At 36.5% G+C, this 60,948-nt stretch overlaps 1 protein-coding gene and 1 long non-coding RNA gene across 2 annotated transcripts; one reads left to right on the top strand and one right to left on the bottom strand.

The window, feature by feature from the left end:
• Window positions 1-1,408: 1,408 nt before the first annotated feature.
• Window positions 1,409-8,552, top strand: LOC112031462 (exocyst complex component EXO70A1). Its single transcript, XM_024064156.2, has 11 exons — window positions 1,409-1,818; window positions 2,135-2,230; window positions 3,007-3,212; window positions 4,100-4,345; window positions 5,019-5,157; window positions 5,233-5,445; window positions 5,806-6,011; window positions 6,982-7,179; window positions 7,267-7,366; window positions 7,779-8,032; window positions 8,124-8,552. Exons 1-11 carry the CDS (start codon window positions 1,660-1,662, stop codon window positions 8,239-8,241), a joined length of 1,935 nt encoding a protein of 644 aa, XP_023919924.2. The 5' UTR covers window positions 1,409-1,659; the 3' UTR covers window positions 8,242-8,552.
• A 21,702-nt stretch (window positions 8,553-30,254) lies between these two features.
• LOC136061758 (uncharacterized) lies at window positions 30,255-33,333 on the bottom strand. Its single transcript, XR_010623605.1, has 3 exons — window positions 33,182-33,333; window positions 32,320-32,459; window positions 30,255-30,566 (listed from the first exon to the last, which is right to left on the bottom strand). It is a non-coding gene; the product is annotated as an uncharacterized LOC136061758 (long non-coding RNA).
• Window positions 33,334-60,948: the final 27,615 nt, after the last annotated feature.

Here is a 60,948-nt window from a genome sequence, read left to right as displayed (position 1 = left end):
GTTTCATGACTGTCCCATCTTTTATTTATTTATTTCATCTCTACTTTATTAATGTTAAAACCAACTCATTAGAGATGACAAAATACCTCAAAACCTACCATGAAGGACAAAGTTTCTCTTTAACCCTTCAAAATGGTGACGCATCCTTTCAACTTGACTCAAGTAAACTCAGCACCATGAAACAAACCTAGCTATACACAAAATAATAGTGGACATCTTTTAACATGGAGCAGCTATATCTAGATGGATGAACCAAGGCAGCAATAAATACCCCAAGCTTCAAGCAGAAGGAACACAAAAAAGATAGAACCATACTTTTCATGCTCAGATGCCAAGTCAATTCTCCATTCCACTTTCTCTTTAGACCTCTCACCATCTTTTGAATCTTTTGCATCACAGCTTCTCCTAGACTCCTAGTACGCACTACTACTTTCCCTGCTTCTGCATAATACACTTGAACAACGGCTACGTATAGTATGGGTATAGCCAAGCTTTTTAGAGTCTTAGACAGCCAATTCATAACAACAAAAACTAAATTTTTTTTTTCTTAAACCTTTTATTAAAGCAATAATTGTCGCCCCAGTGGAGTATTTTGTAAGGTCTATTTTTTGACTTTATTCGGATGCTGTTGCTAAAATAAGTGAGAGGAAAGAAAAAGTAACTAAATGCATCCAAATATTTGAAGACCATAAATAATGCTCAATTGTTCATTTGAAGCTTTTTGGTTTTTCATTTCTTACATATAATGATTTCATATAACTTTGGAGGTCAGTAAAAAAGAAAAAGAAAATAATGGACACATTTTCCTTTAAACTAATTTGTAAAAAATATCTTCTTCCATTTTATTATGTGACAATAAAAAAAAAAAGACCTTTTACATTCATGTAACTAATTTAAACATTAATTAGTGAATTAGAAGAATTTTCTTCCAAACCAATTTGGAAGTAATATTAAAGAAGAAAAAGAAAAAAACAAATTAAAAATTCAAAAAGCCAGAGAAAAAAATTGATGTAAATTCTAATTAGTTTAATTAGTAAAGTTTTTTATTGTTGGGATTTGATTTTTGTTTACACTTTTAATAATAAAGAGCAAAAATTAGAATATAATGCTATACATTGAAACACTCTTAAAATTTTTTTTTAAAAAAAAAGTGAAAGAAAAAATTGACAATATACTTTAAAAAAAAACCCATAATATATTTATTTATTTATTTATTCTCACTTTTTGGAAAGTATTTTGCTTCCAACGACGTGGCTTAAAGTAATGCTATGTCTATTTAATAACAAATTAAAAAAAAAAAAAGAAAAAGAAAAGGAGTGATTGAAAGTAAAAGACTAACTAGACTCGGTCCCACATGTGGTGGAGGGTCCATATAAATAACAACATGACTCGCCGACTCAGTAATTAAAGAACCTGAGAGAAATCCTAACCTTTATAACGACTTTCGCGCTTTCGACACCTAAAAGCAACCGAAACTAAAGAAAAAGAAAAAATCTGGAACCCAAAAATACGCACATTTCAATTTTCAATCTTAACAAATTTTCGTCTTTGTTTCTTTTCATATTTTCTCGATGACCAAACAGAGAGGAAAGAAAGTGACGGAAAATTGAGAAAGCGAGAAAGAAGAAGAAGAAGAAGGAAAAAAAAAAAAAAAAAAAAATGGGGATTCCACAAGCAATAGAGGCTCTGAGCGAGAGAGCTGCGACCATAAGAGAGTCGTTGCAGAAAAGCCAAACCAGCACCGAAAACATGGTCGCCATTCTCGGCTCCTTCGATCACCGCCTCTCTGCTCTCGAAACCGCCATGCGTCCCACTCAGGTAAATTACCATTTCTTATATTCCTCACTGTTCGATTCCCGAGAAAGTAAAATGAAAAAACTTACATTGCTAAAACGAAAGGAATGTGAAAGAGAAAAGCGTGGATTTTCATGGTTTGTGATGGCTTTGTTTGTAAATACTTGAAAGCGATGAAGAAAATGGTTTTTATTTATTTATTTATTTTAGGTTTGCTCTGTTTATCAATGCTTTTACATAATGAGATCTATGTGATTGTACTTTAATTGAATCAGGATAAGCTAGGGTTTTAATTTTTAATTTAATTTAATTCAATTATTATTATTTTTGGTTATGGTAGATACGAACGCATTCGATTCGAAGAGCACATGAGAATATTGATAAGACATTGAAGGCTGCAGAGGTTATATTGGCGAAATTCGACCTCACGCGCAAGGTTGATCACTCACTCTTTTTTTTTTTGAGAGGAAAATTTATGATCTTTTTAGCTATTTTACTTAATGTGGACATGTTTGATTGTGATTAAAAGCTTAGTTTAGTAGTTGACAATAGCAACTGTCTTTTTCCTTTGTGATTATTTAATTTGTTGATGAATTTATTATGATTTTGGAATGTGAGCTTTTGGATATTTATGTGACAATGAAGTATAATTTAATGGCGGGAAAGCAAAGAGAAATACAAATGAATTCCACTAAAAGACAGAAGTTTAAGTTGCAATTTTGAGCCATTTTATTAGAAGAAGGAAACCCATTTAGATAAAGCTGAGAATTTAAAAAAAAAAGGGATCATTGTTTAGTGTATTTAGTCAATAGAGGCTTACTCTGCTACACCTCCGTCTTTTTTGTTGTCTTGCTTAGAAAATCAAACTTTTTAAGGGAATATCAAAGTAAAGGACAAGTTCGGAAAGTTAGTAGTATTGTGTTTATTGAAATTTTGAAAGACAATATTTTAGGACATCTTAAAATGGAGTAGAGGACCTTTTTGTTGTTGTCGTTGTTGCATCGCGTGGGAACTTGTAAATGAAGCTTCAGCTAGCTTGTCTACTCAAATTATGAAATCTAAGGGTAATCCTCTTTTTACTTCACATCAATCTGTTCCAACAAATGTTAATGTACTGTAGACTATTAAACTAATGTTTCATTCAATTCAATTTTGAGTGGTAATTTCTTGTATGAAAGATTTTCTGACTTTCAATTCAATATAAATTTGTAGGCAGAGGCCAAAATTCTAAGAGGGCCTCATGAGGACCTTGAAAGCTACTTAGAAGCAATCGATCAGCTAAGAAGCATTGTTAGTTTTTTCAACAGCAACAAAAGTTTTAAGAGTAGTGGTGGCATCCTTAACCACACCAATAATTTGCTTGCAAAAGCTATCTCAAAACTCGAAGATGAGTTCAGGCAGCTTTTAACAAATTACAGGTTCATTTTCTTTAGATATCCATGCTGCATTACTTTGTATCATGGGCAGATAATTTATTGCTGCTTCATATTTTTGGGTAACTAGCTTTTCTTAGAACTTCCTTATGTTTTGATTACCAGCTAATGCTTTTCTGATTGGATTAGAACCTCCACTAGTTGTGGAATTTTTCTCTCCTTTCCTTTTTTTTTTTTTTGGGGTGTGGGGGGGGGGGTGGTGGGCGGGGAGAAGTAACCTGAAATATCCTGAAATTTGTGGAATACATTCTATATGCCTTGGGGTTAATGAAAGTTGCTCTAGATTTTAACTTTTAATTAACTTCATAGTTTGGTTTTTACCAAGTAGAACAGAGAGAACAATACATTTTAAAAATTGAAATCTTTAGTCATTTGATAGGTTTATGAAGAACTATGATAATTTAGGATCCTTGTTGCATGATAATTTAGGATCCTTGTTGCCGTACTTTGCTTATGAAATATCTAAAGAGAGTTGAAAATCAACTCACTGTTTACTCTTTTATGTGCTCAAATGTTATAATTTCTCTGCACTCCATTTCTAATGTTACAACTTTGGTTATTTATAGATGGTTATTTTACCCACAGAATAGGGTAGAATTGCTTTAGTACACTTGAAATAAAATCTCATTGTCATTTCTTAATACTATAGAATGTCTTGCAATGATTATTGAGACTAAATAATAAACAATGAACAACATATAGCATACAACTAGTATTTTTTTTTATGCTGACTGGTTGCCTTTTAGTCTCTAAAGAAAAGAAGAGTATAACTGGTTTCCCCCCTTTTTTTCCTGCACCGGGTGCACCTTTAAGATCCTGATTTTTAAGGTATATTAACCTTTTAAGTAAATCACATCTATTCTTGATTTCAGCAAGCCTGTGGAACCTGATCGTCTTTTTGATTGTCTTCCCAACTCTCTACGGCCATCATCAGCAGCATCTAGCCAGCAAAGCGATGTTAGTAGCAAGGGTCATTCTGAGCACCAAAACAAAAGCTTGGAAAATGCTGTTTATACGCTTCCAACTCTCATACCTCCCAGGGTTTTGCCACTGCTGCATGATTTAGCCCAGCAAATGGTTCAAGCTGGCCATCAACAACAGCTATTTAGAATTTACAGGTTCATTTATATAGTTTCTTCTGAATCAAATGCTGTGCCATTGCTCAACACTTTCTTTTCAATGTGAATGTTTTTTTTTTTTTTTTGGAAAATCTTCACTCAGTAGAATTTTCATTTCATAAATGTACTTCCTTTGATAGAATCGGATAAATTTTCCATTATATTTTTTTTCTTTTATTTTATAGAGAGCAAGGAAAATTAAAATCTGACTAAACAGGAATGACCTTTATTTGATCAAAACACCATATTGGAACTAAATTTTGTGGCTGGCAGAGGATAAAGTAATTATTCTAGAAATTCTGCATAGCTTGGAGGTATAATTTTGATAATCTTCACTAGTGGTTGGTGGAGCCATCAGATTTAAGTTGGGATGGATCTTACATGTTCAAGACTTGTGCCTGATTAGCTAGAAGTAGTTTGATGCAGATCTTGGTGACACAAGTTAATGATCTACTCTTAGATATATGATATGTATATTGTCTTTTGAATTCCAAATTAAAAAGAAATAGAGGCAGATGTTGTTTTTATTAAAGGAATTATTACATGTTCTGTTATCATAGGGATTGATTTATTCATGATTTTTTCTTCAACTTACATCCTTTTTTTTAATTGTAGATACATTACTAATCTGGGTTAGTTGATAACAGTTTTATACTGTTTCTAAATTTATTAGGGATACTCGTGCGTCAGTTTTGGAACAGTCTCTCAGAAAACTAGGTGTGGAAAGACTTACAAAAGATGATGTACAGAAAATGCAGTGGGAGGTTTTGGAGGCTAAGATTGGGAATTGGATACATTACATGCGTATTGCTGTAAGGAATTACTTGAAATTCTGTTGAATTGGTAGTGGTTTTGTATCTTCAACTATTTAATAACTCGTGAAACAGGTCAAGCTGCTCTTTGCTGGGGAAAAGAATGTTTGTGATCAAATATTTGATGGTGTTGATTCTCTCAGGGATCAGTGTTTTGCTGATGTCACTTCAAACAGTGTGTCTGTGTTGCTCAGTTTTGGAGAGGCTATTGCTAAAAGCAAGAGATCCCCAGAAAAATTATTTGTTCTCTTAGACATGTATGAGATAATGAGAGAACTTCAGTCAGAGGTATGATAAATTTACTATGCCAGACCAAGATTACTGAATCAAGCGGCGGTATTGATTTATTTATCTTAAATGTTTTATAGTTACTTATGGTATATGTAGGATATGATTTATTAGGAAAACTGACAGATACTTCAATCCTGTTGGACTTTAGCATATGAAAATAAATCAGTTCAGTTTTTGACAGGAAGACAACATAAGAAGTTTTTGTCATAACTTAGGATTATATAAAAAGGCTCTAATTGCTGCCTTGCTTCACAGCTCTTTCTTTGCTGGTTAAGCATTATCCATAATCTTAGATCTTTAAGCGGAATATTTTAGTTTAGTTTCTGTTGAGTAATAGAGCTTGATCAAATATTGCAGATGGAAACACTTTTTGGAAGTAAGTATTGCAATGAAATGCGGGAATCTTCAGTGAGTTTGACAAAGCGGTTAGCTCAGACAGCCCAGGAGACCTTTGGTGATTTTGAAGAAGCAGTTGAAAAAGATGCTACAAAAACTTCTGTTTTTGATGGAACTGTCCACCCTTTGACTAGCTATGTGATAAATTACGTAAAGTTTCTTTTTGAGTAAGTTATTTCTGTGCTTCTACTTCCTGCTGCTGGTTTCTTTTTCTGAGAGGTTCCACTCTATTTTCCTTCCAACCCCCTTCCCCCAAATGAATGTTCTCTGAGTAAGTTATGGAAGTTTCTGGATTGGTAGCCCTTATTGTGTTTTTGGTTGGGGTGATTTTTGGGGAATGGAAAATAGAGAGGGAAAAATAGGAGGGATTTAGGGTGAGGGGAAAAGAGGAGGGAAAGTGGTGGCCCCCGAGTGTTTTCCTCTTAGGCCCACGTGTCTCCTCGAATTGGGGAGAAAATGGAGGGAGAGGGGTCTAGATGGGAAATTACCCATCTGCCCCTCTCCACCCTTAACGTTAGTTTTTATTTTTTAAATGTAACAGGGGCATGAAAGTAAATTTATATAAACTACATTTTCTATCCTCTCATTTTTCTTCTCAATTAAATAAAAGAGTTTTCCATCCTTCCGCTTTTCCACTCACCAACCAAACACCCATGAGGGAAAACTCAATCTTTTCTATCTTCCCACTTTTCTACCATCCCCCACTTTTCCACCTGTCCCAACCAATCAAAGCCTTATTATATTCTTCTATCTTAGTTAATTGTTTGGTTTGAGTAATATATGAGTTATTTGTCTCTCTGATTCTTGACTTTACAGTTTTAACTGCCTCTGAGACACGTTGTCCTGCCTGCTTGTTCTTAGCGTGTATTGTTGCTATTCACTTCCAATTCAATTCTGGTTCAAGTTCAGTAGTTTCTTTCTTATTCTATACGAGTCAGTTTTTTGCTCCCTGCTCCCCCCCTGCACGTGCTCACTTTGAAAAAAGAAAAACCTCACATGGGCACACGCACATACATACTCACCTCTCTTCCATCCAGTTTTCAGATTTTGGTTCTGTTGCAATTTTCTCTGGCATATTCTGACAGTAACTGTGGGAAAACAATAGCAATATGACTGTTGAGAATTTCATGTGTGCAGCTACCAATCAACGTTGAAGCAACTTTTTCAGGAGTTCGACAGTCGTAATCCTGAAGCCCAGTTAGCATCTGTAACTACGAGGATTATGCAGGCTCTCCAGAATAATCTGGATGGGAAATCCAAGCAGTATAAAGATTCTGCATTGACACAATTGTTTCTTATGAACAACATTCACTATATTGTGAGATCGGTTCGGAGGTTTGTTCTATGTTCAACTTGTTCTATTAATGGTAATGATCCTCTCTTCCTGCTAGTATGCTCAATTTTCAAAATATATATTTACAGGTCAGAGGCAAAGGATTTGTTGGGGGATGACTGGGTGCAGATACACCGAAGGATTGTTCAGCAGCATGCAAATCAGTATAAGAGGGTTTCTTGGGCAAAGGTTCTGTTTCTTTAGTCAAAGTCATCTCTTTGCTTTTTTCCTGACAATTGTTGAAGCTATTTCTGGAAACATGAATTTTATGCCAGATATTGAGCACACGTGGTCTTTCTCTTTACATTTTTTTCCAATCCTCAAGTTAACAGAATATTCTGACTGTTTGAGCATTATATATTCCCATAGCATTATATGGATTTGAGTATGCCAAAATCCTGTCTATTGAAACTCCTGCAAATTGAAGTTCTGTTTTTTTTTTTTTCTTTAACTTTTGACTTTTTAAGAGTTAGGACTGTAACTGTACTTTGCCATTGATAGGTGCTAATAATGAGGATCCAAGATTGTACTTGATATCTCATAATTTGTACTAGGGAAGTCCAAAGATCTCACTAAGCTGCTCATGTTTTTTTATTTACAGATTCTTCAGTGTCTCACTGTTCAGGCCTCTAATTCATCTGGTGGTGGTGGTTCAATTGGAGGCGATGGTAGTGGAAGTCAACTTTCTAGAGCAGGAGTGAAAGATAGGTTCAAGACCTTCAATGCCCAATTTGAAGAAATTCATCAAAGGCAATCTCAGTGGACAGTTCCTGACAGTGAATTGCGTGAGTCTCTGAGGCTGGCTGTTGCTGAAGTCCTCTTGCCAGCTTACAGATCTTTCCTTAGACGTCATGGGTATGTTTCCTCTATTCTTTTTACCTCCTCTCTTTTAGAAGGTTTGCCTTTTTTCATTTTTCATTTATACAAATGTGTTTTTGTGTTACAGGCCTCAGATTGAGTCTGGGAAGAACCCTCAGAAGTACATCAGATACACTCCTGAAGATCTTGAACACATGCTGGGTGAATTTTTTGAGGGCAAGACCTGGAATGAACAAAAGCGATAAATAATCAATAGGACATATTTTCTTATCGATTTAGTAGAATTTAGATAGAATAGCTAGCGGTATTCTTTTTATGAGATTAAATAATATGCTAAATTCATGTCCCTCTTAAGGCTTTTTTTTTTGTTGGTTCTGCTCCTTCTAGAGTTCTGCCATTGGTTCCCCAATTTGTTACATTGAAGGGGAGCGTGCATGTGTTTGTTATAGTGTATGCCCATGAATGAATTACTAGAGCTGTAGAGCACAATTGTAGTACTACTTACAGTATGGATTTGCCCATCCAAATTTCACCTTCCTGAGAGATTTTGTTTGAATGTGCTTTCTTTTCATCTTACTGGTCACTGATCATCCCCCACACGCTCCCAATGTGGTAGAGAATTAAAAATCTCAATTTAACATACCAAAACAAGGATACTGATTGGAAACTTTGCAAGATCAATGCAACAAAAGCTTAGGCCAATAAACATAGATCGGATGAGTGACTAGTCTCCATATATGCTGTTGCATAAGAAACTCAATCTTGAAACAAAAACTATGTGCACATTGCCTCTGCTTTTCCATTTTGGCCTCATTTCGTGTACACCAAGCATCCATGCAAATGTATAAAGATTTCCAATTTCAGGGTCTGGTAGGTGGTTTAGCAAGTTGACTACTATGTCTAGAAACATCATTGTGGACCAATCCTCCAAGCAGCTAGCTTGCCAAACTTTATTATGTTGTCCCCTAGCGATTTGGAGAGATTTATTCTAAATTGGTTTATATCTAAACTTAATCCGTTCTCATAAATGAGTTTCTCAAGTGTTTTCATGACGCTGTTTTGTCTACAGTGCAGATATTATAGCTGTTAGAGTTGGTTTAGTTTCTGTTATTATATCTGCTGTAGTTGGTTATTTAGAGAAGGATAGACTTGATCCTGTATATAAATATCATTCTAATTGTAATTGCGTAATGTTAGAGACACAACAAAATGTCACAACAATTAATTTCCTAAATTAGTATCATTCTAATTGGTATTCTATATTTGGGAATGTTGTGGAATTGCTAATTTGATTTATAGCTCTCTCTCTCTCTCTCTCTCTCTCTCTCTCTGTTCTTTGTGTTTCAGTGTCAATCTCTAAAACTTTACAAACCCTTTACGTGCCATTAATTATATTCCATTAACCACGACCTCCAAATACTGTGTCACGGCCTTCCTGGTTAAATAAGTTAATTGTGACACTATAATATTCTTTGTAAGTACGCTTATATGGGGCAGGGCACATTTACCCCCCGCTGCTGTCATCCTTCGCTATCTCTCGGTATCCAAATTTCAAACATCGGATTCACGTTTGGTTGTTGAATGGGTAGCCAAGATCGCAATTTTCAAGCCTATAGCTTCCTCGATCAAAGGCGCATACCCAATTATGACGAGAGTTAAACACTTCAACGTATTGAAACTTTTATTACGTACAAAGAACACGTTCTCGCCGTGAACTCTAACTCGTATAGAGCCAGAGTTGGATCTGCCTGGTGTATCGACTGTCATAGTCAAATTTTCCACGAGGGATTTCGAAGGGGATAAAATGGAGGTGAAGGATTGGGTGTTGGATGAGATTAAGAAAGATAGAAACAGTGGGGCAGTGATTTTTGGCATGGAGATGGTCGTATGGATTGAACAATATAAGACTTTTTGGGCTCGGTGTCCTAATTTGAAAGTTGATTTTAATCAGGCATAGTGGGTGGTTACTTCGAACAAAATGTGCTATGTTTCTAATTGGTTCCGTCCTTTATTTTCACTCTATAGAATGTAGATAGGTAGTGCCATAGTGGGGAGGAAAAGTGGAGTTTGAACCAAATGTCCAAAGCACTGCACATGATATCTTTATTATTGAGATATCGCTTGAAATCCCATGTTTTATTAAGTTTAATACTACTTGCAAAAGATCATATACGTGCATTTTTTTTGGGTGAATATTTGTATTTTGATTAATACAATGATGTGTTTGATGGTGCTATCTTTCCGTTAGAACAGGAGGCTGGGGTTGGGGTTATTATTCGTGATGATTAGGGGTTGGTTATAGCTACTCTTAACAAAAAGATTAAGCAACCTCTAGGACCATTAGTGATTGAAGCTAAAGCTTTTGAGGAAGGAATCCTTTTAGCTGGGGATATTGGAATCCAAGAGTTTGAGCTTGAAGAGGATTCTCTTGTGGTTGTTAATGCTCTTGGAGGAAGTTCCTATTCTCCATTATTGATAGCTGCTGTTATCTATGGAATTACTTCTCTATCGCATGAGTTTTAGGGGTTTGAGGTCTCTCATACTCGTAGGAATGATAATGAACTAGCCCATTTTTTTTAGCAAGATATGTTTTAGGTGATAGGCATTAAGCATTATGTTACTTGGATTGAGGAGAATCTTTATTTCTTAAAACACTCTCTCTCAAATGATGTAATTTCGTTTCATCATGTTAAAAGAAATTCTAGTCTTTATCACAAAAAAAAAAAAAAAAAAAAAGAAGTAAAACTCGCATCACAGCAATAAGAAATTCTAGTCTTTATCACAAAAAAAAAAAAAAAAAAAAAGAAGTAAAACTCGCATCACAGCAAGGATTTTGGTTAACAGGGTTGGCTTTGGGTATATTGGCACTTGGATTTTTTTTCTTGCTTTAAGTGATTTTTTTTGGACCTTTTTTTTTTTTTAATTTTTTTTATAGATTTTGAAAAAGAAAAGTGTATTATTCTTGAAAAAATTGTAGTCCATTTGTGTTTGAATTTCCTATACACATATACGGGTGTTCACGGTGCAGTGGGGGGCAGTTTTGGGCCATTTTTAGCACCGTACTCTGCAATGCGGTTTAGCTAAAATCATAACTGCACCACATCTTATTTTTGCGATTAATTGTGCGGTGCGGTGCAGTTTAAAATTTAGCCAAAATCATAACCGCACCGCACCTCATTTTTGAGGTTACATATATGGTGCGGTGTACAAGATGCGGTTTGAATGATTTGAAGTTGATATATTTTTCAAATTTTAGACTTTTTCTACTTAGCCCAAAACTAATTTTTCCCTTTGTTTTGGTTCAAGTTTTAAATTATTAGGCTAGTTTTTCTTTATTTTGGATTGACTTTCCTAATCAACACTTACTAGGATTATCAAACTATTATTATTATTATTATTATTATTTTTAACTAGGGTTATTAAACTATTAATAATATATTTAATATTAAAAATAATTAAATATATTAATATATAGAGAGGGTGCGGTGCGGTGCAGTTTATGCGGTTTTCTTATTATAAAATTGCAAACCGCACTGCATCAAGCGGTGTGGTGCACTAGTACTTGCGGTGCGGTGTGATTATGTCATTTTGTAGGCGGTTTTGGTGCTGTTTATGCGGTTTGATGAACACCCCAGTGACACACACATATATATGGGGAAACTTGAGTCTCTACTAAGGGCATGTTTGGTAGACTGTAATAGATACTGTAATATAATAGATATTCCTATGTCATAATTATTCAGTTGTTTGATTATGTTTTTATTACAATGATGAATAGCTATTCTTCAAAATGAGGAATAATTATTCCTTATCAAAAGTACTGAATATCTATTCCTTTATCTTATGTAATAACTTTTTAATTTTTTTTTCTAAAAAGCCATTAGTTGCCACATCTTCAAAAGGAAAGAAAATAAATTTTCATTATTGTTAATTATTAACTCTATTTTAAACACCCTAAAATAAGTGTATTTTAGGAAATTTGACTTAAAATTGATTTAATTACACATTCTTTTTATACTTTACTAAATTGTTGATGCATATTCAGAATTCTATTCCTAAATGACCACCAAACTAATGAATAGTAATACTTATTACATTCCAACTTAATGTATTCCTTGTAATACTTATTCTTATTCCCATGTAATAATAATTACAGTGTACCAAACGTACCCTAAGTGTCACATTCTTCATTTAGGCTTCTACTTCAACAAATATTAAATTTATATCAAAATATTATTTCATTGAATGTGCCCATGGATTAAATGTGCATATTAATTATTTATAGGTGTGCACTAATTAAGCAATTATATATGTGTAGACAAAATTTAGGTGCAGTTCTTAGGTGTTGTTCAAATTTATATCAAAATATTATTTCATTGAATGTGCCCATGGATTAAATGTGCATATTAATTATTTATAAGTGTGCACTAATTAAGCAATTATATATATATGTGTGTGTGTGTGTGTGTGTGGACAAAATTTAGGTGCAGTTCTTAGATGTTGTTTCTTAGGTTCTCCTCTTAAAAGTTAATCATGTGGCTTTTTTCTTGGGAGATGGAACTACATTTTTAGTTAAGTACTGTCATATGATTGAATTTTAAGAGAAGAATCTAATAAATAACACTTAAGCACTGTACTTAAATTTTGCTCTAATATATATAGTTTATTTGTCATTTTTAAAAAAAATTATGTAGAAAAGCAAAAATCTCATGTGGGAAATCATGAAACTCTGCTCTATAGTAGTTTGGTAGAGTAATTTGTTATTTAGCCTTCCACCTCTTCCCCTCCCCACAAAAAAAGAGAGGTTAAGGTCACGTGTGATTTAAATTAGCTTTGGTGAAAGATTGTCCCTCATAAAGTCCAAGCACATTAAACTTTAAAAATAAATTGATTTTTTTATGGACACACCAGTCTGAAGCACACAATATAACACATAGAGGAAACAAGCTGACTTTGAAATATGCATATACATGACATCAACATACTTCAAAATACGATCCAAGTTAAGAACTAAATTATTTTTTCAATAAGAATATTTTAATATTTCAAAATATCGTGAATAATAAAATATGCATATGTCATGACAAAATACATAAATATCATATTAAAATTCTGTTAGAAGGATATTTTTATGACAATTATGTTATAGTCTAAATTCTTTATCCCTTGAGATTATAAAAAAAAAAAAAAAAAAAAATTCTATACCCCTTAAGTTTGTATTACTTTAATTCAACAAAAATCAATAAATTGTTTTTTTATTTTTTTTTATTTTTTATAACAACAAAAACCTATTAATTGTTATTGCATTATTACTTTAATATATTTTGAACATTTTATATAATCTTTTCACATAATAGTTTAAAGCATTATTTACGCATCGTGAAAGTTTTTTTTTTATTATTAGTTATGAGAAATGTCGTGTAACTACTCCCTAAATCTATTGGTTTTGTAAACTTTTTCTGTTTGTTTTTGTTTATTTATTTATTTATTTTTGGGTCATAAAATTAAAAAAGAAAAAGAAAAAAGGGTCAACTTTCAAATCCCAAAGCATCAAAAATTAACTGCTTCAGCCTCCAACCGCTGCCTTTTCCTCATATATATATTCTCCTTACTAAAACGTCCGCGCTTTCCTCGTATCTGTTGCTGTTTACTCTCATTTCTCTGTGTTCCAGCCTTCCTGTTACTTTTCTCTCTCCCTGTTCTTCGTGTTTCAGGGTCAAACTCTAAAACTTTACAAAACCAATTAGTTACGTGGCCATGACCTCCAAAACCTCTGCGTCATGTGAGTTTACTGTGATATTCTCTGTTATAATAGGCCTTGCAAGTTTGCTTATTTGGGCCATGGTTTACATTGATTAAGATCCAGCCCCTCAAGTCACCCTTCTCAATCTCTCTGCACCAAATTTCCAAATATCAAATTCAGGTTTGGTTGCAGAATGGGAAGCCAAGATCTCAATTTTCAAATACATAACTCCGAATCCCTGGCCTTATAGCCTCCTGCGCGCACCCATAACGGGCTTAAAGGGCTAGCTCACTCTTGGGCTCACAATATATTTGTAATGTGAGCTTAGGATTTCTTACTTTGGGTGATTCTGGCCTAAAGACCCAACAATACCTCTCAAACCTTTGTGTTGTTTCCCTCTCCTTTGATGACTCTATTACTCTCAGCTCTCAACTTTCCTTAGAGCCCTTTTTTAACTAACCCCTTTCCTCTCTTTCGTTCCTCATATTTATAGCTCAAAATTAGTGGAGGGATTTTGATTGCCTTCAAGGTTAGTGCAATAGGAGGTCCAATATCGTTAATCGTAAGTGGGTGTTTAGGTGGAAGTGGGGCGTTGTGCGAATGACATTGAAACTGGTTCCCCACTTCAGGAGAGATGTTCGGCAATGTATCGCCGAATAACCAGAGTGCAACTCCTCCGAGCAATCATGTTTCCGCCTGAGGTGTACTTTGCCGGGCAATTCCTAGACGATGAGCGGTGACGTATATGTATTGTAATGACTAGCTTGACAGGTTTTGGGTTGGGCATAATGTCATGAGGTTGGTTTTAGATGAGTAAGTTGGGCCCATGGGCCAAGTTGTAAAGCTGAAATTCAAGGTGCAAGGCCCAAACGGGCTTGGGGGAGCCTTGTGCCGTACACCTCCCATATACGTGGAAATATCCAGTATACGATAGTGTTGAGGCTTTTATCAAGTACAAAGAGCATGTACTTGCCGTGAATTCGACTTGGTTAAAGCCAACGTTTGGAGTGTAAGGATTTTGTTTTCGATGAGATCAAGAAAGATAGAGACGCTGGGGCAGTGACTTTTGGCATGGAGATATTGTTAAAAGTAATGCTAAATCAAGTGCATGTCTTCAACAGCAACAAGTATGCAAGCATGAAACTAGCACTAAATGTCAGGGGGAGTTGCAGGGCAGTGTGCATCAGGGGGCAGCTCAGCATGCATCATAGGAGTAGGGAAGCCTGCAATTGAATGCAATACATTGTGCATCTCAGTATCAGAAGCAAAACAGAGATGCAAGCCTAAGTGATGAAGACTTAGATGATTTGTTGGAGTCCATTCCTTATCATGATCAGATCATACACTCTATACAAGGAATGATGCCGAGTGGATGTACACGTGTCATAGAGAGGTAATGCTTAGCTATAGTGCTTAGCTGTAATGTTTAGCTGTAACAATTTTTTCCATAAAATCCAGAGAGGTGGTTATTCTTTTTTGTACATAACTATGTATATAAGGATAGGAAGAGTAATTTTGTAATTGATTTTCATTTGTATTCATTTTTCAATCAATGAGAAGATAGTTTCTATTTAGAGAGAGTCTTTTTTACATGGTATCAGAGCCCAAATATTCTCTCTAGAATCTTCTTTCTCTTTCAATTCCTTCTCTCAGCTTCGAGGTCCTTCAATGGCGTCCTCAGAAACTGATGTTCCCTCAAATTCACACAACACACAATCCACGCATGCAAATGCAAATTCCAATGGGAATTCTAATGCTCCTAATCCGTATTTTCTCAGTTCCAATGAAAATCCAGGAAACATACTTGTCACTCAGCCACTGCTTGGAATGCGCAATTATCAGTCTTGGTCCAGAGCAATGGTTCTTGCTCTCACTGCCAAGAAGAAAATTGGCTTTATCAATGGAAAGATTCAGAAGCCAGAGGTTGATTCACCTCTGTATGAGGATTGGGAAAGTTGCAATACCATGGTTCTTTCATGGTTGATCAATTCTATGCACGTTGATGTCTCTAGCAACATCATGTATTGCGAAACAGCAAGAGAGATGTGGCTTGAGTTGCAGCATGGTTTTCACAAGGTAATGGTCCTAAGGTGTATGATTTACAGAGGGAAATTTCTCATATGTCTCAGAATCACATGTCAGTCACTGAGTATTACACAAAGTTCAAACGATTGTGGGATCAATTGTTGAATTTTGAGCCTCTTCCTGAATGTTCTTTTGGAGCAATGAAGATCTTGAATGCTTCGCATGACAAGGCCTATGTCATGAGGTTCTTGATGGGCTTGAATGAGAATTATAAGACTCTAAGAAGTCAAATTCTTATGTTAGAGCCATTCCCTTCAATGAGCAGAGTTTACTCCTTGGTGCTTCAAGAAGAATCTCACAAGCATATTGGTCATGGAGCTGCTGGATCCTCTCAGTCAGATACTATGGCTATGTACACCAATTTCAAAGGAAACTCCAATTCTAATTGGAACAAAGGAAATGGTAAGAAGGAGAGGCCTTTTTGCACACATTGTAATATGCAAGGGCATACCATTGATAAATGCTATAAATTGCATGGGTACCCTCTTGGTTACAAGCCTAAAGGGAAGTCTAGTGCAAATCAAGCGTCATGTAATTCTGTCAATGGTGTAGACAAAGCCATGGTTGTTACAAATCAATGCCCTATTTCCAAGACACAATGTGAGCAACTTCTAGCCTTTCTCAACTCTGGAAGCACTAATTCAGGAGCTGGTTTTGGGGATGCTTCTCATGCTGCAAGTGTAAGTTCTTGCATGTATACTGGTGTGGAAGGGCTGACTGGTATGGCATCTGATGTGGTGGGTACTTCTGCTTCACCCAATCTTAATACCAATGCTGCTTTCATGTCAGGTATAAACTTTAATATACCTTTTCTTCCTAGTCTACAACATTCAGTTTTCTCAGCCAATATTGTAAATAGGAATGCCTTTAACAGTTCAGATTGGGTGATTGACATAGGAGCAACAGACCATATGGTGCATTCTTTATCATGTTTTACTACTGTTATAGCTACTGTAAACACCTTTGTTAATTTGCCTAATGGTGAAACAACCTTAGTCACACATGTGGAAACTGTTAGAATTTCAGAAAACCTCATTCTTACCAATGTATTGTGTGTTCCATCGTTCAGTTTTAATCTTCTTTCTGTTAGTCAATTGTCTAAAACTACTCTTTGTTGTCTAATTTTCTTTGGCAACATGTGTTTCATCCAGGACCTTGCTCATTGGAGCACAATTGGTTTGGGTAGGGAGGTAAAAGGCCTTTATCTACTGCAAGCAAGTGTATCAACCTCATCAACTTGTTTTTCTTCAGCTGGTTTTGTTAATTCTGTTGTTCAGCCAGATATTTGGCATTCTAGATTAGGGCATTTGTCAAATGCCAAGTTGGCTTTGATAAGGAACACTAATGTACATATTGACAATGCTAATAAAGTGTTCAATTGTGACATTTGTCCATTGGCCAAGCAGAAAAGGCTGCCCTTTACTACAAGTACTCATGTTTCAAATGAATGTTTTGATTTGATTCATTGTGATTTGTGGGGTCCCTTTTCTGTTCCTACTGTTGCTGGCTGCAAGTTTTTTTTAACCATTGTGGATGATTGCTCAAGGTGTACTTAGGTTTATTTGCTCAAGCATAAGTCTCAAACACAATCCACTTTAGAACAATTTTGCACTATGGTTGAAACACAGTTTTCTAAAAGGATTAAAACCATTAGAACAGATAATGGTACTGAATTCATCACGTCTGATTTTTTTGCTAAAAAAGGCATACTACATCAACTTAGTTGTGTTCAAACCCCTCAACAAAATGCCATTGTTGAAAGAAAACACCAGCATATTTTGAATGTAGCAATGGCTCTCAAATTTCAGTCTAATATTCCTTTGAAATTTTGGGGGCATTGCATCTTGACTGCTGTTTACTTGATAAACAGAACTCCTTCTTCAGTTTTGTCAAATAAAACTCCTTTTGAGGTGCTTTTTGGTTTTAAGCCAACTTATGATCATTTGAGAGTCTTTGGGTGTCTTTGTTATGCCTCCACTCTTTCAAATCATAGGTCTAAGTTTGCTCCTAGAGCTAGGAAATGTATTTTTTTAGGATATCCCTTTGGTGTAAAAGGTTACAATGTTTTGGATTTGACTACTAATACTGTTTTCACTTCTAGAGATGTGATTTTCCATGAAAATATTTTTCCTTTTTCTGCTTCAGCTTCTGATTTCACCGATCCTTTTATTCTTGGGGTTGATACTACTACTGAAGGTGATTTGGGTACTTTTGTCACACCTGTTAGCATACCTGATGTACCACTTGATTCCTCAAAGTCTTTTCCCATCTCTACTCATCCTTGTGTCACTGAACCTATTTCAGACTCTTCTCCTTATGATGTTTTGTCTAATGATTCCATTTCCTTGTCAGAATCTGTTCCTATTGTTGTTACTAACCCCCTTGCAGATCCACCACTAATCAGAAAGTCTACTAGAGTTCATAAAACTCCAGTGTATTTGCAAGATTATGCTTGTACTGCAGCACTTGCAACACCAAGCACAGCTACCACTTCTCATCCATCGGGCTCACCTTATGACATTTCAGCTTGCTTGACATATTCCCATTTGGTTCCTGCATACAAGTCCTACTTAATGAATGTTAATGGGGGTCCTTCAACTCCTCAATATTTCTCTCAGGCTGTTCTTGATCCTTTGTGGAGAGAGGCTATGGACAAAGAGATTCAAGCATTAGAAGCCACTAAGACTTGGGTTTTAACTCCCTTACCTCTTGGTAAGAAACCCCTTGGATGCAAATGGGTGTATAGGATCAAATTGCATGCTGATGGCAGTGTGGACAGATATAAGGCTAGGTTAGTTGCTAAAGGTTATACACAAAGAGAGGGTCTTGATTTCTTAGAGACTTTTTCTCCTGTTGCCAAAACAGTTTCTGTGAGGGTTCTTATTGCCTTAGCTTCAGCCAAAGGATGGCCATTATGTCAACTTGACATCAATAATGCCTTTCTCCATGGTGATCTTGATGAAGAAGTTTATATGGCCTTGCCACTTGGTTATCACAGTAAGGGGGAGTCCAGTTCTGATTCCATTTCTGTTACAACGAGTCCTATGGTGTGCAAGCTTGTTAAGTCTCTTTATGGTCTCAAGCAAGCTTCTTGGCAATGGAATGCCAAGCTTTCTGCCACAATCTTAGCTCTTGGTTTTGTCCAATCACAGGCAGATCACTCCTTATTTGTTCACTCTAATGGCTTTCAATTCACTGCATTGCTAATCTATGTGGATGACATGGTCATTACAGGCAATGATTCGGCTTGTGTTGACAGGTTGAAGAAGGTGCTAGATCAGAAGTTTGGAATCAAGGACCTTGGTTCACTCAAATATTTTCTAGGACTTGAAATTGCTAGAAGCCCCAAAGGAATTAGTATTAATCAAAGAAAGTATGCTCTTGATATTCTTAAGGAAGCTGGTATGATTGGTTGCAAACCAGCAAGAACACCAATGGAGCAGCAACTAAAGCTGTCCAAAGGTGATGGAGAGTTGCTTAAAGATGCTGGGCAGTTTAGAAGATTAATTGGGAACTTAATGTACTTAACTTTGAGCAGACCAGATATAACCTATTCAGTACATAGGCTTAGCCAATTCTTGGCACAACCAAGGGTTCCACATATGAGAGCAGCCACCAGGATCCTTCAATACCTCAAAGGCACACCTGGTCAAGGAGTATTTTTCCCTATAAAGTCAGATTTGCAGCTAAAAACCTTCTGTGATGCAGATTGGGCAGGCTGCCCTGACACCAGGAAGTCCCTAACTGGTTATTGTGTCTTTTTAGGTGATGCTCTAATCTCTTGGAGATCAAAAAAACAAGATGTGGTTTCAAGATCCTCTGCTGAAGCAGAGTATAGGTCTATGGCCACAACCACTTGTGAAATCACCTGGTTATTGTATTTGTTGAGGGATTTACACATACCACATGATAAACCAGCCTTGATGTACTGTGACAACCAGGCTGCATTACATATCTCAGCAAATCCAGTTTTTCATGAAAGGTCAAAGCACATTGAAGCTGACTGCCATATAGTGAGGAATAAGATCTTGGATGGCACACTTAAAACCTACTATGTATCCACACAAAATCAGTTAGCTGATATATTTACAAAGGCACTTGGAGTTGAAAGTTTTATAAGGTTATTGTCAAAACTGGGAGTGATTGATATTTTTAGTCATAAGATTCAGTTTCCAGAATATACCAAGGATAATGGAGAAGCAAGAGCTTTACTCTTGATGGGGAGTGTTAAAAGTAATGCTAAATCAAGTGCATGTCTTCAACAGCAACAAGTATGCAAGCATGAAACTAGCACTAAATGTCAGGGGGAGTTGCAGGGCAGTGTGCATCAGGGGGCAGCTCAGCATGCATCACAGGAGCAGGGAAGCCTGCAATTGAATGCAATACATTGTGCATCTCAGTATTAGAAGCAAAACAGAGATGCAAGCCTAAGTGATGAAGACTTAGACGATTTGTTGGAGTCCATTCCTTATCATGATCAGATCATACACTCTATACAAGGAATGATGCCGAGTGGATGTACACGTGTCATAGAGAGGTAATGCTTAGCTATAGTGCTTAGCTGTAATGTTTAGCTGTAACAATTTTTTCCATAAAATCCGGAGAGGTGGTTATTCTTTTTTGTACATAACTGTGTATATAAGGATAGGAAGAGTAATTTTGTAATTGATTTTCATTTTGTATTCATTTTTCAATCAATGAGAAGATAGTTTCTATTTAGAGAGAGTCTTTTTTACAGATATTCTTATGGAATGATCAACGATGCAATAAGCCTTTGTGGGCTCAGTGTACTAATTTGAGAGTGGATTTTAATCAGGCGAAGTGGGTGGTTTCTTCAGCCGAAAGATGCAACTAAATGTATGTGGCAGTAGCACTACAGATGATATTTATTGTCATTGGGATTTCGCTTGGATGTTTGCAAAAGATAATATTATATGTACTTTTTTTTTTTTTATAGTGATTATTTGTACTTTAATTGATAGGACGATGTGTTTGTAATTTAATTAGGGAATATAATGTACTTATCTAATAATATATATCTACTAGACTCGTGTTTGTATTTAATTAGTAAGCTTGCATCACAACGAGGATTTTGGTTTAGATGAGGGGCTTGGGTCTTTATGGATCTATGACCCTACATGGCACACGATAGTGGTTGGATGGTTTTATTAGAGGGGGTGACAAAGGTAGTGTTTGGATCTTTATGATGTTGCCTTTGGGTATATTGGTTTTTTATTTTTATTTTTATTTTTATTTTTTAATTATTTTTAAAATTTTTTTTAATGCTTGGTTTGGGAGATATTTTCGACCTCTTTTTTATAGTATATTCTTTTCATTCATTATATTTTCCCACATTTTACGAGCAACTAAATAGTGTGGCTTTGTGTGCAAAATTGTGAAAAATATATGATATGTGGAGTTGTGAGGAGTTGCATCTAAAAAATGTGGATTATTTTATGGGTTTAAATTTTCTTTCCTCTGGTAAGCATTTTGTTACATACTAAATTTTCGTTTGTTAAGGATAACAATGAAGCCCATGCAGTTTATTAAATGATTAAAGATTATAATGAAATAAAAAATTTTACGATGACTAAAACGAAACAAATTCCAAAAGTTGAGGACTAAAAATATATCCCAAAATTGAGCACTTTTCTCAATTTTACGCATCCTCTCTTCCCACCATTACAGATTTCCAAACTTCTAAAATTCAAGAAATATCATATTCAATCTTCTTATATAAAATTATAAATCGCTAAAACGACCCTACCAAGGTGTGGTTGTGATCCCTTGTAGAATTCGTTGTGTTTTATTATTTTTTGTACTTAAATTGTAGCTATCTTGGTTATTGTCTTTGCTTTTTCATTTTGGCCTCATTCCGTGTACATCAAGGAATCAATGCAATTATATAAAGAATTTCAATTTCAGGTTCTGGTAGGTGGTTTAGCAATACATCTTATTAAGGGGCAATTCTTACATAGTTTGGAGTAGTGCTCCGAGTTCTCACATAGGGGATAGGCCCCATGGTGGGTCCCATGTATAGGGCCCACCTCTTATGTGAGAACATTGAGAGATCCCTTATTACGTTGGCCATGTGCATCTCACATAACTAAGACATATAACTTTATTATGTTGTCACCTAGCTGTTTAGAAGGATTTTTTCATAACTGAGTTATATCTTTGTCTACAGTGCAGAGATTATAGCCGTTGCTTTGCTAGCCGTTAGAGTTTGTTTAGTTTCTGTTAACTATATTTGTTGTAGTTAATTATTTAAGCAAGCTAACATACTTCTGTTAGAGAAGGTTAGGCTTGATCTTGTATATAAATATCATTTTAATTGTAATTCTAATTAGAGTAATATAACAAAATAGGGTCTTATGGGTCTAAATCCTCCAACTCCAAATGCTATTAATTCCTTTTAAGGTTTAACTATGACCTCCTCCTACTCCAAATCCTCTCTGCCAAGGTCTTATGGGTCCAAAACCACATGTAAGGTCCCTCAAAAAGACCCTTCCTCGTTATGTATCTTATTTGTGCCTATCCCTATAATATTCTTACTAAGCATATTCACATTGGTCATATTTTCAATGGATGATCCACCCCCTGAAGTATTCCTTCACTATCTCTCTGTTTCAAAATTTGATACTTTAGATTCACAATTAGTTGCTGAATGGGTAGCCAAATTCACCATTGTCGAATACGTGCCTCCCCCGCCCAATTCTGTAACCCCACTTTACTCAAAAGAATCATTCTTCGAACGTATTGAAGCTTTTGTCTCTTTTAAAGATCATGTCCTCGCTGTTAACTCAACGAATGTAGTACCAGTGTGGGAAGTTCTTGGTCAGACAACCATGAGTGTCAAATTTTCCACAACAGGTTTGGAAGGGGAGGATCAAATGGATGTGAAGGATTGGCTTTTGGAGGATATCAGGAAAGATAGAGACAATGGGGCTGTGATTTTTGGCATGGAGATAGTCGTATGGACTGAAGGATACGCTCAGTCTTATTGGGCTCGGTGTTCTAATTTGAGAATTGATTTTAACAAGCCGAAGTGGGTGGCGACTTGGCCCAAAGATTGCTATGTTTCTAATTGGTACCATCCTTTAAATTCACTGTATAGATAGATAGTGGATATTGCTTGAATCCTATATTTGTATTTAAATTTAATATTACTTGTAAAGGATAATATTAAATGTAATTTTTTTAATAGTGATTATTTGTACTTTGATTGATCAATGTAAAGAAGTGTTTGTAATTTAATTAGGGAATACATTGTACTTTTATCTAAGAATATGTATCTACTAAACTCATGCTTGTATTTAATTAGTAAACTCGCATTGCAATGAGGATTTTAGTTTCCACGCTTGGGTCTTGAATCTCTTGATGGGTCTATTAGAGGGGTGACTAAGGTAGTGTTTGGATCTTTATGGTGTTGGCTTTGGGTATATTTGTACTTGGTTTGGGTGATTTTTTTAAACCTTTTCTGTTGTTTTGGATTTTTTTTTAATTAAAAAAAGTGTATATTCTTGAAACTTTTGCAGCTCATTTGTTTGGGTATTCCATATTTTGGATTATATATATATATATATATATTTGAAGGTGTGAGGAATTGCATCTAAATGTGGATTATTTTGTGGGTGTAAATTTTCTTTCCTCCTGTAAGCATTTTGTTTGACATATCTAAATTTCCTTTTGTTGAGGATAACAATGAAACAAACTTTATTAAAAGAAAAAGATTAAAGATTATAATGAAAAAAAAAAAAAAATTAAGATGACTAAAATGAAATCAATTCCAAAAGTTGGGGACTAAAAACATATATAAATCAATTTTTTACCTTGGAATTGAGTGTGCTAGAAATTTTCTCTTGGACAACTACATGCTCGTGCTCTCCAAATTACAAATCTATTTTATCAACAATTTTATTGGTGGTAACTTTTTCCACAATTTTTTGCAGTTTATCCTTAAAAAAATAAAAATAAAAATAAATTTCCACAACTTTCTAAAGTGGCCAATTGTGAGTGATGATCAATCATTTTCACATAAATTCACCGTTAACATTACTTTTATTTTCCAACACTTAGAGAATTTGCATTAGCTTGTGCAAAAATTCATGTTTATTTTAGTATAAGAACCTTTATTTATTTATTTATTTTTTCTATTTTACACACTCACTTTTTGTTGTGGGCCTTTTTTACAATATTGGGTTGGGCTGCCTTCTGTGGTATTGGGCCCTAAGTATTTTGAGTAAGGGAGTTGAGACTGATCCAACTGCAACTCAATTTGGTTCAGCTTGTGTGCAAACTATACATCATTTGCCAAGAGCATGCTTACGACAGACAGAACTACTTTAGATGAGTTGTGGCAAACAGACATGATAATGATAACAAAAGAAAGTACTTTGGCTTTTTAATCAAAATGAATAAATAATCCCCAATTAAAAAAGATAATCACAATAATAACAAGCACTTTTGTAAAGAAAGTAGGGGGAATAAGTGGGCGAGACACAACTTAACAAAAGAAAGAAATTAGATCAATTTGATATGCCAAGCTATGCCACAAGACCAAGACCAGAGAGGAAAGAATGTTTTTCCTCAATGCGAATAATCTCTCGTGGAAATCCTGTCGTGGAAATTGATCACTTTAAGGGAAACGGACCTGAATGGTTGGTTTTCAAAAGAATCCTTTGCTTTTTGGTAGAGAGCAGGACTTTGAGAGGGAGAGAGGGAATTAACCTATTGGTGCATGCCTGCCGTTCTAACTTTCTGTTTTTCTTTCCTTCTTTTCTAATTTCCCCTTTTATCTTTATTTTTCCTCTTTTTTTCTCAGTACTCATTTTCTATTCTATGGTTTTTCTTAGAGGTTCCTCTTATTGTGATTGTGATCCCCCTTGTGCACGGCAAGGGCCCCTTTTTATAGTGCCTACCGTGATCGGGTTTTACTATTTTAGCCTTTAACCACCTTTGTCTAATCTGGGTGTACTTGCCGACCACCATTAGTTCGTCTGTGTTGGCTGTGCCACTCCCCATCACTAGACAAAGAAGACTGTTTTTTTTTTTTTTTTGGTCGTGACACCTTTACTTGCTCAGGTGTGCGTGCTCACTCTTTCTTTATCCCTCATGGCAGGCACCTAGTGGTTCCAACTCATCCTTACTTCTTTTGGGTGGTACGTCATCCCAGCAGGATATTTCCCTCAAAAGAGCTTGAGCAGGAACCTCATAATAAGTTTTTCCCTCTCCCCATCGCCAGACCATGCCCTTTTACCTTTGACCCATGACCTCACCGTGTCCTGTATTGGCTGGGTACAGGCTGGTGATGTCTGGGCGTTGCGCGTGCCTCTCTTCTATGTATGTCCAAAATCTGCATGCTGCTTATGCGTTCGTTGTGGTCTGGAGGCTTGCCTGCACAATCTGTCGTCTGTCCTTGACTTCTTATGTGAGCTGTTTTCTAATTTCTCTTTCTTTTATGGCTTGCTTCCTTTAAGGGTTAGGTTTTATTTGATGGTGGGCTTTGCCTTCTTTCAGCCTACTCTTTTACTACTATCATTTCCTGCCATACCACTTTGTCATTCCTATTGCGATGTTATTTGACCCAATCCTGTTAGGCCTCTTTGAGCCCGCCGTTTATTCTTCTCTCAATGGCTCAGTATGACCATTGGTTCTTTTATTACAATACTTGCGGGTTCCTGTGTCCAATTTGTTTACTCTTTGGCATCCTTGACTCATTTGCTTTCCTTAGGCTTCCTTGGTCCTTTTCCTAACTCTGCATTCTCATGGGCTTTTACTAACTTCTTTGGGCTTCCCTGGCCCAATTACCTTATCCCTTATCCCTTATCCTTGGGGCTCATGAGCTTGCCATCAACCTCTTACTTTCTTTGCTTGCATTACTTTGGGCCTGCTGTGGCCCATTCTTACTTTTCTACATTATATATTGCCCATGGGTTTGCTATTTCTCTCTTTTCGGGTTCCTTTAAGCTTGTTTACTTTCTCAAAACCCATTTATTTATTTCATGGACTTGTGATCCATTATTCCTGCCGCTTGGGCTTAGTGGTTTTTCTATCCATTTACCAACTCTTTTTTGTCTGTGTTGCTGGGCTTCTTCTTTCTATTTGGATTCCCAAAATGCTCATCAACATTTTTCAAAACACCCCACATTAGATTGTATCTTGTAAGCATTTTGTTATATTTCTAAATATTTGTTTTTTAAGGATAACAATGAAACGCATGCAATTTTTCATTTTTCATTTTTATTTTTTATTTTATGGAAACAAACAGAAGCACTTTATTAAAATATTAAGGTTAAATTGAAAACTACACTCCTAAAGTTTGGGAGGGGTGTTTGGATTTTACACCTTGATATTTCAAATTTTGAATTTTACTCCTGAAAGTTCTACTATCTTTGCATCAGCAGCTGCTTATTCATATTTTCTGTTAAGTGCCACATAAGTTTGTTATATGTGTTTAATTCATCTAATAAAATAATATCATGTCATTTTTAATTATTTATTAATTTTAGATTATAAAAATGATATGACATTATTATATTGGACAAAATGAAACCAATCCAAAAAGTTTTTTTTTTTTTTTGGAGAAAAATCCCCTATAGGGTAGAGATCATATTATTGCATCCTTAATAGATCATGCTAGTACAGATCGAGAATGTTTGCTGGAACAAACTCCATCCAAATAAGAAAAGGGTACCTGGCAACCCTTCTAGCAAGCTTATGGGCAACACAGCTCCCTTCTCTATTAATATGCTTAATTGAAATATAGGAAAAACTAGAAAACAAACATTTGATGTCTTGCAGTACATGACCCAAAGAAGAGTAGTCCATGTGACCTCCATTAATAGAGGTAATAGTATTTTCAGAATCTCCTTCCATAATCACCTTGTCAAACTTTTTTTTTTTTTTTTTTGGTCGTGACACCTTTACTTGCTACGGTGTGCGTGCTCACTCTTTCTCTATCCCTCATGACATGCACCTAGTGGTTCCAACTCATCCTTACTTCTTTTGGGTGGTACGTCATCCCAGCAGGATATTTCCCTCAAAAGAGCTTGAGCAGGAACCTCATAATAAGTTTTTCCCTCTCCCCATCGCCAGACCATGCCCTTTTACCTTTGACCCATGACCTCACCGTGTCCTGTATTGGCTGGGTACAGGTTGGTGATGTCTGGGCGTTGCGCGTGCCTCTCTTCTATGTATGTCCAAAATCTGCATGCTGCTTATGCGTTCGTTGTGGTCTGGAGGCTTGCCTGCACAATCTGTCGTCCGTCCTTGACTTCTTATGTGAGCTGTTTTCTGATTTCTCTTTCTTTTATGGCTTGCTCCCTTTAAGGGTTGGGTTTTATTTGATGGTGGGCTTTGCCTTCTTTCAGCCTACTCTTTTACTACTATCATTTCCTGTCATACCACTTTGTCATTCCTATTGCGATGTTATTTGACCCAATCCTGTTGGGCCTCTTTGAGCCCGCCGTTTATTCTTCTCTCAATGGCTCAGTATGACCATTGGTTCTTTTGTTACAATACTTGTGGGTTCCTGTGTCCCATTTGTTTACTCTTTGGCATCCTTGACTCATTTGCTTTCCTTGGACTTCCTTGGTCCTTTTCCTAACTCTGCATTCTCATGGGCTTTTACTAACTTCTTTGGGCTTCCCCGGCCCAATTACCTTATCTCTTATCCTTGGGGCTCATGAGCTTGCCATCAACCTCTTACTTTCTTTGCTTGCATTATTTTGGGCCTACTGTGGCCCATTCTTACTTTTCTACATTATATACTGCCCATGGGTTTGCTATTTCTCTCTTTCCGGGTTCCTTTAAGCTTGTTTACTTTCTCAAAACCCATTTATTTATTTCATGGACTTGTGATCCATTATTCCTGCCGCTTGGGCTTAGTGGTTTTTCTATCCATTTACCAACTCTTTTTTGTCTGTGTTGCTGGGCTTCTTCTTTCTATTTGGATTCCCAAAATGCTTATCAACATTTTTCAAAACACCCCACATTAGATTGTATCTTGTAAGAATTTTGTTATATTTCTAAATATTTGTTTTTTAAGGATAACAATGAAACGCATGCAATTTTTCATTTTTTATTTTTATTTTTTATTTTATGGAAACAAATAGAAGCACTTTATTAAAATATTAAGGCTAAATTGAAAACTACACTCCTAAAGTTTGGGAGGGGTGTTTGGATTTTACACCTTGATATTTCAAATTTTGAATTTTACTCCTGAAAGTTCTACTATCTTTGCATCAGCAGCTGCCTATTCATATTTTCTGTTAAGTGCCACATAAGTTTGTTATATGTGTTTAATTCATCCAATAAAATAATGTCATGTCATTTTTAATTATTTATTTATTTTAGATTATAAAAATGATATGACATTATTATATTGGACAAAATGAAACCAATCCCCAAAAGTTTTTTTTTTTTTTTTTTTGGAAAAATCCCCTATAGGGTAGAGATCATATTATTGCATCCTAATAGATCATGCTAGTACAGATCGAGAATGTTTGCTGGAACAAACTCCATCCAAATAAGAAAAGGGTACCTGGCAACCCTTCTAGCAAGCTTATGGGCAACACAGCTCCCTTCTCTATTAATATGCTTAATTGAAATATAGGAAAAACTAGAAAACAAACATTTGATGTCTTGCAGTACATGACCCAAAGAAGAGTAGTCCATGTGACCTCCATTAATAGAGGTAATAGTATTTTCAGAATCTCCTTCCATAATCACCTTGTCAAACTCGAGTTCCTTAGGAAAAACCAAAGCCCGACGAGCTACTAACACTTCCACCATCTCCACCGAAGTAGGTAGTGGAATTTGTTGTGAGAGAGCAGCCATAACTAATCTTTGATCATTCTGGATTATAATGTTGATGCTAGCTAGTCGATCTTGTGAGAAAATCGCACTGTCGAAGTTCCCCTTTACATAGGTTGAAAGGGGTGGCCTCCAATGCACTGCACGAGCTGTCCTTGGATTGTTGCGTGATTAGGCGCAGCTGATTGAACTCTTGAAGAGCACCAAAAGCCAAGGAAGGGATTTGCCTAAGTGGCAATGTAGATTTGCCCAGTAGAACCTTATTTATTTACAGCCAAATTGCAGAGACCATCATAGCGAAAAGATCAAAGGAGGATTTGTCAAGCGAAGCACACTCAAGAACCTCGAAGAAGTTAGAGCTGTTACCTGTATCTGTCATCAATTTGGCTTGGGATTGATTGCATTATAAATTTTTCTTGGACAAGTCACAAGTACATGCTCATGCTCTCCAAAGTTCAAATGATTTTATCAGCTACTTTATTATGGGCATAATTCTTTCCATAACTTACTGAAATCACTTTCATATTGATTCATAGTTGATATTACTTTTACTTTTCAACACTGACAAAATATTTTAACAAATTAAAAAAAAAGTTGTGTCACTCGATTGATATTACTTTTACCTTTCAACACTCACAAAATTTTTAACAAATAAAAAAAAAAAAAAGTTGTGTCACTAGATCTTTAGGTTTAGTAAATTTTTTTTATTAAAAAAAATGTTATCTTCTTAAAAGGACCAATGGTCACTTTGAAAATCTTAAACGACACTTTAAAGCGGCCTACAAATTAACTGCTTCGACTTCGAGCCTCCAACCGTTGCCTCTTCCTCATATATTCTCCTTACTAAAACATCTACCATTTCCTCAAATATTCTACTTTCTAAAACATCTTACTTCCTCACTTGCCACCATTACAGATTTACAATCTTTAATGTTCAAGAATTATCATACCGAATCTTCTTATATAAATCTCTAAAACGATACTACCACGGTCTGGTCGTGACCCTTGTAGAATTCGTTGCGTTATATTGTTTTTTGTACTTCATTGTAGCTATCGTGGTTGGGCCTTTGTTTTTCCTTTTGTCTCCTTTCGTGTACTACAAAGCATCAATGCAATTGTATAAAGAATTCCAATTCCAGTTCTGGTAGGTGGTTTAGCATTTGACTACTACATCTAGAAATATTATTGTGGACAATTGAAGCACCAGCCCTCCAAGCAGCTAGCTTATTATGTTAGTCGTGTGCATCTCACATGACCAAGACATACAAAACTTTATTATGTTGCCATTTAGCGATTTGGAGGGTTTTTTTTTTTTTTTTCCAAACTAGTTTGTATCTAAACTCAATCCATTCCTATAAAGGGTTTCTTGTCTTTTTACAGCATTGTTTTGTTTACAGTGCAGAGATTATATCATTGCTTTGCTAGCTGTTAGAGTTGGTTTGGTTTCTGTTGTTATAGCTAGTTGGTGAGTTGGTATAGAAGTTTAGGTTAGGCTCAATTTTGTATATAAATTTATTCTAACTAGTCGCTAACCCGTGCGATGCACAGAAAAATACTTGGAATATCTGTTTAAATACATTGTATTCTCAAAACTTTTCAAAAGAATATGCATGTTAACAACTTCTATCCTTTTCAGCTTCATTACAACTCGTGTTGGAGAGAGAGAGAGATTGTACCAATCAAAGTATCTGTTTAAACTCTATTAAAAATATTCATCCATTGGATTCATAATAATGCCACAGTCCCTACACAATAAACCATATGCTCCAACCCTTTGATTACAATGATCCTTTAATGACCACTGCTTCTGTCATTAAAGCATCATTCAAATTAAATTTCTTTGTCCAAGCTTTAACATAAGACTGCATTTCATCTCGAGCTACTACCCTCGGAATTGAAGCACCTTGACATTTAAACTTGATGAGTCTGTAAACCAAAACGTTTATGTCATACTGCTATGTTGCAAATATATTTTTAATTACAAATTATCCTTGCACAAAAAGATCATTAAAAGTACTTAATCTTAGCATAATTCTCCATGTAATATAGCAAAGAAACCATTAGTATTATTATCCAGTCCTCTCCAACTATCTTACGGGTCTGTGCATTTATATTACAAATCATTTAACTTGCCTTTATGCTATAAACCTGTAGTTGTTTCTTTCTGCAAATTATGCATGGATAAATGTTACAATTATCTACTTCCTTATAGCATGTTCTCTTCAGATCAACCACACCATGGATCTCAAAGAAGGTGGTATCCTTGACAAATGAAAACAATAACTTGGTAAATGTCCTCATCTCTTATAAACCAATTTTCATTATTGCAGTCTAAACATACATTCACAGCCAGGATAAACAGTAAAACAAATGAGAAACTAATAAACTACTTAAAAAACTTCTAGCTTAGTTGAGTATTCTCTGCACTTAATTTTGTGTTATTTCCCATGTCCAAGTCATCCAAAGAACCTATCCCATTAGTGAATAATTCTTCCATTACTTATAAAAATTGTTTAAAAAAGAAGAGAAAGAACTAAATTGTACTTTTAACATGCTGCTAAGTCAACAAAATTTTTAAGGGTACCACATAGTTCAACTCCTTCCACATCTTGGATTATTTGATAACATTATATAAAGAAATTATGAACAAAGCATTAATGTAATGATTGATTGATGTGCACCAAATCATACCCAACATATAAAATGGAAATTTAAATTTATTTTTCTACTGTATTAAAATCTACTTACAAATCACTCTAAGACAATTCCTTTATTCATGTCAAGGATTTTATAAACAATTTGCAATTATGATACCTCATGTTTCTAGCCAACTAATTTTGTAAATTTAATTTTTATCAACTGAATGTGTACATTGCAGTCATAGCTGTGACTAAGAAATAGGGAGTACAAAATAGTTGAACCTATTTCTCTACAATCTCTCTGTTCTCCCTGTATCCATTTGACTTCTAAACGGTATTTTTTTTTTATAATAAATAACGATATTTCATAAAACAAAAGCCCCAGGTACACCAGGAGTGTACATGGAAAGATTTACATCAAGATCGAAAATTACAATGATCAAGCATAACAAAAAGATTAGAGCAAGAAAAAGAAGAGAAAGTAGAACACCAAGCAAACAAAGAGTGGAGGAGGAGAGATTTAATCTCAAGAGTCGACCGTTCCGTTCCTCAAAGCATAAACCTCTCAAGAGATTTAATCTGACTTCTACACAGTAATCTACACATAAACCTCTCATAAATTAATTGATTTGCCTAATAAAGCTGGAGGTTCTAAGATCAGTCCATAGAGATCCTAATTTTTGAAAGGTATTAGAAATAATGCATTGAGATACGGAAAACAAAAGGCACAATATTATAGAAAGTAAATTGACTTTCCTCACTATAGTGAAAAAAGCATCTCATGCTCCAAAATAATGTTGAGGCACCCTAGCTAGTAATTTTCCTTCAAAGTTCAACTTTGACAATTTGCAATCCACACAAAAAAACCAAATAAAAGAAGAAGAAGAAAGGACCATTAAATAGTAAATAATCAAGTTGTGTCTCTTTTCAATAACTACTAAAACCTAAAAAATGGAACATTATGGAAAAATCTTAAAGATACAAACTAATCATGTAACTAAATAGGCTTCAAAGATTGATAAGTCTAAAGAGGACATTACCTGTACTCTAAGAATTGGAGGTAGAATATGCACATCCATACCAGATGGTAGATTTGATTTTAAGGCATGTAAGTGCTTTGTGGTCAACTTCACATCCAATTTCTATTACAAATCTCAACCACATCTTACATGAAATTCACCTGAACAAAAAGCAGCCAAAACACCAAAACATTTTCAAATTCCTATAAAGTATATGCACCCTAAAAACCAAAAATAAGAAGCTAATCAACACTGGAACCCTTCACTTACTAACCCAACAACTTTTGAGTGTAAATATACTTTATTAACAGAAAATTAAAAAAAAAATTCCCAAAGCCAAGGTTTATCTGTAAAAAACAGCAAAAACCATTCAAACGAAACCCAAATAACTCAACATAACAAAGTTTTCAGCATTTTGAGGGAGAGAAATTAACAATTAGATAGCAAGGACCCAAGGCCACACACAAACCCAATTGGCAAACACAAACTGAATATACCAATATGAATATATATGTAGAGCTTACATAGGTCAATCTCACTACATATACTTGAATAAAACCACAACCTTAAAAAGAAAACCAAATTTCCAAAGAACTAATATTGATATCACAATTGACAACAAAATTTAAAAGAAATATGTAAATAGCATTGCAATTGGGTTCCACTCATCCAATCCAAAGTTCAGTTTAAGCATTTCTTCAAACACTTGTGCGGCATTAAGAAACCAAAGAAAAAAATAAAATAGAATTCCAAAAATTGAGAAACTAAATAAAATAAAAATAAGCCAAAATCGAAAACCCAAAAGGATTAAAAAATGAAACGTGGATGTTCCAATACCAAAGAGAGAGAGGGAGAAAGATTAGGTATTGTTGTCATGATGTACCTTTCTCCATATTCATCTAGCCAGTCTGATTGCTAGATGACGTTGTTGAAGCTCTTGGTGATGAGCTCTTCAATTGTGTTGTCGTGGCACTGCAAGGTTGAAAGATAAGTAGAATGGAAAAATTAAAAACAAAACTAAAAGATAAATGGAGACCGTAAAAAATCCACCCTGCCTTTGGTTTTTCTGAAACGGAGCAACTGAAAGGACTTGAACATTTGGAGGAAGGAAGAGCCGTGAGAGCCCTGGCATTATGAATCTGAAGTCTGAACTCTGACGATTTGAAACTGTCTTTGGAAGAGAGAGGCTACTGTTAGCAAGCTTGAAACCGTGAAACAGGGTAAAGCAAAAAGGTGGGGAGACGCAAAGGGTTTTTTGCTGTTAAAAATTAAAGACCATTCGGCTGGGTTTGGGCTTTATGGTGGACAACATATAGGTTTGGGCTTCATGCTAGCCATTATTTATGTGAGATACATGTCTATAATTAAAGCTATAAAGATTGGGCTTTATGGTGGAGATAAGGTTAGGTATCATTTTTCTTTTATTAGTATTTTAAAATTTAGGAAATGCATTTTAAATTATAACAGAAATTCGGAAAAAATGTTGGTAATGACATGGCTGCTAATGTGGCTTGATGAGAGAGTAGCAACATTAAATGCTACGTCTCAGCTTTTAGTATTATATAGAATAGATAGATAGATATAGATATAGATATATAGATATAGATTGTAATTCTCATTAATTAGAGTAATGTTGTAGGCATAACAAAATATCATAACAATTTTACAACATTCCTAAATTAGCAATAGCCAACATTCACACATAGGCACACCACAATCTATAATTTAAATATTTTGGTATGCGGTATTTGGGAATGATGTGAAATTGCTAATACGATTACTCCTTTCTCTCTCTGTTATAGCCTTCCTCTTCCGGTTCGTCGTGTTTCAGTTCCATTCTTTAAAAACTTTACAAAACCTTCACGTGCCATCAATTCCTTGAAGTTTTAACCATGACCTCCAACTCCAAATCCTCTATGCCACGGTCTTATTACGGGTCCATCACCACAAGTAGGGTCCCTCAAAAAAAGCCTTCCTGATTATGCAAGTTAATTGTGACACTCTCAGTAATATTGTCACTAAGCATATTCATATGGGTCATATTTTTAATAGGTGATCTACCCTCTAATGTCATCATTCACCATCTCTCTGTATCCAAATTTGAAATCTTAGATTCACAATTGGTTGCTGAATTGGTAGCCAGAGTCACCATTTCATATTTGTACCTACCTCACTCGAGGCCACTTCCCCAGTTTTCTCAGACTCTTCATTCTTCGAATATATTGAGGCTTTTGTATCCTATAAAGACCATATTCTCACAGTAAACTCTACGAATATAGAACAAGAGTGGGAAGTTGTTGGTCACACGACCATGAGCATCAAATTTTCTACAAAAGGTTTGGAAAGGGATTAAAGGGAGGTGAAGGATTGGGTATTGGAGGACACAAGGAAGGATAGAGACAATGGGACTGTGATTTTAGGCTTGGAGATGGTCATATGGACTCTAGGATACGCTTAGTCATATTGGGCTCGTTGTTCTAATTTGAAGATTGATTTTACTCAGGAAAAGTGGGTGGCTACTTGGCTTGGTGGTTGTTATGTTTCTAATTGGTTCCATCCTTTAAATTCACTGTATAGATAGATTTTGGGGAGGGAAATGTGGGGTTTGAACCAAATGTATGAAACACTACAAATGATATCATCATCACTTGGATATCGCTTGAATTCCATATTTGTAATTAAATTTAATATTACTTGCAAAAAACAATATTATACGTATTTTTTTATGGTGATTATTTGTACTTTGATCAATACAATGATGTGTTTATAATTTAATTGGAAAATATAATGTACGTGTCTAAAAATATATTATATATATATATATATATTTTTTTTTTTACCATTTTGTTGTTTTAGATTTCGAAAAAAATAAGTGTATTATTCCTGACAAATTTGTAGCCCATTTGTTTTTGTATTTCCTATTTTGGATTATATATATTCTTATAATTTATTGTATTTTCCCACATTTTATCGGCAACTAAATAGTGTGGCTTTGTGTGCAAAGTTGTGGAAAATTTATGATATTTAAAGGTGTGAGGAGTTGCATCTAACTGTGCATTATTTTGTGGGTGTAAATTTTCTTTCCTCATGTAAGCATTTTGTTTGACATATCTAAATTTCCGTTTGTTAAGGATAATAATGAAACAAAATTTTTATTAAATGAAAAATATTAAAGGTTATAATGAAATATTTTTTACGATGACTAAAATGAACCCAATCCCAAAAGTTGAGAATTGAAAACATATATAAATCACTATTTTACCTTGGGATTGTCTGTACTAGATATTTTAATACCACTGTAACTTTTTCTACAACTCTCCACAAAATACCGAAAGTGGTCGGTTGTGAGTGGCGATCAATTATTTTCACATAGATTCACCGTTAACATTACTTTTATTTTCCATCACTTAGAGCATTTGCATTAGCTTGTGCAAAAATTCTTACCTAATTTTAGTGTAAAAACCTACTTTTTATTTTTTATTTTTTTTTTATTTTACATATTCACTTTTCAAATATCTTATATTAGATTATTTATTTTACACTACATTTCATTAAAATACTATTTCCATATAATTTTTTTTTTTATCATCCCAAATCATATCTCATTCTTCCTCAATAAAAAACCATTACTCTCAATCTAAAGAATCACTAAAATATTCATTTGCATAGCTAAAGTAATTGTGTAAATTTACATACTTTCAAAATTTTAAACAGCACTTCAAAGTGGCCTACAAATTAAGAGCTTTCGTATCAGCTTGTGAATTTTTTTTTTTTTGTTTATTTTAGTATAAGAATCTACTTTTTCAAAATATCACACAGCAAATTATCTATTTTATACTACATTTAAAAAAAAATTAATGTTTCTTGATTATTTTTTTAAAAATTATTTCTCTTTCTTCACACGCAATTATCATTATTTACTCTCTTCCTTTATCCTTGGAATATGTAAAAAAAGAATAAAAAACTACATGCAAAATGAATAGTATTAGTGTAAAATTATATGATTACTGTAAAAACCATGTATTTTGGATTTTGTTAACTAAAATATGATACTTCTTCTATCATATAAGCACTTATGTGAGTGCTATAACTGCTCGCTGCCTTTTTATACTTCATTGTATCTATCTTGGTTAAGGCCTTTCCTTTTCCATTTTGGCCTCATTTCGTGTACATCTAAACATCAATGCTATTGTATAAAAAATTCCAATTTCAGGTTCTGGTAGGTGGTTTTGCAAGTTGATTACTACGTCTAGAAACATCATTGTGGACAATTGAAGCACCAATCCTCAAATCAGCTAGCTTACTATGTTGCTTATGTGCACCTCACGTGACTAAGAAGACTTATGTAACTTTATTATGTTGTCATTTAGCGGTTTGGAGGAATTTTTTCCAAACTAGTTTGTATCTAAACTTAATTTGTTCCAATAAAATAGGTTTCTTAAGTCTTTTTATGAAACTGTTACTTTGCTACCTGTTAGAGTTTGTTTAGTTTCTGTTATTACGTCTGTTGTAGTTGGTTATTTAGTGCAGGTTAAGCTTGATCATGGACAAAAATATCATTCTAATTGTAATTCTCATTAGAGGAATGTTAGAAACACAACAAAATGTCATAACAAATTTACAACGTTCCTAAATTAGCATGTTAATTCATACATGAGCCCGACTTCAATCTCTAATTTAAATATTTTGGTATATATGCTATATTTGGGAGTGTTAGGAAATTGCTAATACGATTACACCTTCCTTTCTCTATTCTAGCTTTTCTTCTTCTTCTTCCTGTTGCTTTTCTCTCCTTGTTCTTCGTGTTTTAGTGTCCAATCTCTAGAACTTTACAAAACCTTCACGTGCTATTAATTCCTTTAACCATGGCCTCCAAATCCTCTCTGCTACAGTCTTATGGGTCCATAACCACAAGTAAGGTCCCCAAAGAAAAGCCTATCTGGTCATGTAGGTTAATTGTGATCCTCTTTATAACATTCTCAATCTTTTGCTTGTTCATATGGACCATAGCTACAATGGATCCTCCACCCCCTCGAGTCTTTCTTGAATATCTCAGGGTTTCCAACTTTGAAGTGTTCGATTCGCAATTGGTTGCTGAATGGGTAGCCGGATTACTACTTTTCCAATACGTACATAACCCGACCCCTAAAAATGGCCCACTTATGTCGAATATTCCACTCTTCGAACGTATTGAAGCTTTTATTTCGTACAAAGATCACGTTCTTTCCGTGAACTCAAGTAATATAATGCCACGGTGGGGAAGGCATGGTATATCGACCATTAGCATCAAATTTTCTACAAAGGATTTGGAAGAGGATCAAAGGGAGGTGAAGGATTGGGTCTTGGAGGATATCAGGAATGATAGAGAGAATGGGGTAGTGATTTTTGGCATGGAGATTGTCGTATGGACTCGAGGATACAAGAGGTCCTTTTGGGCTCAATGTCCTAAGCTCAAAGTTGATTTTAATCAGCCGGAGTGGGAGGCTGCTTGGCCCAGACGTTGCCATGTTTCTAAATGGTACCATCCTTTAAATACGTTGTATAGATAGACAGCGGGGGAGAAAAAAGTGGGGCTTGAGCCAAATGTGTGTAGCACCACAAATGATATCACTGTCGCTGAAATATCGCTTGAATTCCATATTTGTATTTAAATTTAATATTACTTGCAAAAGATAATATTATATGTACTTTTTTTTTATTAGTGTTCATTTGTACTTTGATCAAATACAACGATGTGTTTGTAATTTAATTAGGGAATATAATTTACTGTATATAAGAATATATATACACACACTAGACTCATGCTTGTATTTAATTAGTAAATTGGCATCACAATGAGGATTTTGGTTTCCACTAGAGGCTTGGTTCTTGATGGTTCCACAACTCTATGTTGCAAACAATGGTGGTTTGATCGATTTATTAAAGGGGGTGACGAAGGTAGCGTTTGGATCTCTATGGTGATGGCTCTGGGTATATTGGCACTTGATTTTTTTTTTCCTTGGGTTGGGGTGATATTTTGAACTCTTTGTTGTTTTGGATTTTGAAAAAAAGAAAGTGTATTATTCTTGAAAATTTTGCAGCCCATTTGTTGTTGTATATACTATTTTGGAAACCATATATATATATATATATTCTTTTCATTTATTATATTTTCCCACATTTTATGTGTAACTAGAGTGAGTCTTGAGAGAGATACTGCCAAGGTTTGGTCGTGATCCCTAGTAGATACTGCCAAGGTTTTTTTGTACTTCCTTGTAGCTATCTTGGTTAAGCCTTAGCTTCTCCATTTTGGCCTCATTTCGTGCACATCAAGGCATCCATACAATTGTATAAAGAATTCCAATTTCAGGGTTTGGTAGGTGGTTTAGCAAGTACTCGACTACTATGTCTAGAAACATCATTGTGGACAATTGAAGCACAAGCACCAATCCTCCAAGCAACTAGCTTATTATGTTGGTCATGTCATGTACATCTCCCATGACTAACACATATGTAATTTTATTATGTTGTCACCTAGCGGTCTAGAGGGATTTTTTCCAAACTAGTTTGTATCTAAACTTAATCCGTTCCTATAAATTGGTTTCTTAAGTCCTTTCACATAGCTGTTTCGTCTACAAGGTAGAGATTATAGCCGTTGCTTTGCTAGCCGTTAGAGTTTTTTTAGTTTCTCTTATTATATCTGCTGTAGTTGGTTATTTAAGCTACCAAACTTCTATTAGAGAAGGTTAGGCTTGATCTTTTATATAAATGTCATTCTAATTGTAATTCTTATTAGAGTAATGTTACAGACATAACAAAATATCATAAAAATTTCATAACATTTCTAAATTGGCAATGCTCAACTCACACATGGCCCACCACAATATATAATTTATGAGAAATACTATATTCAAAACATTTTTACAGCCGTTCTTAAGTGAGAAGTTTTTATTAGCTGTTATTAGTGGGATTTTTTTTTCAATGATGAATTCAAATTAGAATCAAGAACAACTTACCATCTATGATTTGTTGTGATAGTATTATAAAAATGTTGAGTACGTAGTACTTCTATTTAATTTTTTATTTTTTATTTTTTTATGGGAACTTCTTTTTAAATATTTTGTTATGCCATATACTTGGGAATGTGGTGAAACTGCTAATACATTACATTTACCCCTCTCTCTCTCTCTCTATCTCTGTTCTAGCCTTCCTGTTGCTTTACTGTCCCTGTTCTTCGTGTTTCAGTGTCATTCTCTAAAAACTCTACAAAACCTTCATATGTCATTAATTCCTTGAAGTTTTAACCATGACCTCCAACCCCAAAATCTCTTTACCACGTACACGGTCTTATAGGTCCAAAACCACAAGTAGGGTCCCCCAAAAAGAGTCTTCCTGGTTATGTGAGTTAATTGTGACTCTCTCAATAATATTGACAATAAGTTTTTTCATCTGGGTCATAATTTCAGAGGATGATCCAACCCCTAATGTAATCCTTTACTCTCTCTCTGTTCCAAACTTTCAAGTTTTAGAGTCACATCTGATTGCGGATTGGGTAGCCAGATTCACTATTAGCGCATCCGTAACTACTGATGTCTTTCCTGGATCCCCAATTTTCGCGGATTTTTCATTCTTCGAACACATTGGAGCTTTTGTATCTTATAAAAAACATATTCTAGCTGTGAACGCTACGAATATAGAACAAGAAAAGTGGGAAGTTATTGGTGACACGACCATGAGCATCAAATTTTCCACAAAGGGTTTGGAAGGGAATCAAACGGAGGTGAAGGATTGGGTGTTGGAGGACATAAGGAAGGATAGAGACAATGGGGTTGTGATTTTTGGCTTGGACATGGTCATATGGACTCGAGGATACACTCAATCTTATTGGGCTCGTTGTTCGAATTTGATGATTGATTTTACTCAGGCAAAGTGGGTGGCTACTTGCCCCCCAATTTGCCATGTTTCTAACTGGTACCATCCTTTATATTCACTGTATTAATAGATTGTAGGGGAGGAAAAAGTGGGGTTTAAACTAAATGTACGTAGTTGCCTAGCATTACAAATGATATTATTATTGGGATATCGCTTAAATTTCATATTTGTATTTGAATTTAATTTTACTTGCAATAGATAATATTACACGAACTTTTTTCTTATGATTATTTGTACTTTGATCAATACAACAGTGTATTTGAAATTTAATAAGGAAATATAATATACTGTATTTAAGAATATGTATCTACTAAACTCATGCTTGTATTTAATTAGTAAACTCGCATCACAAGGGTTTTGGTTTCGACTGACGGGCTTGTGGGTCTTTATAGGTCTAGGACTCTCCAGCGCGCACGACAGTGGTGGATGAGTTTATTAGAAGGGCGTGACAAAGGCAGTTTTTAGATCTTTATGGTGTTGGTTTTGATATATTCGCACTTGGGATTTTTTTACTTGGTTTGAGTGATTTTTTTTTTTTTTTGGGGGATCTTTTTGTTGTTTTGGATTTTGAAAAATGAAAGTGTATTATTCTTGAAATTTTTTGCATCCCATTTGTTTTTGCATTTCCTATTTGGATTATATATATGTGTATATATATATATATATTTCATTTATTATATTTTCCCACATTTTATCGGCAACTAAATAGTGTGGCTTTGTGTGCAAAAATTGTGAGGTTTGGGCCTGCTCTGTTTTTTTTTTCCCCCCTTCCATGGGTTCTCTGCATTTTCAATGTTTCATGGACTTGCTTTGGTATGTGGTAATGGTAGAACGTTTGGAAGAAGACAAAGTTACTTTTATTATCATGGCTGGCTTTATGGACTAATAGGAACAAAGTACGTCATGCCAGCAGTAAGAAGAAGAGTGGGCTGGAGTGGCTATCATTTAATGTGGATGGAACTATTTTTTCGAATCAAAAGGAGGCTGGGGTGGGTGTTCTTATTCACTTACTCCGGATGATGTAGGTAGAGTGATTGTTGCTCTTAGCAAAATGATTAAGGCTTGATTTCTCTGTTTGGATTGAAAAAATTCTTTGTTTTATACAGCAAGCTCTTCTCCATGATATATTTGTTGTTGTTCATTCTAAATAAAGTTTGATGCTTTCCCATAAAAAATTGTGGAAAATTAGTGATATTTGATATTTGAAGGTGTGCGGAGTTGCACCTAGCTGTAGATTATTTTGTGGATGTGTATGTGTTTTCTTTCCTCACGAAAATCATTTTGTTTGGCATATCTAAATTTCTGTTCTTCAATGATAATAATGAAACACACTTTATTATGTAGGCCTTTTTTTTTTTTTTTTTTTTTTTGAGAAAAAAACTAACTTCTAAACACATACACACACACTTTTTTTTTTTTTTGAGAAACAGCACTAAGGTGCAGTATATTACGAAATACCAGCTAAATCTGCATGGTAAGAAGTCATTATATCAGATGGAACACCTTCCATCCATATTACACAATTTGAAAAATTAACAGCCAATTGAGCCAAGTTGTGTGCAACTATGTTGTCCTCTCTCTTAGTATGAGAGTAGGACAATTTTGAGAACCCAGCAGATAAATCTAAGGAATCCTATAGCAGTAAACCGAACGGGGCTAGTCCAGTGTTCTTGAATTTCAACGCCTCCATCACCTGTAGAGAGTCTCCCTCCAGAATGGCATCTTTAATGTCCATCTCTCTAGCAAACATAAGGGCTTTGTTGGCAGCCAAAGGTTCGATTTCCACTGGCTGGAGCTGTTGTGAAATCCGGGCAACCATGGAAGCCATAACAAGTCCTTTACTGTCACGAATGATTACTCCCAGGCCAGAACTTTTGTCCTCGGCAAAGATGGCGCCATCAAAATTGATTTTAAACATTTCCCTGTTAGGAGGTTTCCACTATGCCCTTCTCACCGATCTGCTGGGGAGTGGTGCGATTTTTAGAGCTTTGAACTCAACAAAGCTGTCGTGAGCCCGCTGTGAGATTTAGTTAAGGGGTCGATGGTTCTGTTGAGTCCGTATCTGATTTCTTTGGTGCCATATGGACCAAATATTGAAAGCAAACAACATCGGATTCCTTTGATGATAAAAAACCCATGCCATAAGCTTGCTAAAACTTAAAAAGCACCATTGACTCCGAAAACTCCACATGGTATTCGCTCCCCAAACTTCATCCAGCATTTTGCAACTCCACACCGCGTGCAAGGCGTCTTCAGTTGCTTCCTTGCATTGATTACAGCACTACTCTGTAATAATTGTTTGCTGGAATAGATTACATTTTGACGGGAGAGAGTTACGACAAGCCCTCCAAAATAGATTTTTTACTTTATTTGGGCATTCAAGAGCCCAAATTTTCTTCCAGAGCCCTATCTCATGGCCTTGATTCACATCCACCTGAAAACCAACTTCATCATCTTTCAAGAACCGGTAGTCGGTTTTACAACTATACCCCCCATCTTGCTCCTATGGCCAATACATAGAGTCCTTCGTGTCTTTCCTAGCTAGCAGGATATTCTTTATTTCTTCAGCTTCTTGTGGTGCAAAAATTCCATCTATCATCGCAGCATTCCATGTTCTAGTTTCCTCATTAATTAAGCAATCCACTATGGCTTCTTCCATTGTTTCCACCATTGGAGAGAGTATCTTGGTTGGATGTTTCGGGGCAGCCACTGGTGTTGCCAAATTTTTATGGACTTTCCATTCCCCACCCTCCAGCAAGCACCATCTAGAATAACATCCCGGCCATGTAGTATACTTTTCCAAGCATAGGACCCAAAACTTTTTTCCTTAGCTTCTAAAAGAGATTGATTAGGGAAGAACTTTGCTTTGAAAACTTTGTAGAAGAGGGTTTCCTTATTGTGCAAGAGCCGCCATACTTGTTTCACCAAAAGAGCGTCATTAAAATGAGCTAGGTCGCGAAAACCCATACCACCTACCATTTTTGATTTAGTCAATTCACTCCATCGAATCCAATGAATTTTCCTTTTATTTCCCCTTTGCCCCCACCAAAACTTCTTTATCATTGCCTCAATGTCGTCACAAAGACCCAAAGGTAATTTGAAGCATCCCATAGCATAAGTAGGGATAGCTTGGATCACAGATTTGATTAAAACATCTCTACCCGCTTGAGAAAGCAATTTACCCTCCCATCCTTGGAGTTTTCTCCAAACCCTTTCTTTTATGTAATTGAAGCTAGCTTTTTTTCCTCTACCTACAAAAGAGGGGAGACCCAAATATTTCTCATAAGATTTCACTTCTTGGACTTGGAAGAGATTCTTTATGCTCTTTCACCAAACTCAAACACATTACTTAACCTAAAGTACCACTACAAAAAGGCCTTAATACCAATGTTATTAATGTTTCATGAGAGTCTATTAAAAGACAAATGCAATAATTTCTTTCTTAAAAAAAATGCAATAATTTAATAATTACTCAAAGCATGATTTATGATTGAGTTTAAATTCTGTAAAGATAAGGTGTAAAAAAATTGAGTTTAAATTCTGGATGCCACATCAGCATTTTCTAAAAAATTGAATATAACTTCCCATACACTATATATAACAGCCCATTTTGATATCCTATTTAATTTGTGAAATATGATATTAAATAGAGTTATTGTGTGTGGTAAAATATATTGAGTTTTAAGTAAAAAACTAATGTGATAAGCTCTTATTGTAGGGTACACCACATTTTTATTAAATTTAGACTCTTTATGATTTATTCTAAAAAAATATTTATATTCTATATATATATATTCTTACAATTTGAAGATACAAAGGATACTTGTGCACAAAATTTATCCAATATATTTTCTATATCACTTTTTGGTTAATAACATGTTTTCCTATTGCTATATCGCTTTCCTTTTTTTTTTTTTTCAAAAATGCCATGACATGCCAAACTAGCCATATATCATAGCCACCCGGAGATGGTGCCCTCTACCACTATAGGTGAACGCGGATTAGAAAATGAGAAAAGAGTAGAACTTGACTAAATTAACTATTTTAGTTTAGTTAGTACAATTTTAAAATAACTATAAATTTATAGGATGAAAAATAAATTTCGCAATTTTTTTTTTCTTCATAATTGCTAATGCGGCACTTTCAAAACGTCGCTGTAGGTCCATCTAGTGTTGTTGTTGAACATGAGGCTACACTACTAAACACAATTTATCACTTTCGATTTTGCAAAAAAATTATTAAATTTGTTTTGTTTGTAACATTGTTGTTAAACAATTAAAACATAATTGTAACAAGTGAAAATTTTCGTTTTAACATTTAAATGGAGAGTTATGAGTATAATTAAATATCTGATATTACAGGTTTCACTCTTTGCATCATACAAAATTTCGGACTAACTACTCTCTATTTATGCCTCTTTATGATTACATCTATGGTACTATGGACAAATCCTCGGATGCACTATATGAAACTTCTCTCAACAAAGAGGAAGAAGTGCCCCATGTAGTGCATCTAACACATCTCACAACACCAGAATCAATCTATCATCTGTGGCTTGGATTTGCTTCTTTTGCCTCTAGCCCTCACATTTCAAAATGGTACATGTGGTTAATGTGGCCCATGACATTATTGTCTAAGATTTTAACTTGGATATATGGTCGAACATTTGTGGTTGAGAGGCATCGTTTCAATAAGCTCAGTTTACAAACTTGGGTCATCCCCAAGTATAGTATACAAGTAAGAAAAAATTTCACCACTTTTTCTTTTATTGTTCTGTTTAAATTTAATTTCTTCCTTTTTCTTTTTCCCCAACTTTGGCCAACATTTTATTTATCTACTTGATGCCACAGTACTTTTTGCAATGGCACAATGACTCTATCAATTATTTAATTGAGCAAGCCATACTTGAAGCTGATAAAAAGGGCATTAAAGTGTTCAGTCTAGGTCTCATGAACCATGTAAGTGTTAGTTTTCTCTTCTTTTATTTTTAATTCCCTTTATCTATTTTTTTTTTTTTTTTTTTCTTTTCATATATGCACTGGTCAGATAATTTTTTCCCCCTTTGGTGGTGCACTTGGAGACTAGTAGACAACAATACGAACGCATATAAATCAATGATTTTTTTTTTTTTTTCGAGAATCATATAAATCAATGATCTGGTGACCAGAAAGAACATTTAATTTAGACTACTATATGAATTTCTGAAAATTCATAGCAACTTTTGATCAGCTATATAGAAAGCTCCTAAGATACTTTACAAACTCTAAAAGAAAAGGTGATTGCAAACAACGATGATTTCTTTTGTTATAATTATGATTATATAATTAAATTAACAATTTCTTAACAATTTACATAAACTTTTGAAAATGGTTTATCTCCCATTGTATTAGAGACCAAGTGACCCTAAGTTCGAACCTATTTTTTATCTCTCATTTATCCTAAAACCTGCGAATATTATTTGAGAAAAATAGTCCAATGGACATGACAAAATATAGCAAAACCAATTAACCAATAAGCATTTTTGGAGATAAATGGTTGAGTGGGCTTGACATATATAATGAACCCAAACCAACCAGTCCAAAATATTAAAACCCATCCCTATAGCACCTACCGCTATTATTTTAGCACCTACAGCTTAGCTTGGGTTAATGGTTTTTCAGCCCATTGAGGTCAGTTTGAGTTTTTTAATTGGGGGTGTCTAGTTTGTGTTTTCAAACAATAATTTTTAGTTTTTAAATAATATTACATATATTTTCACACATTTTTTCATTCACACGTATTTTCACATATATTTTTAAACAACAATTTTCAATTTTTAAACACATGTATTGTGGGGCCCGTGGGCCCAATAGCCTCGGCCCATCGGGTATTAGGCCCAAGGCCAACGCCGAGGAGGACTGACCAGCCAAGGCTAAGTTAGACAAAGCCTCTTTTGTGACCCACGCCGAGGACCTGTTCGTCCTCGGCATTCTAAGGATAATCTTTGGGAGGGGACAAGCTCAGAGCAAGCTGTTACATTCACACTTAATGCATTCACCTAACCCCTCTGGCTGCATTAATGGGGATATAACCCCTTAGCAGGGCAACGTTGATCAGAGTGAACCACTTGAGTACTGATAAGGCCTCTGATGGGACAGACGACCAGAAGGGAGGCAAATGGATGATCAACAGATGGACGAAGGAGATAGGAAGATGAAGACTATATAAGTAAAGCAAGTAAAGTAAAGAAAGGGGGGAAAAAAGAAAGAAGAAAAGGGTCTCCTCGGCCACGGGCTGAGGAGCATCCCCCCATTTGTAAAGAAACTTTTAGTATTTTTTATAAAAGAAAGTTCATGCATGGTGATCGACGGCCAGCGCCTAAACCTTTTACCCACTCTCTACAAATTTATTGTTTGGGCTTGATTAGGCTGAAAACCCATTCATACTCTACTCAGGGTCAATCCAAACTGAGTCCCTACAATTAGCGCCGTCTGTGGGGAGGATTAGGGTGCTAGCCAGCGCACTAGGCGAGTGTTCTAAGTATTCGTTTTACAGTAGGTTGAAAGAAAAAAAATATATATATAGAAGATTTGACAGTAGAAAAAAAAAAAAAAGATTTTGATTTTATTATTTCATGAATAGAAAAAGTACAAGTTACAATCAGAGGCTCAGGCAGGTGTGTTTTATATACAAATTTACAAGCTAATACTACCAGCTATTTCTACAATCAGAGGCCCAGGTGGAGCCGCCCTAAGAAAAAACTAGCTGGTGGGAAGTGTCAAGCCGTCCCTTTATTGGTATAAAGAGAATGGGAGAGCTTGACAAGAGGCGGAGAAGGGGAAGGGCAATCATGTTTCCAGGCCACCAATAAAAAAAAAAAAAAAAAATATATATATATATATATATATAAAAATAAATGAATAAATAAACTTTTGCAGAAAGACGTGTTTTAAAGCTAAGGCTACAAACAGAGGCTCAGACAGACGTGTTTTAAAGCTAAGGCTACAAACAGAGGCCCAGACGGGCTTGTCCTAAAGCTAACTAGAGGGAATGGGGCTGAGGCAGGCCTATTTCAAGGCTACCGACAACTCCTGGGCTGGTGCGGTGGTGCCGGCGACAAGAAAGGAGCAGACGCATGGGCGCCTGGCGACCCCTCCTTGTGACGTTCCCTTAATTCTCTCCCAACCCCACCGCGATTGGCCGTTGGAGATGGCAACACCCGGGCACCAAACATGACGTAATCTTGCGCGTCTCCTCCGGCAGAAATGCGCCCCGGAGAAGAGCGTTATGTACTTCAAGGACCTCCCTCCTAGTATCCATGCATGGCATTATCACGGTGACGCCCAAATTTTGCCACGCCGGAAGTCTGACGTGGACAATAGCCGCAACGGCTCTCGGTCGGGGGAGGAGGGCCTTTAGCCTGTGCGCCCTCACTCCCATCCAAGGCTACCCCATTTCTCCAAACTCTTATCACAATTCTGACAGGGTTATTGAAGGAGCTCGGAAAGTTGGGAGGACATGTTTCCTGTTTTGTTAGAAGGTTCATGAAGTGCAGAAGGATGTTTCCCTCCTGATAGCCTTATATAGAGAGTGGAAGTTGGTGAGAATTGATCTACGCAGAACTCGAGAGAAGAATTATCGATGACATTAATCGCGACCAAATTCCAAGGCGGCTATTGACCGTTGGATCTACATCAATCTACGAAAATATTAATGAGAACACGCCTCGTGCATCGAAACGTCAAGCGGGGAACGCGAATAGTTAGGAGACGCCTTGTAATTGAAGAGGGTAGAAACTTGAATTGAGGGCGGGATTACTGCTATGCGTAAGGTTAGAATTCCAAACCACCCTTGCCCAGGGCATTGAGAGGTTAAGGGTCAAGTCCACAGGGTGGCCCACTTCTGACGAAGCAGGGCATATACCTGAGTACTAGACAGAACCAAGGTCTTGCATGGTCCTTGGACTCAAACCTATGGGGAAACTAGCTACTTATAGAAGAACAGAAGTGTTAGATAGAACCAAGGTCTTGCATGGTCCTCGGACCCAAACCTATGGGAAAACTAACCACTCAAATATACCTAAGTACTAGACAGAACCAAGGTCTTGTATGGTCCTCGAACTCAAACTTATGGGGAAACTAGCTACTTACAGAAAAACAAAAGTGTTAGACAGAACCAAGGTCTTGCATGGTCCTCAGACCCAAACCTATGGAAAAACTAACCACTCAAATATACCTGAGTACTAGACAGAACCAAGGTCTTGTATGGTCCTCGGACTCAAACCTATGGGAAAACTAGCTACTTACAGAAGAACAGAAGTGTTAGACAGAACCAAGGTCTTGCATGGTCCTCGGACCCAAACCTATGGAAAAACTAACCACTCAAATATACCTGAGTACTAGACAGAACCAAGGTCTTGCATGGCCCTCAGACTCCAACCTATGGGAAACTAGATACTTACAGAAGAACAGAAGTGTTAGACAGAACCAAGGTTTTACACGGTCCTCGAACCCGAACCTATGGGAAAACTAACCACTCAAATATACCTGAGTACTAGACAGAACCAAGGTCTTGCATGGTCCTCGGACTCAAACCTATAGGGAAACTAGCTACTTACAGAAGAGCAGAAGTGTTAGACAGAACCAAGGCCTTGCATGGTCCTCGGACTCAAGCCTATGGGAAAACTAGCTATTTGCGGAAGAACAAAAGCGTTAGATAGAACTGAGTGGTGGTACCATCCTCGGATTCACGCTTCAGGGACAGCTGATTGCCTCACGAGACTAAGTCCAGAACAGAATCAAGGTATTGAGCAAAACATTAGAGTATAACAAGTAAGAGGAAGCATCAATCAAGAAACTAAAAGTAAGCTACTGAATATATATTTCAAATAGAAAGTATGTAGTCTCATTACAATGTCGCCAAGCCAAAAAGCAAAATGAAATGAAAAAGAAAACAAATAAGAGTGTCCTACGCCATCAAAGCAGGGTGATCCAATGAGAGGGCTTACTCCCCCAACTTAGTAGGCAGTTTGTCTAGAAGAGCCTGTTGAAACACCTAGGGACCCTAATCCGGAGGGGCTACTTCAGAGGACCCTACCACGGTAGGAGAAATCTGAGGGACAGCGAGGGTGGCTCGGGAGTCAGCAGGAGGCCTCACCCTACCTTAGGGCACCTCTTGACCGTCGGTTCCAGCCCCCTCCAACGCTCCATGGGGCTCAGCCTCCTCAGAATGTTTGTCAGCTGAAGATGTGTCCTCGGTAGTCTTGGTCTGACTTTCACTTGCCGTGGGTAATGCAGACTCCTCCTTGGAAGTAATGGAGGTAACCTCACGAATTGCGAGAGGATAATATATTCTCTCTGCCTTCCTAAGGTCAAATGAGGCATTAACTCCCGCTTGGTTGAGGGCTTCATTCCAAGTATGGGAACAAAAGCGCCTGCATACTTTAGGGATCTGAGCCTTGAAGGTAGCTTCAGTCTTAGCGACCCCCTCAGCAAAGGCCTCTTCCTCCGCCTGTTCTAAGGAACGCTCAGCATGTATTCTTGCAAATACAGCCTCTTCTTTAGCCCTCACGGCCTCGTCCCTGGCGTACTCGGCAATACTCTTTACCCCAACCGCCTCGGCCAACTTTTTCTTCAGATCGGCGACGTCCTCTTTGGTAGCCCGCAGCTGGCCCTCGGCATCCTGCAAACGCTTTGTCTGATCCTTGGCTTGCTTCGTAGCCGCAGCTAGGTCAGAGGCAGCTCTATCTCTATCCTTTGTCATCTCCTCCAGACTTCCGATCGCCTTCTTGAGATCTGCCTCAGATCTTTTAAGAGTACTCGCAGCCTTTAAGAACTTGTCGCGCTCCTGCGCCAGAGTATTACTCTAGCCGTCGACCTCCTCGTCCAACCTGAAAATAGCCTGAATGGCCTGCCAACCGAAACAAATACGCTGTAAAGGAGAGGGGTGATGCTAGGCAATAAAGTTCAAACAGAATAAACAAGTATCAGAGGTCTTACCATGCCCAGGTATCTCTTAAGGTTGTGGGCAACTTCTGGCCCATTTATGCTCCCCAGTTCAGCCATGTCGACGGGGAGAAGGAGGGATCTCTTCAGTGCATTGGCTACGCGAGCTCCCTCACTTCCTCGGGATTCTCGGATTGTAGCGTCATCCATCAAAGGTTTTCCATGGAGCATGGCAGCAGGCAGCCAAGCCTGGGGCTCGGATTGTTGAGCGATCTCTTTTCCTTTGTGCTGGCTACCAATTCTCAATTGTTTAGGAGGTCGGCGTGCTTCATCTTCCCCTTGAGAAGAATGGGATTTGCCCCGATCCACGGGATCCTTACCCTTAGAGGATCTCTTCCTTTTCGGGTCAGAGGATTTAGGCTGAGAGTCTGAAATTTGAGGGACAAAGGACGACCTAGTCTGTGCCGGTGAAGGCTTAAGTCCTGGGAGAGGGGGCTTAGGCTGCAACTCCTTTGGCACATTTTTCTTAGACTTGCCCTCAAGCAGATCAAGAAGACTGGTTTGAGGCTATCTCTTAAGACCCATCTCTGTTTGGGTACCAAACCTCGGGGACTAAAGATCGGCTTCGGACAAGTGAGGGTCCCCTAGATCACCGGGAGGATCCTCGGGTTGTTCAACTCGGTCAAATACACAGAATTCGTCCTCAGACGAACTTAGTTCAACCACTTCGTCGCCTTTCTTTGAGCTCCCTTCCTCGGTTTCTGCCGCTTTACGAGACGAGGAAGAACCTGCCAACGGAATGCCTTCCGGAATGGGGGATCCTTCGAGAAATGCAAAACCGTCCTCTACCACAGTGATTTGCCTGAGCCGAGGATCACAAGCCCTGATAACATGCTTTGGGACTGGGAACGACTTCTGGGCTGGATCGCATCCGAGGATCTTGTGGGTGGCCCTAACTTAGTTGTCGGCCTCGTTCAGAAAAAGTTCTGCCCTAAGGACGGTTTCCAAGTCCTCCTTGTTGACTAGGTGAAAATGACGCGCGAAGGCATGCGAATTTGCAGAAGGAGAAACAAAACTCCTATGATCAATCAACCAAAGCAGATATACAACAAAGAAAAAATACAAGAATCTAGACCACCTCTTACTTCGGGGACCCTACCTGGCTCTCCCTCTACTGTCGGGCAGTGGAGACCATCGTGCCATTCCCCCGACACAATGAGGAAATCTTGAGTCAAACCCTTACTAGAATCAGGGAGGCACTGGATGTGACGAACCCTATCGTCCCTCGTCTTAATGTAATATGACTTACCCTTTAGGTGCTAAAGATTATAGTACCAATTCACATCATGGTGGGTTAACCTCAACCCCATCTTCTCATTCAAGGTGTCTACGCACCCTAATATCCTAAATACATTAACAGCACATTGGGTAGGGGTCAGCCGAAAGTGCCGGAGGTAATCTCTTATCACTGGCCTCATAGGGATTCTCATGCCTCCCTCTACAAAAGCTACTATGGGAATCACAACTTCGCCCTCGTTCCTTTTAGCGAACCACTCCCCCTCCTCATAATACCTCAAGCCCACATTATGGGGTATCCCATAATCGGCAACAAATTTCTCCATCATCTCTTCAGATTCAACTAACTTCTTAAATTTTCCCATTCCTAGCAACGACTAAAGGACTCGAAAGAGGGAAAGAGAAAGAAGAATCAAAGAAAATTTTGTGCTACAGAGGGAAGAAGACTTACAGAAAAGGGGAGATTCTCCTCGGACAGGCTTTCTACACTGGAAAAGGGCGCTGGACAGTGTGGAAATTGAACCAGGTTTGGAGTATGTGCATCGAAGTCAGTGAATGTGCAAATAAGAATGCCAAACGGACCAAACGAGTATTTATACCCCCAATTTAAGTTAACCAAGCATAACTTCCTGCCCATAAAAGCAGGAAATCCCTGTCGAGTGATTATCATCACACCGTTGGGAGTGGGAAATGTGAAACCGCTAGAATTTAATGCAAGCGCACACTGAGTCTCGAAACGCCAAAAACGTACATCGGGCAGACGAAAAGACTCCAATGCTGACGTGGACTGAGACTGGGTGAATCATGTAGAGGGCCCAGGGATATCAAAACCCTCCTCCCCGTCCGAAAGTACGGGCAGCAGGATTTTAAGGGGCTATTGTGGGGCCTGCGGGCCTGGTAACCTCAGCCCACTTTACATTTGGCCCAGGGCCCATGCCGAGGAAAGAGTATTATACGAGGACAATGTATGAAGGCCCAAGCTCTTAGAATCCCCGCCGAGGATACCCTTGTCCTTGGTAGACCGTGATTAACCCCAAGTGGTGAAGGGGGACGAGCCCAGAACAAGTTGTCACCTCCACAATAAATGCGCTCACCTAATCCCCTAGCCACATTAATGAAGATGTGATTCTTGGACTGGATAACCTTAGTCACTGTAAATCACTTGAGTACTGATAGTACAACAGATGGGACGGACAGTCAGAAGGAAAGCGCATGGATGATCAACAGATGGAAGAAGGAGAAGAAATGAAGGGGACTATATAAGAAGAACCAAATAGAAAAAGAAAGGGGGAGGAGGAAAATGAGGAGGGAGGAAGCTCCTCGGATGAGTGCCGAGGAGCGGCCTTAAGGAGCAGCCCAAGTGCCTCGACCTCCAATGGCGGGAATTTCTGTTTTTAGAGTTGCCTGCTTGTTAGAGCCTAATTCTTCATCCCACTCTCTAAAAATTTATTGTTTGGGCTTGTTAGGCTAGAAACCCATCTTTTTTCTAGGTCCAATCCAAATTGAGTCCCTACACTAATAATGATGATTTCTTTTGTTATAATTATGATTAAATGATTAAATTAACAATTTCCTAACAATTTACATAAACTTTTGAAAATGGTTTATCTCCCATAGCATTAGAGACCAAGTGATCCTATGTTGGAACCTACTTTTTATCTCTCATTTATCCTAAAACCTGCAAATATGATTAGAGAAAAATAGTCCAACGGACATGACAAAATATACCAAAACCAAAATAAGCATTATTGGAGATAAGTGTTTGAGTGGGCTTGACATATATAATGAATCCAAACCAACTAGCCCAAAATATTCAAACCCATCACCTGTGGTTTGGTTTGGATCAATTATTTTAGCACCTACAACTTAGCTTGGGTTAATGGTTCTTCAGCCCATTGAGGTTAGTTTGAGTTTTTTAAAAAGGGCAATGACCCATTGATACTCTTAAGTGTCTTACACTTGGTTTTTATTTATTTATTTATTTATATTTTTTAATTTATTTTATTTTACTAATATGTCCACTTTTATGCATTACAATGTGAATATTTCTGCGTAAATTATGAATATTAATGTAAAATAATGGATGTAAATAACTGTAAGAGGGCATCTTCCTTTTGGAAAAACCCCTTTAAAGCCAACTTGGTTACATTGGTAGGTCAGTTTTCTCTCTCTCCATAAAGTTTAAAGGGGTTTGGATCACCCCTATTTGCATGTCAATGCTTGCTTGCTTTTACGCTTCATGCTTGTGATAGCCTTTCTTGTTCTAGGCTTTGCCACGCTTGACGCCTTTAGCAGGTTTGTGGTTGTGTGGTTACATTCGATACCTATGAAGTCTCGTTTGGATGTAACCATTTGGAATGCATCGCCATGATGCCAGTTGCTTTGTACATACTTTTCCCATTTTCCGTTTTATGCAATGATATGTTCACCATGCTTGTTTATGCCACTCGTTGGCTTTCTATGCATCTTTACACGCTTGCTTACATGTCCATGCATGAGTCTTGCTTGTTAGTGTATCATCCATGCCTCAACACAATGAAGTTATGGACATTCAATCCAAATTTACATTTGTCCCTTGTGGACACCACCTTCTGTTTGCCCCTTTTGCTTGTTTATCTTCTTTCTTATTTGCTTGTGTGCCCTTTTACTTGTTTGCTTGGTCTCTTGTTTCTTTGTTTGCCATGTCTATCATGCTTATTTGCTTTATGCCTTTTTCTATGCTTTTTGCATATTTTCCTTCTGTTGCTTGTCTACTGGTTTCTTGTCTTTGCCTTTGTATGTACACACATGGAGCGAGGATACATAGAGCTAGGGCGCGGTCTCCCTGGCGCAAGTAAAAAGGGTGAAGGCGCAAGCATGTGGATATAAGCCAAGCGGTTGTGTTTAGTAGGTTTAAGGGTCTAGCTTCTCCCATTTGGTTATGTACTCTTTTAAACCCACCTTCCTCCTCCCTTCTTTCTCTCTTAGATAGGTTGTATTAGGTATATCATGCTGTGTACCATTCACCCTCATCTCTAGAGTATGACGACCCCTGTTTGCTTTCTTGCACCTACATATTGACGCCATGCTCTAGGGATGTAGGCATTTACTTTCCTGCTCTGTGTGCTTGCATTGTGCATGATGTATGTATATATATACCTACTCACCCTTTTTGGTGTGATTGTCATAATCCATGTCACTTAAGGCCAAGTGATGCCTAGTTTCTGCCACGGAAGTAAAGTGACATGTCGTCGGATTTTTGCTGTGAAAATCTGGCACTTTGCTCGAATGCCTTAGGAAAACATAGATCGGGACCACACCCATTCAAAAATCAAACCTCAAAGCCCCCATGCATGCAAAGCCCCAAAAGCTAATGCCAAAATCATGTTTTTTACTGCCAATCTCCAAAAATTAAGGTTTTATCAAAACAAAGGACTGTCCTTGGATAGGGGTTGTGGGGTGCCTAACACCTTCCCCACACGTAACCAAACTTTCGGACCTAAGAATCAAGATTTTTTGCCATCCATATTAGATTAGGAAAAATGCCATTTTTCTTAGCCTAGGATTGGTAATAAAATCAACTAGAAACAGGTGACCAATCACACCTTAAAAAAACCCAATGATTAGTGGTGACTCCATTTACCTCTAGTAACCCTTTAAATTTGGCTCAGATTCTTGCCATAACGCCAAAGGTAGACTTACCTTCCTTCACCGAGAGAGAGAGAGAGCACTCGAAGCCCTGCGTGAATCATGCCACACATTACTACACACGTGTACATGCACACCCATAATCCAAGAGAGGGGCCTCCAATGGGCCCCCGGCACACGGGAGCGTCGCCATGGCGGGTGGTCGAACGAAGGCCCATGACAACGGTAGTTTTTCCGCCCCGTTTTCGAGGCCAGGCGTTGACAATGTCTGACTGGATATTAGAGATAAGTTCCACTAAAACTAGCATCCCCAAGTTCTAGTCTCTCCCTTCAGTAGCCCATCTCCTCTTCTTTCTCCCTCAATTGTGGCAGAACTCTCCATAAAATCTCTAGACTGAAACCTAACCCGAAACCGAAACACAACTGAAAAAACGGTATCATCTAACGAAGAAGCGCTAACCCTCACCCTCAACCTCAACCTTAGAAATTAGAGTTATAGCTGGTTTGAGTTTTATCCTTTTTGCTGTATGAGCAAAGGATTAAAACTGCATTAAGGTAATTGTTTAATCTAAGTTCAATTTTTTTAGGTTTTTAATCCTTTGAATGGGTTTGAGTTCTGATACTTGGGTTTTATGACCGCATAGCATACATTTTTTTTTTTTTTTTTGTATTTGTTGTTGATATACAAATGCATAAGTTTAGGGTATTACGTCAAATCCTCATGCCTTTGTTCTTTGCAATATCTTTCTCAAGTTGCATGGTATTTGATTATTATAATAGGGATGATTAGTGGGTCTGTTGGCAGATCTTGTAGTGATCTGTTGTGCTTAAAAAATTGGATGATTAGTGGACTAGTTTTAACCTTGGTGAATTCTGTAGCGCTTATGTAGTGAATCCTATAGTGAATTTTGTTTCTTGGTATTATCAGATGCTTATAGAATTATGTGTTATGAGTTAATTTTCCACACTAGTATTGAATAATGAGACTTATGAGCCATTATTCCAGTTTTCCTCATTCTTTTGGTTGTTGCTGACAATATTACATTATTGTCTTCTCTTTATGATTAGGTGACCTTTTGTAAGTTCTGTCAACAAGTGGGAGTCTTTCATACCACCAAAGTAAGAAACACGACATTTGTTCTTATTTATCACTATTGTCCTTTTTTTTCCTAGCATTACCAATATTGTTATAATCTCACATACATGATCTCCATTAAATACACACTGCAAACCATTTTTCTTGTTCTTAATAGTGTAGATATTTTCGTCTTGAATAAAGTATCCATAAATAGTCTTATCCTATAATCTGTGAACTGTGATGACAAGTGAATCATTTATCTAGCTATATGTTAAGTGTATGTGTTAAGTTTGCATACTTTAAGATGAACTTGCTAGCAATCTGAATGGAAACTTTTTTAATTAAAAATATTGAAGAAAATTAATTTTCTGGAACAGCCTCTCCAAAATTTAGGAATTTGGTTAACTTAGAAACCTTGTAAGTTCTAAGCCATTTTTGTTACTTGTATGTCCTAGTTAGTTTATCTTCCTAAATGTTATCACCTATTTGAATTGAATTTGCAGTTTTGTGTTGCTATAGCTTTGTTTGTTTTGGTTTGCTGATATTTCTGCTAGTTGTAACTTTGTGTCCATGAAAGTTACGATGTGTTTGCAAAAAAAAAAAAGAAAAAAAAAGAAGGAAAATGCAATTTGTGGTTACTAGGAATAATGGAATTTATCGTCGTATTTAGTGAGAGAAAGAACCATGGCTCAACATCTGGTATTAGACATAATAAAAACAATGGAGCTCAGTATAGCTGGTATACATTCAATTTTATTTTACTATCCATTTTGCAAATAATCCAAACAAGGTCAATATCTCCTAATGTGGTGAATAGTTAAGTGTCATTTTGTTAATGTCTAGCTGAGATCAATGGTTTATTTACATCATTGCATGCGTGTCAACTATGCAATCGTTGTTAGACGTGGAGCCTGGACCCAAGGATGTCAGAATCTTGAGGTGGCAAGTGGATCATTGATTGATGATCCACTTCGCTATAGGAGGGCCCTATCAATAGTCAAGAACGTAGTTGTACTAAAATCCGGGCATTTGGTTATTATTTTGATGGTGAATGATCCCCTTCAATTAGAAGATTCAATGGAAGGGGATTTTATCACAAAACTAGAAATTGGGACTACCCCAACTTGAAGGGTTGTTGTGAGTTTCGTATTATGAAAGTTTGAAGTGACTTCTCTAAGCTTTAGTCCTCCACTTTGTGTTCATTTTGGTCGGCTCTCTTGTTTGATTATTTGCCACTACAGTAGTTTATTAAGAACTCTTCAAAGAATGTTGCTAATCACTTGCCAATTAGTGTAGTGGGACTTAACCTATGGTTTTCTTTGGCCACTAGCCCATGTAAGTATTTATTTATAGATATTAATGTCCAAGGAACTACTTCACCATCACTATTTAAGGTAATTATTCTTTTGTGGTAGATTTTTTTGTGGTTCTTTGTCTTGTTCAAAATTTCATTAATGATATATGCTACCAATAAGTGGGGATTTATGTATACTACAAATACTTCTGTTAATAGGTTTAAGGTTAATAATTTCATCCTCGCCTTTTACAGTAGTCACTACCAGTGAGAGGTTTAATGTTAACCCAACATTTGCATCTTGTTTTGACTTTAGAAGAGAGTGGCATTACTTATATAGCTGGTTTCCTAGCAAAAGTTCGAAACTATTTTTAGAGACTAATAACAATAATTGTAAGCATATTTTGCAGTGGTTCATAACTTCATATTTGATTAGATACATGTCAACATTCTGATAGTTTTTATGTTTGTGTTGTTTTTTTTTACCTTCAAATATTCAGCACTTAGGGTATGTGCAAGAGATGTGGCAATCTGAGAATGATAGCATGTTTAAAATGTAAAGGAATTGGTATACTCAAAGGTGGATCATTTGATTTTAACATTAATGATGACTTGTATCGAAACATTAATACCACTGATGTTATTGGGGAAACCATTATATATTGCATTTTGAGTAGTGGATTGATTTTCCTTTTTCCATCATCATAGAATATCTCCAGCACTTATGAGTAGTTTTATTGCAATATATCTCCATCATATATTGATGTATATTCATCATTTATTGTTGTATCTTATTATTATATAGTAGTTTTATTTTTAATTTGTATGCACTTTCTTAACCCAATGTTCTTCCATGTGCAGCAAGTGCTAGAAGTACTAAAGTGTCAGTACCGATCCATTTCATTACCTCAGGGTGGGTTAGACCCACGGATCACTCGTTGTATCAATGAGGTAGGTTTTGAAGGGTTATTTCGTGTCCTAAATTTGGCAGTGGATCACACGTTGATCACTGCTTTGGTCGAGCGTTGGCGTCCAGAGACGCATACATTCTACTTACCTCACGGAAAAATGGGTATCATCTTACAAGATATTGAGGTGATGCTAGGGGTTCGTGTGGATGGTTTTCTAGTGGTTGGGAAGACAAATTTGATGTGGAAGGATGTGTGTGAGGAGTTCCTAGGTTTTACTCCCCCACCCTCAATACCCCATCTCAATGAAACAAGTCTGTCCTTGTTGGGGCGATGATACAAATCAACTGGCTTACTGAACAGTTTAGAGTTCCTCTAGCTGCGAACGCCAGTGACGTACTAGTGCAGTGATATGCTCGCTATCATATACTTGTTCGGTTGGGGTCCATATTGTTTATGGACAAGTCGGCACAATGGATCTCAATCATGCCTGGATCTTAATCATGCCTCTATAGTTCTTCAACCCAATCAACAATGTGAAGAAGTATAGTTGGGGTAGTGTAGCCTTAGTGTGGCTCTATAGGCACCTATGCAGATTGGAGGAGCACTTATGTTGGTGCAGTTGTGGGCCTATTCAAGGTTTCCACAAAATATGCCCAATTATGAGGCCACTATAACAGCCAGTGCAGTTAGGTCCCCTCGCTAATAGGTACGTTAATTTTTATCCATAATTTAGTTTAAGTATTTGTTAGTGAATATGCATCCTGTAATGTTTTAAAGTCGCATTGATTTTGTGTAAATAACTAATGAGCATTTGACCAAACTGTATGTTTGCTAGATGGAATGGGCCGAAGTGTACCACACAGCATGCCACGCATGTCCTAGTTGCGTATTGTGCGTCATTGTCTTCAATATGGGCACACTAGGTATTCTACCACTTTATGTCATGAAGATATAATTATGATCTACCCACGTGGGTTTATGATTACTGGAAAAATTCCACTCCTTTTTCATTTAGTGCAATATTAAAATCTCTCAAATCACAAAATAGGCAAAAAACGAAATGCTTACTCTATAAACAAAGGCCCATATGGGTTTATGATAAATTTTAATATTTTTATTATAGGATGAATACAAATACTTTCAATTTTTTGAAAATCTATTTGCACCAATATTTGTATTAAATATATGGTTGTTATGTATGACATTTATGACAAAAATAAATTGTTATTATATTTGTTTTTCTTGACCATTTATTCAAATATGGGAGCCGTACAAGAATGTGTTGGACTCTTTGCCCACATATTGCATTGCCGACCAACATATATGGAGGTCCGTTGTGCCTTTTATTTTTGGGTAGTGAAGGAGCATCATTCGGAACATGTCTCCTATCAGTTTGGGATGAAACAACTGCCACCAGGTTTTGTGGATACTTCAGCTACATTTCACAATATATCATTCCATGATAAATACAATAAGGATTGGGCCGTAGAACATGTAGTCTATATTTAGCAATGGGCCAATTGAGTGCAATGTGTTCGCAATGCCCCAATCTTAGATGGTGACACGATGTACCTTGATGCTTACATGAAGTGGTATCTTAAAATCACTAGACGATTCATTACGTGAGAGTTTGCATATTGGGAAATCTTGGTAAGACAACAATTTAATGGTTCTTTTATGGATTGACAATATATGTGTGTTACTGCATGCTTTCTTTTCCACCCTACTAACACTACTCCCTTATTTCATAGGTTAAGTCCAATGTTAAATTACTACTAATGTGCGAATGAGATTCCGATATGTATAATCACCTTAAGCGTACACTGGAGATTGTGGAAGAGCTCAATCAAGTGACATTGGAGAATGCGCGTGTAGCAAGCAAGATGAGTACATATAGGCCATGGCAGGCGAGGTGGTGGGTGTTGAGGGGAGGGATGCTGTGGAGGTCGTCGAGTTATATGCAGTGAAAAGCTCGATTTCTAGATTATCGAGTTTCAATTAATAACTCACTGCTCCAAGTCTTTATTTTCAAATGTAACTCAATATTGAAAAAAATCGAGTTATATGCAGTGAAAAACTCGATAATCTAGAAATCGAATTTTAATTAATATCTCATTGCTCCGAGTCCTTATTTTTAAATGTAACTCAATATTGAAAAAATCAAGTCATATGCAACATAGAACTCAAGTTCATTTTAATTTTGATTCAAGTATACAAATCATTTACAAGGCATTCGCCTGCCTCATTCTACCTCTTGGTAACCATTTGAGCAAAGCATGCTGCCATTTTCTACTTCGTGTTAGTAGCTTTAGCAAAATTTTCTATTTCTTGAGTCCACATCTTCACCATTGCATCAAAATCTATTCTTACAGGTAATAACTGAAGACACTTGCAGTACAATTTATGATAAGAAAATTTTATCTAGTTGGGTGATGAAGTTAGTAGCTACATATTTGGAATAATTTGTCTCTTGGGGCCCTTATGTAGTAGAGGTTACTTGCTATACATTAACAAGTTCGAGTTTATAATTCCTTACTTTTCATTTAGTTTACAATATCTTATTTGAAACCTAAAACCATTGCACGATATTTTTTTTATTTTTAATTTTTT

The sequence above is a fragment of the Quercus suber genome, unplaced genomic scaffold (assembly GCF_002906115.3).
Source record: "Quercus suber isolate HL8 unplaced genomic scaffold, Cork oak 2.0 scaffold_349, whole genome shotgun sequence".
NCBI lineage: Eukaryota > Viridiplantae > Streptophyta > Magnoliopsida > Fagales > Fagaceae > Quercus > Quercus suber.
This window is presented reverse-complemented; position numbering and strand designations above follow the sequence as displayed.

What these genes read in the sequence shown, in the direction of transcription:
- LOC112031462 (XM_024064156.2), top strand. Translation starts at nt 1,660, where the DNA reads ATGGGGATTCCACAAGCAATAGAGGCTCTGAGCGAGAGAGCTGCGACC. An exon ending in CAGCTATTTAGAATTTACAG is followed by an intron (nt 4,346 to 5,018) that starts GTTCATTTATAT and finishes TAAATTTATTAG; the next exon opens with GGATACTCGTGCGTCAGTTT. An exon ending in TCTTTCCTTAGACGTCATGG is followed by an intron (nt 8,033 to 8,123) that starts GTATGTTTCCTC and finishes TTTGTGTTACAG; the next exon opens with GCCTCAGATTGAGTCTGGGA.